At 42.6% G+C, this 72,089-nt stretch overlaps 2 protein-coding genes across 3 annotated transcripts; one reads left to right on the top strand and one right to left on the bottom strand.

Annotated features, from left to right (window-relative positions):
• Window positions 1–17,827: 17,827 nt before the first annotated feature.
• Window positions 17,828–34,227, bottom strand: RGR (retinal G protein coupled receptor). 2 transcript variants are annotated; one of them, XM_088670154.1, is made up of 7 exons: window positions 33,997–34,227; window positions 25,976–26,132; window positions 22,822–22,943; window positions 20,716–20,869; window positions 19,839–19,956; window positions 19,427–19,540; window positions 17,828–18,649 (listed from the first exon to the last, which is right to left on the bottom strand). In XM_088670154.1, the coding sequence occupies exons 1-7, from the start codon at window positions 34,076–34,078 to the stop codon at window positions 18,506–18,508; spliced, it is 891 nt and encodes a 296-aa protein (XP_088526280.1). In that variant the 5' UTR covers window positions 34,079–34,227; the 3' UTR covers window positions 17,828–18,505. The 2 variants fall into 2 exon arrangements, with proteins under 2 accessions (XP_088526280.1, XP_034994057.1); XM_035138166.3 differs by lacking the exon at window positions 33,997–34,227 and adding an exon at window positions 30,186–30,514.
• Window positions 34,228–48,912: 14,685 nt separating this feature from the next.
• LRIT1 (leucine rich repeat, Ig-like and transmembrane domains 1) lies at window positions 48,913–66,851 on the top strand. Its single transcript, XM_035137311.3, has 4 exons — window positions 48,913–49,034; window positions 55,109–55,575; window positions 64,174–64,479; window positions 65,851–66,851. The coding sequence occupies exons 1-4, from the start codon at window positions 48,913–48,915 to the stop codon at window positions 66,849–66,851; spliced, it is 1,896 nt and encodes a 631-aa protein (XP_034993202.3).
• The last annotated feature ends 5,238 nt before the right edge of the window (window positions 66,852–72,089 follow it).

Here is a 72,089-nt window from a genome sequence, read left to right as displayed (position 1 = left end):
GCTGACATGGGTAGGCAGAGGACAGATGCCCAGATATGTGCCTGACACATTTCAGTCACGTTCATCACTGCATTTTCCAGTATCATGGCAAGTTAAAAAAAGAGATCAACACTGCGGCCAGAGATTTTGAATGTTGCAATAACTTCCCATATGTTAGCTCAGTCGTCCGTACAACAATCCAGTGAGGTAGGTGCGGTTGTGTAAGTTTAAACAACAACGGCGATACTTTTTACATACTGTACATGCAGTCTTTTCCTCCCTTTTTTTTCCCTAGAGGAAAGGGTCTCACGGATTGGGAAGCTGCCTTTTAATGAGTCAGACCCTTGGTTCATCTTGTCCAGTATACACAAAGTGGCAATGGCTGTCCAGGGTTTTGGACAGAGAGTATTATTAGCCCTACCTGGAGAGGCCAGGAATTGAAAGTGGGATCATCTTCATTCAAAGCAGGTGCTCTGCTACTTGGGCCATGACAATTCATGTGAAAATGGGGGGAGTGGGTTGGGAATAGATTTCTAGTTTCAGTTAGGTAACCTTCTCTGCAATGTGAAAAGGCTTGTCAGCCTCTCTCTCTCTCTCTCTCTCTCTCTCTCTCTCTCTCTCTCTCTCTCTCTCTCTCTCTTTCTTCTTTTTCTTCTTCTTCTTCTTCTTCTTCTTCTTCTTCTTCTTCTTCTTCTTCTTCTTCTTCTTCTTCTTCTTCTTCTTCTTCTTCTTCTTCTGTCTCGGGAGACAATGGAAGAGTGTCCCTTTGGGGGTGAAGTCAAACTGTTGGAAGGTTCTATCCATTATTATAGTCATCATCTTCTTCATCATCATTTTATTTATTTATACTCCACCTTTCAGGACAACTCCTTATAAAGTACCTTACGGCTTTCAAAATATATAAAATTGTGTAAAACAAAATACAAAACAGCACCGATACAATCTCTTCTTAAAACTTCCTCTGTCTTAGATGACGACAAATGGGACTTCCTTCTTACCTCCAACACACAATGTTTTTCTAGTGGTTCAGCAGTTCAGTGGTTCAGCTGTCAATCACTGAATATTGAGACTGGCAAGAATCGAGTGGCAAGCAACCAAAAATAAAAATAAAAATGTGTACATGTGTGAACCTGGCAACCTGCCCTTTGAGGACCCTGGAACCATTAGATGACTTTTTTTAAAAAATAAAAAAAGACTGGTGCCAATGGCTTGAGGCACATAGCAGCCGTGGGAGAGGTTGGGACCATAGTAAGGGCAAATGATTAAAAAAAACAAAACCCTTCCAGCCTCCCTCCAGTTATGGTTCTGATCACATTCCCCCACTTACTTTAGATCAGCTTTCCCCAATTAAGGGTCTTTCAGATGTTGTGGAACGCCAGCTCTTATCAGCCCCTGTTAGCATGGCCAAAATGATCAGCGATTATGGGAGTCATGGGACAATAACATCTAGAAGGTAACAGGTATGGGAATGCTATTCTGAAATCATACAAATGCTAATAATCACAAATAGCACCATGTGTTGTGCAGCTCTGAATGTGAAAGGACTCTAATGTTTGAGGAGTCTATCTGGAGCGGAACAAAGGAGCTGCGAGGTAGTTCTTGTGACACCTTGTGGCTGAAAAAAATACAGCTTGAGCGTGGAAAATGGTTTTTCTTTTACACAACAGCCTCTCCTTTTAGTTGACTTAAAATAAATAAATAAAAGAATGACTTATTCCCTTTGATTGCCTGGGGACTATCACTTGAAGTGCATGTTCCATTTTAAAGGTAGATTAGTCGAGTCTGTCGGTTGTCCTGGCAGGTGTCAAAAGGTCAGGTGTCCACGCTGATTCCTTTAGAAGCATCAAAGTAATCTTTGATACCATGGGGACAGCCAAGTGCATGGTTCATAATTAATACATTTTCTCAAGGAACTGAGCTGTTCCTGCTTATGAGCTGATTTCTGCATGATCTGGGCTTGTATCACATTCATAATCTAAAAATCCACAGATGGCCGTGAGTTTACAAATCCCTTATGCTATATTGCACAGGATTAACCAGGTAAAGGTTGAACGTCTAATGCTGTGATCCTATGGAGGCTGTCTAGAAAGTCCCATTGCACAAAGTGAGACTCAGGGTCTCAGGTCATAGTCCAGCGCTTTAATCCTTGCAACATCTTCTTCTTCCACAAGAGGTCTGGAGAGTGGGAAACATGAGAGTGGATCTTTTCTGTGGCGACTCGCCATTTGTGAAATGCTCTCCCCAGGGAGGTTCGCCTAGCACCTTCATTACATAACTTTTGGCACCAGGCAGAAACATCCCTCTTCTCTCATGTCTGCTCAATGTCTGTCTGTCTCTCTCTCTCCGTGTGTATGCCACAAGCTTCCACCACAAAAAACCACTCTTTAAAGATGAATCGGAGCAAAGACAATTTCCCATGGATTGCTGTTCACTCCAATTGAGTTTTAAAGAGCAGCTTTTCATGGGGAAAGCTCCAGACTGCAGTGTTTCCCAAACTTGGGTCTCCAGCTGTTTTTGGACTACAACTCCCATCATCCAGCATGGGATGGGAATTGTAGTCTGAAAGCAGGTGGAGACTCCAGTTTGGGAAACACTGCTCCAGAGCGAAGCAGGATGCTCATACGCAGAGCTTTAATTTATGGGCCATGCCTAGAAAGAGTGGAGGAAAGGTAAATGTGGATATGCTATGTAATTTTGTGTTTTTATATCGTAACCCCCCCTATGTTCCTCAGATGAATTTTTTAAAATAACAACAACAACAACAACAACAATAACAACAACAGTACACCAGACTGGCAGTTTAGTAAAAACACTTTATGTACCAGTTGGTCTTCATCTGCTGTTTCCTTCCCAGAGCTATGAGCCCTTTCTGCTGTTCTCTCTTTTACATTTGGTACCAAAGCTGTGGGAAACCTGCACATGTGTGTCTGACCTCGCACTCTTATGGAGAGCTCATAAATGGATTCAGGTGCTGTGATTAACATCAGCAGGGCTTCCATAAATCAAACTGTATGAACTTAAGAAGGCTGGGTTAGTCTAATGGGAAACAATGTGCAGGAACGATGAAAAAAATTAACCTGGGGCAGTGCAGGTCAATGCAATCATATGATGCATCCTTTAATGGTCTGATCAGTGCCACTACGATAGGGATCGCAGGAAACTATCCAAATCTTTCTCTCTTAAAAAAACCAACCATGGTCCCAAAGATATCTGACAGTAGACTCTTGGGTTTTTAAAGGCTAATTGGCTGCAAAGATTGAATTGTTTTTGTCTGGTGAACATGCTCTCAGTTGGGTGGAATAAACTCTGCTCTTTATAGGATATTTTCATCTGAAATGGTTTGTTTTTGCTGCTGCTGCTCAGATATTTGCTGAAGGTTTGAATATTTGCTAAAGGGTCACTGAATTTGATTAATGACTACGTTTAATTTTAAGATTCATTTTTCATGTTTATTTTAAGTTCTTTTCATTCGTTTGCCAAATGAAATATAGGTATAGTTTCAAGCACATTCTCTGTCTATTCCACTGCGGTATGCTAAGTGCAATCATTGGGTTGTATCCAACCATGTCATCCCATTAGCACAATAACTACCGCTTGTGCAATGGAACATTCCTCCCTCTCCTCCCCCACATCTCCAGATCTATTCTTGGGGGTCCTCCAACCCTCAGGTCCTGTCCACCACTTGGCATTCTGCCCTCAGAAAGTCATTCAATAAGGAATGTGGCCCTTGAGCCGAAATCCCCCCCTTCTCCGATCAATACAATTTTTCCTCTATCACTATCTTCCAAGCTCATAGCAACAAGCTGACTTTAATATCTGCATGCTGCCTCAATTCTTGGCAACGCTGAATTAAACTGGTTACTAATTCTATATCTATATAATAGGTATCGCCCAACCCAGCCTCCTCATACTGTGAATAGTGGGACAACTTTGCACCCAGCAATGGATGAGACACAGGCAACAGACATGTGTACAAATTTTGTTCAGCCAGGTCAGTGTGGAGGCACAACTCTGGTAGTTAGAAAGCAGAGGCAGGGAAAATTGTCACCTTCCAAACAAAACAACTCCCACCATCCATAACTATTGGCCCTGCTGGGAGGGACTGATGGCATATGGAGTCCAACAACATCTGGAGGGCCACAGGTTCCCAGCTCCTCCTCTAGACCAAACCTTCAGGGCTACTAGGTCCAAGGGATAGAGTCTATTTTGAACTTGCCTGGCTCGCTCACCCAAAACTAATACAGTGGTACCTCGGTTTACAAACACAATTGGTTCCAGAAGTCTGTACTTAACCGGAGGCGTACTTAACCTGAAGCGTACTTAACCCATTGAAAGTAATGGAAAGTGGATTAATCCGTTCCAGACGGTCCGTGGAGTACTTAAACTGAAGCGTACTTAACCTGAAGTGAACTTTCCCATTGAAAGTAATGGAAAGTGGATTAATCTGTTCCAGACGGGTCCACGGAGTACTCAACCTGAAGCGTACTTAACCCGAGGTATGAGTAAAATAAAAAAATTCCTTCAGTAGCACCTTAAAGACTAACTAAGTTTTTATTTTCATATGAGCTTTCGTGTGCATGCACTGATCAGACCATTAAAGGATGCATCATATGATTGCATTGATCTGCACTGCCCCAGGTTAATTTTTTTCATCGTTCCTGCACATTGTTTCCCATTAGACTAACCCAGCCTTCTTAAGTTCATACAGTTGGTCTTTAAGGTGCTACTGAAGGAATTTTTAAATTTTGCTTCGACTCAGACCAACATGGCTACCTACCTGTAACTAGAACCGAGGTATGAGTGTAATTGGTTCCGGAAGTCTGTGCTTAACCTGAAGCGTACTTAACCTGAAGCGAACTTTCCCATTAAAGTAATGGAAAGTGGATTAATCCGTTCCAGACGGGTCCACGGAGAACTTAAACTGAAAATACTCAAACCAAGGCGTACTTAAACAGAGGTATGACTGTAGAAAGGGGAGGGTGGAGGGACCTGGAGAGAGGCCTCCCTCGAGGCATAACAGGGTGAGCAGCAGTGAGGAACCAGGATTTGCTGGGTCACCTTATCTTGATACTTAGATGCTGAGCACAATTCAAAGTGTTGGTGCTGGCCTTTAAAGCCCTAAACAGCCTCAGCCCAGTATACCTGAAGGAGCATCTCCACCCCCACACTGAGGTTCCAGCTCCAAGGCGGTTCCCTCACTGCGAGAAGTGAGGTTACAGGGAACGAGGCAGAGGGCCTTCTCGGCAGTGGCGCCCACCCTGTGGAATGTCCTCCCATCAGATGTCAAGGAAATAAACAACTATCTGACTTTTGGAAGACATCTGAAAGAAGCCCTGTTTAGCGAAGTTTTTAATGTTTGATGTTTTGTTGTGTTTTTAATGTTCTGTTGGGAGCTGCCCAGAGTGCCTGGGGAAACCCAGCCAGATGGGTGGGCTAGAAATAATAATAATACCGTAATAACAATAATAATAATAATAATAATAATAATAATAATAATAATAATAATAATTATAGATGTGGAGCAATGACACCTGCGGCCTCAGCTTAGGGAGCTACCTGCACTGGTGGAGGTTTAGTTCAAGTTAAGGCACTTGAATATTCTGTTGGACCTGTATACCCATTCACCTTGGAGTGAGGTCAATTGAAGACAGCAGGGTTTCCTTCTGAGTAGACATGTGCAGGACTGCACTGTTAACGTAGCTGTAATGTAGATGTGTGATGGCCCCTTGTCTAGATTTTTAAGTTTAGATCAATGCTTGGGAAATAGGTCTACAGGCAACTCAATGGACCTTCCCTGTTCAGAGGCAAACTACATGCAGAGGGGGACAGTTAACGTTGGAGGGTTGTGGTCTGCTGGGTCAGGGTAATGGCCCATCTAGTCTAGCATCCTGTTCTCACAATGGCCAACTAGATGCCTAATGGGAAGCAGGACCTGGGCACAACAGCCCTCTCCCCTCTTGTGACACCCAGCCATTGGCATACAAACCCACCCAGTTTATACACAAACACACGTCCCCCGTTTAGGAAGCTCACGTACTGAATCCACTGCACACAGCTGTTTCTTTCTCCCAAGGTACCTTTGGGAAAGTTCTGCTCAGCGACCTCTTCACCTGCACCATCCCCCTAAGTGCTAAGAGTTATGTTTAGCCTACTAATAGCGTGTCAAGAAACAAACAGCCCTGTCTCTCGTCCAGCATCTGCTAAGGCTTGCTTACCCCGCAGGGATCTCCTCGGTGTGGTTGTCAGAGGGACAGAGATCATTTTGTTCCCACCTGACGTGATCAGCCTTCAAGGTTACCAACAGATTATTTAAAGATGACTTGGCACGCGGCCCCTTTGGTTTATCACGTTGGTGACAGAATGTCATTCCCTTTACTGTAGGGCTAGAGCACACCTTTGTCTCGGCATGTCGCTATCTCTTCGGAAGCAGAGATGGGATCCTCAAGTTCTGAAATAGCTTCAGTCTGGAGATTGGCTAAAACCGGCTAATGAGAGTCTCTCTGCAGGTCTATTTTATTGTCAGAGGGCACCCTCTCTATTGATGAATGCATTTTATGGTTGGCAACCAACTCCCATTTACAGTGAAATATTTCTTGGTTCTCACCCCATTAATAAACACATATCTCTTTTTAATGTGTTTCCTTGTTCCCAATAAATTCAAATAATACTTGTTTTATAAGCGAACATAACACGGAAGACTAAAACCATGCTCCCCCACCCCTCTGCTTCATAAAAGGAAACTTTTTTTAAAAAAATATTGATATAAACACATACAAATTATATTGAAAGGGATGAGTGTAACCAATACAAATACATGCAGAAATTGGAAAAAAAACCCCACCCAAATAAAATGAAAACACAGTGCAGAGGAAAATCTGAAAACAACTGAGAATACAAAATGACACAATACAATAAAAAGAAACTTGAAACATTAAGGAATGGAACATGAAAGAGAGGGAAAAGGCTAGGAAGAGAGGCTGTGACGGAGCCTTTTCCTCTGAGGCACAAACAGTCTGATATGGAACACAAGGTTTTGAGGGAGCATTTTCTGTGTGAGATGGACAAAAAGATAAGATACTGGGTAATGATAAGGGCATAGGAAAGCAAACTCTTGATCAGGTAGAGGAGTCTGTACTCGCAAAACAAACTTGTAGATAAATGTGCTCCGAGAATTGTGTTCAGCTGGGAATTGCTGTAGACTGGGATCATGTCCCCTTCTGGTGCTCCTTGGCTGATTTTTCTTCAGGCTAAAAGTTTTAAGACCCTTAAATACACAATTAAATAACCTGAAGGGTATAGCCGGGGAAAGGGATGGGCACACAGCCGAATGGTGGGCAGTCCAAGGTTCAGTTCTTGACACCTCCACTTTAAAGGAACAGGGAGCAGGTGAGGAATTGCCTAGCGCCCTGAAGAGCCACTAGCAGTTGGACTAGACAACTGCCCCCTCCTTTCTTTAACATGTTTTAGAGCCTGCGAAGGACGGATGGTAGCTGGAGGGGTGTGTGAAGGGGCAGCTGCTGGAGTTCAGTTGCTGTGCCACCGAAGCTGTTGGCAAGACCAGAAAAAACAAGTAAGGTTCAAAGTTTAAAACTTTAAAAAGAAAGAGAAATGAGAAAGGGTGGTGGTGGACAGTGACGAGCAAATCCCCCTGCCAAGAATTGTAAGCTCCTCCCCATCAACCACATTGGATCCAATTCTGAACTGTTTTATCACACCCCTTTTATATCTCTGCTGGTTTCAGTTTAAATGCCGCACCCTTAAATCCCACCAAAGTGGAATGAAATGAGAAAAGACCACTGGTTAGACGAACAGATCTAGTCTGATCTGGTATAAAACAGCTTCCTAAAGGCAGGGTATACATTCTCTTTTACATAATTGCTCAAATAGCTTTATCAATAAGTTCACTGGGTCTCTCTCTCTCTCTCTTGCTGAATAAGCAAGCAGAGGATGCTGAGCAAGCTCCCCAGTTTTATTTCCCAGCCAATGTTGTTATTTGTGAATGGAGGAAATAAAGGCCATTTAGTTATCAGTTAAAACAGACTTGGCTGTCCCTTAACTTTGCATAGAAAAAGTAATGCCATTGACAATGTGGGACGATCCCATGTTCTGACTCCCAGGCAAGCACAAGAGCAGAGAGATATAGTGAAACATTAATAATCATTATTGTACTATTAAAACGTCATATAAGATTCCCCTTTGTGCGGTATAAACCATCTGGAAAGGTAGAATGCATCTGAATTCCCCCCACCCCAGCTGAAGCCATGTTTAGTATTACCTTTTGGAATAGGACCCTTTTAACATACAACAGGCATCCCCAAACTTCGGCCCTCCAGATGTTTTGGACTACAATTCCCATCTTCCCCGACCACTGGTGCTTTTAGCTAGGGATTATGGGAGTTGTAGGCCAAAACATCTGGAGGGCCGCAGTTTGGGGATGCCTGACCTATAATATGTCAGGGACGCAGGTGGCGCTGTTGATTAAACCACAAAGCCTAGGGCTTGCTGATTAGAAGGTTGGCGGTTTGAATCCCTGTGACAGGGTGAGCTCCCATTGCCCGGTCCCAGCTCCTGCCAACCTAGCAGTTTGAAAGCACATCAAAGTGCAAGTAGATAAATAGGTACGGCTCCAGCAGGAAGATAAACGGCGTTTCCGTGTGCTGCTCCGGTTCGCCAGAAGCAGTTTAGTCATGCTGGCCACATGACCCGGAAGCTGTACGCCGGCTCCCTCGGCCAGTAAAGTGAGATGAGCACCGCAACCCCAGAGTCGGTCACGACTGGACCTAATGGTCATGGGTCCCTTTACCTTTATAATATGTCAATGAGACAAATTTATTTAAGGGCGGCTTATCCTATTTGCATGCCCACCAGGGAGCCAGGAATGATTCCCGGTTACTGTCGGGCCAAAGCCAGATGTTTCTGCTATATAATCTGTGGAATAACCATTCGACACAGAATAGTTCATTTATCAGTTTTGCTCACACAAAAATGATCCTTATTTCAGCACTAGGGGAAGGCGGACAGCGGATTACAAAGAGTTCAACAACATCTTTGGTTATCTACTGTCACCTTGTGTTTAAAATATATAATTGCACTTCAGACCCCATTACTGTGAGCGGTAAACCCTGTAATGTAGAAAAACAGCTTGCAAAACACATATGTCTTTAAAATATGGGTTTTGTAAAAATCATTGAATTAGCTAATGTGTATTAATTACTACAGCATGTGTCTGTTTCCCCCCCTGAAATATATAAAACATGCCTTTTGGGCTTACATATGATTTTTCCCCATATCAAATTAATCAAACAAAAATAAAGTTTGATTATGATGACCTTTTGGGCTCTTGCTAAAAGAAAGGCATTTAGACTTCCCCATATTTTGTTAATTTCACATATTGTTGCGCATATGGTTATGAAATAAGGCTAAGGAATGTAAAATGCAATTCCTGTCAGGGAAGAAACCTTCAGTCATGTAGCTCTTTGACTATTTTCCAGACATTGTTGATGCATTGCACTATTTTTTGCTGTAACATTCTGTCTCCCTGGAGTAGCTTTCAATATTTTTACCATGCATGGAGATGTTTACCAGACATAAAAACGATGACTTAGTTTGCAAGACTTCTTGATTGATGACCCCATGACCTGGCTAGATTTGGAGGGTAGTCATTTCCGACTAAAAATGAATTTTTCCTGTATCTGTATACACAAGAATCCCGTGGAGACAACGCACAACGTTCCAGCTGAATTGCAGCTCCCAGAGAACAGAGAATGTTTCTGTAGTAAATGAGATTGATGCCATTCCAGTCAATATTGTTTTCCCCAGTAGGGGGTGCACATGTATTTTTATTTTTTATTTTGTGCTGGCGGTGGGGAACATTTCATCAATTTACTTGTTTCTGTTCCTAGTGAAAGATCATTTCTGAATAAAAAGGGGGTTTGAAAAGTATCTCTGCGGAATGCAGATGAGATAAAACCATACCCAAGTTGACTCAGATATTTCCTAATTCAAACGGGACTCTGCCAACTTCATGCAGTCTCATAAGCTTCCAGTTTATTGTTCTCCTGTCCCTAGGATGTGGTGGTATTCAGCCAGGTGAGGAGGGGAAGCCTACCCCTCCTTCTAGAGACATTGCTGGCAACACATCTGTGCTTGACCAACTCTTTAGACATGTAAATAAGTTGGTCAGACCCATTAACCCAACAAAGGACTGGTTTGACCACTTCACTAGTTCCCTGTGCTACGGGCTCCCATCCTACAGATACAAAATGAAAGACTTGGAGGTGACCCACAGCATTATCCACTCCCCCAACCCTGTAGCAATGAGCTTGGCTACAAAGCTCAGTTGCTACAGGTGCTTGACAAATGGGACCCACAAGTTAACAAAACGTTGCAGTGTTGAGTGCTCTGTTCTTGCCCCCTGCCTGCCACACAGACAGACAGCCATGCATGCCTGCCTTCTTTCAAGATACTCCACTCCACTTTCCCTCACGTTTCCCATATTTCTCGCTCCGAACTGACAATCAGCATGCAGTACCTGCTGAGCATGTTCAGTGCACTCAGAAATGTTTTTGTACTTCTAAACCTATTGATGATGGCGACGACGACGATTTATTACGTATACCCTGCCCATCTGGCTGGATCTCTCCAGCCACTCTGGGCGACTCCCAAGAGAACATGGAAAAGACGATAAAACATCAAACATTAAAAACTTCCCTAAACAGGGCTGTCTTCAGATGTCTTCTAAAAGTCAGAAAGTTGTTTATTTCCTTGACATCTGACGGGAGGGTGTTCCACAGAGTGGGTGCCACTACTGAGAAGGCCCTCTGCCTGGTACCCTGTAACCTCACTTCTTGCGGGGAGGGAACCACCAGAAGGTGCTCGGAGCTGGACCTCAGTGTCCAGGCTGAACGATGGGGGTGGAAACGCTCCTTTGGGTATACAGGACCAAGGCCATTTAGGGCTTTAAAGGTCAGTGCCGACACTTTGAATTGTGCTCAGAAATGTACTGGGAGCCAATGTAGGTCTTTCAGGACTGGTGTTTTATGGTCTCAGCGGCCACTCCCAGTCACCAGTCTAGCTGCCGTGACTGGGAGTTGATGCCTACCTCTTGCACCAATAGGGACATATGATCCATACCTGGAGAATAAAAATGTTATTAGTATATGTGTGACAATGATGGTCAGTTGATGGTCCTACACTCATGTTCTGAAATAGCATGTAGTCTAAAGCGTACCTCATTTTTCATTTTGCATCCCTAGTGAACCATTTTTTTGTCAGTCATGTCATGGTTTGTTGTTGTTTAGTCATTTAGTCGTGTCTGACTCTTCGTGACCCCATGGACCAGAGCACGCCAGGCACCCCTGTCTTCCACTGCCTCCCGCAGTTTGGTCAGACTCATGTTGGTAGCTTCGAGAACACTGTCCAACCATCTCATCCTCTGTTGTCCCCTTCTCCTTGCGCCCTCCATCTTTCCCAACATCAGGGTCTTTTGCAGGGAGTCTTCTCTTCTCATGAGGTGGCCAAAGTATTGGAGCCTCAGCTTCACGATCTGTCCTTCCAGTGAGCACTCCGGGCTGATTTCCTTCAGAATTGATAGGTTTGATCTTCTTGCAGTCCATGGGACTCTCAAGAGTCTCCTCCAGCACCACAATTCAAAAGCATCAATTCTTCGGTGATCAGCCTTCTTTATGGTCCAGCTCTCCCTTCCATACATCACTACTGGGAAAACCATAGCTTTAACTGTACGGACCTTTGTTGGCAAGGTGATGTCTCTGCTTTTTAAGATGCTGTCTAGATTTATGTGGGTACAGTTTTGTAGCAGAAAAATAAACATAGCATGCACAAACTCTGACTGATAAATCTATCCAGAATGAGAGGACCCAGTCACTGCAGGGTTGTTTGATCATACAGCTCAGGCAACAGGTTTACCCTGACATTACATGAGGACCATAGTAAATTTCCACTTGGTCACTTGCCTGTATTCACCCAAGGAAAGAAGAACCAGAGGCATGTGAGATTCTATTTTTGAGGCAGTGGATACAACAAAGATTTGCTTTATTTCTGGAAAGAGAACAGGAAGTGGGAAGCCCAGCCTGCAAGTGAGTCATGTTCATGGAAGGTGAGATTTGCCAGGTCCCAAAGGTGAGTAACTCCATAAGCCTTATTGGGAGTGCCCCTAAGTATTTAATAAAATTAACCTGTCTCCTTAAATTAGTCACTTGTCTCCTTCCCCCAGTGTGTGTGTTAACTAAAATGCCACTTTCCTCCCTCGGTGAATATGCAGGACAAAAGGAACCATAACCAGCCTTCTTTTCCTCTTTTAAGCTTTTTATTTCATTTTAGGGAGGACATATACTTTGAAACATCAGCCATAGTTGCTGGTTATGTGATAGAAGAGCGTAAGAAGATTATACTAGTTTGCGTTTCCTGTGGAAATCAAAGCACAGATAACCACTTAATGAGCTAATCTCATAAAAATAAATCAATTTAAAAGTTGCATCAAATGGTTCAGACACAAGTTATATATAAAATTCATTTGGCTTTCAAAGTTGTCATTCAGAAAAGAAAGTCTCTCCCCCTTGCCCCAAGCACAAGTGTTACACAGTGGGTGTGATTATTCCTCAGAGGAATTTCTTCCCTTAAGGGCCCCCCCCCAGCCTGTTTCTCCCACCATCCAGCTTGTAATATAAATTTTGCTCCCCAAGGTATTTTTTTTAAAAAAAGCCTTACATAAATTAAAACTTTTGAGGCCATGGCAAAGGTGTGGAGGTGATTGAGGTGCAATGTGTATCACAAAAAAACAATTCGTCAGATATGACAACCACATTGAATGAAGGAAAGAAATGAACAGCAGCAAAGCGCTGAATGAAATACAAATGTCATAAAGACGCTTGAATCAACATTTGACTGTACAAATGCCCAGAGTTCCCTGCAAGGAATCATTGATTGTTAAACCACACCAGGAATTGTGGCTGTGGGAAGGGAATCAGGGTCTCCTAACAACTCTGAGCACCCTTAAACAAACTACAGCTCCCATAATTCTTTGGGGGAAGCCATCACTGTTTTAAGCGGTACCCCTTTAAATGCATGGTGTGAATGTGGCCTTTGGGGAGGCTCTGGCTCCCAGACATTCTGACTCATGGCTTCTATTAATGCAATAATGTATGTCACACAGGCTGATTTAGGGAAGATCGGCTTCTTTTTTCTTCAGTTTTAATCTTCCATAGTGAAGGTCTTTGAAGATTTATCTGATTCTTGTCCATTCCTTTTGCTTCATGTTGAAACCTAAAAAAGGGCCTCAGTACTTGCTCTTAATCATTCTCACTTTCCCCAGCTTGGTTAATTTCTTCCCTCCTTCCCTCCCATTCTGCTCAACTAACTGGCAATGAACCACCTGAGAAACCTTGTTTGGAATTTCCCATTCCTGCTTTCAGAGAAATAGTTCCAGCTTAATCCTGTTTCGCCATAGTGCCTTTCCTTAAGCATATTAGCTGGCAAGGCTCTCTTGCGGCCTCCACAGTCTGGCTGGAGGTAGTGTGACGTCTATAATAAGGTCTGCTCAGTTTCTAAATCGGTCAAATCCTCTTGGCGCGTTACAAGTTACCAGTCACCTCAAGTAAACAGGTCACTGTTATTGAAGAGGACTTGGGATTTGTAACCCATGCAGGAATTGACGTTGATGGGACTTGGTGTCAACTTATTGGTCTGGGGCAGGCATCCCCAAACTGCGGCCCTCCAGATGTTTTGGCCTACAACTCCCATGATCCCTAGCTAACAGGACCAATGGGAATTGTAGTCCAAAACATCTGGAGGGCCGAAGTTTGGGGATGCCTGGTCTGGGGAGTTCTACCACATTTTCGTTCCTCTAGACCAATCTACCCCTACCTGGTACCCTCCAGAGAGTAATGGCCAGTGGGGCAACCAACACTGTGTATCACTGCTGTTGACAGGGAAGGTGGGAGGGGCATAGTAGTAGGAAGCTTGGATAAATGGTATCCTGCAGAATGGTGTGAGCAAGGGAGGTTGAAAGTATTGCAGAAGAGCAACCCACCAAGGCAATTGCTTCCCCCAACGTAAGTTGCTCCATAAAGCTTCTTATGGTTCAGCAGGGGACCTGGGTGGTGCTGTGGTCTAAACCATTGAGCCCCATTGAGCCCCTTGGCCTTGCTGATCAGAAGGTTGGCGGTTTCAATCCCCGCGACAGGATGAGCTCCCGTTGCTCTGTCCCAGCTCCTAACAACCTAGCAGTTTGAAAGCACACCAGTGCAAATAGATAAATAGGTACCACTGCGGCGGGAAGGTAAATGGCTTTTCCGTGTGCTCTGGTTTCCGTCATGGTGTTCCGATGCTCCAGAAGCAGTTTAATCATGCTGGCCACATGACCCAGAAAGCTGTCTGTGGACAAACGCCGGCTCCCTCGGCCTGAAAGTGAGATGAGCGCCACAACCCCATAGTCGCCTTTGACTGGACTTAACCATCCAGGGGTCCTCTACCTTTTACCTTTTATGGTTCAGGACCCCAATATCTTATGGAATACCTTTCCTAATATGAACTTACTCAGACTCTTGGAAGTTCATCTGAGGACATCCTCTGAAGAAGTCTTGGAAGATGATGATGGGGGAAAGAATCTTTACAAGGGTGGCTCCCCATTTGTGGAATGTTCCCCAAGCGAGGTCTGCCTTGTTCCTTGGCTGACATATTCTCAGCATGAGATAAAAATGTACCTGTTTACCTGGGTTTCCAATGGGCTATGAAAACATTATTTGCTGAAAATGTTGCTGCTGAAGCTTTTCGGCCGCTGTAATTGGGGGTTGTTTATGGGTGTGTGTTTTTTAAAAAAAGAATTGCACGCTTCTATTATAGTGTGTGTGTACATGAATGGATATATATATAACGCTTATGCTCTTAATATGTTGCATGTTGCTGGGAAACCTTTTTTTGTGTGTAACAAGCAACTAACAAATTCAATTGATAATAATTTTGGAAAAGATCTCTTGTAAATTCTCTGTGGACAAAAGTTATTTGTCATTGCTTACTGATGGACTTTCTGAAGCATCAGTCAACAGCAATGGTCGTAGAATGGAATAACTATTTTTGTGGTTTTTCTGGGTAAAAGTGCATACACTCCTTTTAATGTACTCCCTTCCTTGCTATTGGTTTTCTGGATACAATGACAAATCCAGATCCAGGATGGACATCTGGCCGGTCCCAGTTTATAATCTTATGTTTTATTCTGCCGTTGAATTGGCTGCAGCACCTTAACACTGTGCATTGTCCTCACAAGAGTACAGTCTTCTTAATCCTTTTCTGAATATATAAGAGGCTTAAAGTATGGAGAAATATAAAGCAAGCACTTGTTTTATACTAAGCTCTGGCTATGCTGCCTTAATCGTATTTGCACTTACACAAATTCCTCATTTGCCATGGAAATTGTTCACGCATTGGGATATAGCAATCAGGGCTGTTATTTCCCCCCTCCTTCCAATACTGCAAGGAAATAACAGATTATTCCCCCACCATTTTCTACTGTTCAACCCAAAGCCAAACCCACATATATCAGGCTTCCCACAACCTCAATCTGTATTTCCTTCACCTTACTTCTTAGTGAGGTAGTACGTAAGTCTCTGTGTGTATCATACAAAAAAGGTTGCTTCACATAGATAACTAGCATGTCAGGGAGGCCAGGCTAGAACCAGGGATGGTGCCCCACCATAAGGCAAGACAACCGCTTGCCTCAGATGGAAAGGTGCAGCAAACTGGTGTCCTCTTGGCCTGTTTGCCAGTTCCTACCATTTGCAGAGCCCCACACTGCCTGTTCCTGTTTTGTTGACTGGCTAGCAGACTGCGGCTGGTGCCATGGCCAGCCGGCCACCACCTCCAGCCGAGTGACAGCTAGCCAGGACTTCAAGAGTTCTGCCACCACTTTACTGCCACAGGAAAGTGGTAGCAGGGGTCCCAAAGTGCTGCCCTTGGCTATTGCCTCTGCCTTTGAGGCCCCTTCCTCAGAACAAGGCATAGAAGGCAAAGCGAGCCTGAGGAGAAGGCCTTTTTCAAGTGATGCCGTTTATTACCACAACACGTTAAATGATACTTTGGGGTGGCAGAGCAGGCCACTTTACCCACAATGCCTCACTCTGAGGAAGGATACTATGCTCTGCAGAGTGGCCCCAAGGTAGCTGGTGGCAGCAGGATGAGGGAGCAGGGGAAGAATAAAGAGGTGGTGCCAGGAGTGGGGTCCAGGGCACAGGGAAGAGGCAACTGGTTTGCTGTCTATCATAGAATCATAGCATCATGGAATTGTAGAGTTGGAAGGGACAACAAGGATGAGCCAGTCCAACCCATTTCAATGCAGGGATCTTTGTGCCCAATGTGGGCCTTGAACCCATGACTCTGAGATTAAGCGTCTCAAGCTCTACTGACTGAGCTATCCCAACACTAGTTGGACCTGGTTAGACCTAGCTTTTCATCTGGAGAGCATTAATTTTTGAATGGAAGGGTGTTCAGTCACATTAGGCCCTACCTGAAGTCTGCAGTGGTACAACCTGAGCCCTCAACAAAAACTAGGCTGATATGAGAAAGGGGCAATGTATATGCTTGTGCCAGGAGGTGGAATGCCTTTTATATCATAATAACCTGCCTAAATAGTTTTGATTAGCTGCTCCATCTTTTATTATGCTTGGGCCTTAAAAAAAACTCATTAAGGAAAATTCAGTGTGAAGCTCTTCTTAACAGTGACCCATTGGCACAAGGCAGTTTAAAAACAAGATGGTGTGTGTTCCTTCCTGCCTTGGCTAAAATGAAAGGACTTTAGCATGCATGTCTCTCTCATGCAAGGCATTCAATCCAAAGTTGCTTTGGAACTCTGCTGAGCATGGGAGATTCTGTACAAGGGAAAGACAATTTTTGTTGTATATTGGAGCCCCAAGAGGAAAAAAAACCCCTTTCCTTGCTTGCTTCTATCTCATCATCATCAGATGATTATATTTCCACTAGTAAAGGTAAAGGGACCCCTGACCATTAGGTCCAGTCGTGACCGACTCTGGGGTTGCACGCTCATCTCGCATTATTGGCCGAGGGAGCCGGCGTACAGCTTCCAGGTCATGTGGCCAGCATGACAAAGCCGCTTCTGGCGAACCAGAGCAGCACATGGAAACACCGTTTACCTTCCCGCTGTAGCGGTTCCTATTTATCTACTTGCATTTTGATGTGCTTTCGAACTGCTAGGTTGGCAGGAGCTGGGACCAAGCAACGGGAGCTTACCCCGTCACAGGGATTCGAACCGCCGACCTTCTGATCAGCAAGCTCTAGGCTCAGTGGTTTAACCACAACGCCACCTGGGTCCCTATATTTCCACTAACTGGGGTTAAAGAATGTTCAACTCCAGCAATGCTGGAATCTGTGGCCTAGGACCTCAGACATAGCAGAAAGCCACAATTACTGCAAACCAGCTTCCAACCATAGTTTGGAATCTATTTTGGCAGCACCTCACAAACTACGGCTTGTAAGCTGTTGCAGTTTCAGACATAACACCAAACCATAGTTTGGCATAACACAGAGTCATTTTGTGTTATTAAACATTCCGGGGTTGTGGGTGGGAACAGTATCAGCCTCAGTGTCGGGGGGCTGCCTTTTGACTGAAATCACATACATCTCACAACATCAATATAGCAATACAGAACTCGCCAGGCAGATTGCTAAGATAAGAGGCATTAAACCTGCACAACACATTACATAATGAAGACTGATTTGGCAGGCTTGACTGATGAGAGATCCAGTCATGTATCCCTCCATCAGTTGCCAGATTTAAATAAATGGTATTCATGAAACAGTAAGAATTTGAGAAAGAATTCCCTCCTTTTGCAAACACCTATTTTATGCAAATAGGAAAACAGAGGCATAAACATATGGCCTAAATACTGGATACTGCCTTAATCTCTCAACAACCCAGAAATACCCTATGTACAAACAAGCAGGAAGCCTTAACAGATCCCCACAATTTTTCCCCTGCTTGGTTTCCTGCAGTTCCATCTTGCAACAACAACAACAAAACAATGTGCTTCACAGCTTGCAGTCCATTTGAGTGACATGTAAAATAAGAGTGACCTGCAGAGGTTAGAGGCAGCTTGCTTGGCAAATGGCACGGGGCAGATGGAGAGGCAAGTTCGGCAGCGACATCTGCACGACGTCCTTTCAGTAATGCAAGAATTGCTGGTAGACAATGCAAAGCCTTTCTAGTGTGGGACCGCAGTCGATTGGAGTCATAGTAAGTGGTTCTGCTACTGGATGCCTGCAGTTGTGCCTGCCTCAATTTGGGACCGTTTCACACATTACACAGTAACAAGCCTGACACAGAGTGGGATACTCAACAGGAGTACGCAGCTAAACATGGCAAGCATGCCTGTATGATGTACGAGGTTTCAAACATCAATTTGTCACAATATTTTCGAGTGCGCACTTCAAAACCCAACCTAGGTGAACATTTAAGGGATGTAGTGTGTGTGAAGAGGCCCTTGCTTAACGCCACAGTGTGTTACTTAGTTTTGTTATCAACTTCAGCTTTCTCAATCTTCTGTCCTGTGAGGAACTGCCATATCCCCCCTCTGTAGTTCTCGTTCCCCAGAGCATAGACCAAAGCATTCACGGCTGGCGAGGTTTTGGCAATAACAGCAGGGATCTGTTAGGAAGCAGAGCATTTAAGGAGGTTAGATAAGGATGGGTTCGCGTTTACACAGAATTCCATAATGAAATGTATGAGGTGGTACCCTGATCAGCAACTATTTTTTAACAGCGGCCATGTTTTTCACTGAGCTGGGGCTGATGGGACAACCTCCCCCATTCTTCCACTCTCTCTCTCTATTCCTACGTTCTGCCACTTCCATTTGGGCTCCTTAAATCTTGGGCCCACACAGCCGTCCTTGGCTCTACCAGCGGAGCAAGGGACTGCACATTTCCCCCAGGATCTCAGGTGTGCTCCTCTTTGCCTGGACTCAGTGGCCAGGCAGGGGGCAATGATGTTTATTTCCCCACTGCCATCCATTTATACAGTGCTTTGCAGAGTTAGGCAAAAGGGTTAGTGGCCTGTTCCCAAGGATTTTACAGTCTAAAATGGAATGTGTTTGGGGAAGACAGCCGAGGGGGTGGGTGGAGAAGAAAGGGATGGATGGGAACCTGCCTTATACCATGGCAGACCATTGATCCATCTAGCTTAGTACTGCCAGCAGTTCTACAGGATTTCAGACAGGACATTTCTAGCCATATCTGGGGACACAAGGGAATTGAACCTGGGGCACTCTGCATGCAAGGAATAAGCTCTGTCATTGAGATGCATGCTCCCATCTCCCTGCCTCAGGCTTCTGGGTGTTCTTTCTTGTACTCTCCCATTGATACCAAGTGCTTAGAATAGTCTGGATTGCATGAAATATCTTTGTGCTCTCGGGCTATTTTTACATACCATTCGAATTTTGGGGGAGATGAAAGTCACGTTTTCAACTGCGGCATAGAAACATAAAAGCGAGTAGGGACCCCAGCAGATGACCAAAGATTTCACTGGCAAACCAGTATTAAACTGGAAAAAAACAAGAACAGAGAACGTGGTATTGCGTAAATAAAACCCATATAAAAAGTTAAGATTGATACAACCAACAAAAATACCCTTTTGGTACAACAGGAGCACATGATTTTGAGACAAAATAAATGTTTCCAGCACTTTGCCACAAATAGATCCCCCCCTTTAAATGGCAACCATGAGGAAGTTGAAAGACTGCTTCTTTCGTGTATCGGACTTTATAACCAAGCTATAGGAGGTTCCTTGAGTGGGAAAGGAAGCTGTGTACAACCCTTTAAATGCTGGGGTATTTTCTTACCTTGAACTGTCCTGTTTTCTTGAATTTCTGATCTATCGATTGATAGGCTGTTAGCATGATGAAGACCGGAATCAAGAAATAGAAAAGGGCCAGAGGAATAAGATAGGAAATATAATTCCTGGAGCAGGGGAGGGGAGAGAGGAAAGGACACAGATCTGTCATTCTGTTTGCAGTGTTATATACTTGATATTAAAAACCACTTAGGAGAGAAATCATATATTCAACTAGGTTTAGCAAAACATCTTAAGGGGCAGCTCTCTGTGTTAAATATAATAATAGTTCTGTAGGATGACTCTTTCTGGTGGGCTACCTGATTTCTTAGGAAGCACAATAAGATTAGCAGGTGAGGCACAGGGATGGAAAAATCCATCAATTTCAGTTTCTCTCATTTTCTCATTTTTCTAGTCTTAAGTTCAGTTCTCCACATTATCTTGCAAAGTTGTTTTTTTTAAAAAAAAACAACCTCATGAAAATCCACCAGCGTTTCACTGCAAAATGCCTTGAATATGCATGATGTTTAATTCAGTTTCGCCTCATATATAATTTATTTTTTTTGCAAAGTAATTTCCCCTAATGCATTTTTGCAAGTGATTGTCACCAACGTGTGTGTTTAATGCACATTTTACCGCAGCATGTGCGTTTTTGTACATGATACATGGCTGGAGAACTGCACTACACCATTCAGAGAAGTGCAAATGTCCAAGGATGGCTGCGTTTTAGCAGCACAAGAGGGATATTATGCCAGGCAACCTTTTGCCACTGCCATGTATATGTTTGTCTTTAAAATTCATTTTTACTAGTTGAGCCTCTTAATATTTTTTTTTAAAAAAGCCACACGTATATGTTCACGCATCAGAAATGCCTAGACCAAACACACCTGTCTCCTTTGCTATAGTCCAATGTGCAACATGTTCTTAGAGGCTCGTAGTCATATTCACCCCATCCTAGAAGAGGCATCACAGCCCAAAAGGCAGCAAAAAGCCATATAAAGATCACCAAGGAAATCACGGAGCCCCACTGTAGCTTACTTCCTGTAAATGAGAAGAAATCAGATTCATAAACTTGGAATGGAAATAAAAACAGCAACTCTGAGTCAATTGACCAGGGATTTCTATTGAGAGAGTAGGCCGTGGTTAGAGAAAGGAGTGACTAATTTATGGTGAAACGGGAAGTTTATTCTTTAAGACAATGGATGGTGAAAGAAAAAGCCAACCTTCATGAAGTGCATCTTATTTTGGATATTTCTAAAAATTCCAATATCTGTTTTTCTACACTCCAATGAAGGCTGCTTTAGATTGACTCAAGATGGATACTTAGGACAAGATAATTTTTAAAATTCTGACTTTAAATTGTTCATGGGCAACTGAATCCAATTTAAGGTAGAGATAACACGGTCTTCCCTACTGGTGCACGAGACAATTACAATGTCTCATAACAATAGTCTTGCATCATAAGCCCTGTTCTACAGGCATTTTCCTGCCATGCCCAAGTATATACTGTCCCACTGTCATGCTTTGGACTTGTAATGTGGCAAAATGAAGAGGAAGCAGGTGTTCCTCATGTTTCCTGCTCTCCAGGCCAGAAAACCATCTCCTTTACCTTGGAAAATTGCAAGTCAAGGCCAAAGTATCTTTATTACGGTCAAAAAACCAGAAAGCAAGTTATAACAAATATGACATTGGAGATTGAATTATGTTACAAAATAAAATAAAATAAAGTAGAATTGCAATCCAATTCACAGAATTGATGCTTACATTTAAAACTGAGTTTTAGCCTTTTAAAGTTTTAAAATTTTTAATTTAATAGATCTCTGCTAATTATTATCATTCCTTCAGGGATTAAAGTTCGATCTCCATCGCTGGTCATTGCTAACACTACTGCTCGTCTTATTCTTGTCGTGATGAGACAAAACTTTGCAACGGGCCTGGTGGTCTCCAAATCTTTATCAGCTAGGAGGTGTCTGGTACAAGCCTCGTCTGAGCTACTGGGTAATTTCCTCAGTATTGGTTTGATCAGCTCTTTTCTTGAATCGCGATACAGTGGACAGTATAAAAGAACGTGCCCAATGGATTCAATCTCATTATTATCACAGGGGCATAATCTTTGTCCGATCGGTATCTTATTGTATCTGCCCTCTAAGAGAGCTGAGGGCAGGGCATTAAAGCGAGCCCTGGAAAATGAAAAATTGCAATATAGCTGGTGCATCTACCAGAATACAGACATGCAAACATTCCCCCCCCCCATCTCCCGCACCACCCCAAGGAAGCACCATCACATCCAGAGTTCTTGTTATTTTCCGAAATATTCCATGGAAGAGTATGCTCTCAGAATGCTAACATCCGTTTCAGAGCTACCGCAAACAATGTCTGATGCTTTTTAAAAGCACATATGATTTAAACTGATAGGCAAAGGTGAAGGTTTGTATCAAATAAAGTCTTCTGGTTAATGCAATTTCTGCCTGTGCAAAAGGACTTCCCCTCACTCTCCTCTCCTCATGTGCCCTTGGCCCTGCATGTCCCCAAACTGTTCTGGGTTCTCCCCATTCTCTGGAGGAGATTTCAGGAAGGGAACGAGGGGGGCACGCAAGGACAGAAGATGGGGAGAAAGTCCTGCTGCACAGGGGGGGGGGGAGGTCTTTGTGCTAAAGTGGCAAAACGTTATTCCGCTTCCCACCACGGACCAGCAAACCTCTTTTAAAATTCTTAAACATTTTATTTGTCATGTTTCCATACCAATTTGCAATACTTTTACAACAGCTCTCCTTCTTGTAAACCAGGGTGGTTCTAATTTACAGTGAACTAAAGATCTAGATCAGGCACCCCCAAACTCGGCCCGCCAGATGTTTTGGGACTACAATTCCCATCATCCCTGACCACTGGTCCTGTTCGCTAGGGATGATGGGAGTTGTAGTCCCAAAACATCTGGAGGGCCGAGTTTGGGGGTGCCTGATCTAGATCTATACAAATATCAGGCTAGTACTTACTACTGCAGTATTGATGATATCGGTCCCAGGCAATGGAAGCTGCAGAGTTAATGCTAGTCAGTGCTGTCAAAAAGCCTTGAAATCCATGAATCTGGCAACCATCAGAGCCATAGGGCCAGTATCTGAAAAAAGATAAGTGAAAACATTGGAACCTGCCATAGGTGGGGTGATCAGGACACTGATCTCACGCCTTTCCTGGATAGGAAGCAGGGCCTGACCAAGACATTTTGCCACCTGAGGTGAACCACAAAATGGCTCCACCCACCCACCAGGGAAGAAGGGCTGAGGGAAGACCTATATCAGGAACACGGGGGAAATAAAGATTTACTTTGGGAACAAGTAGGAGTGCAGCGTGGGCAATGCATTCTTGCCACCTGAGGCAGTTTCCTCATCTTGCCAGCCCTGATAGGAAGGCAAAGTGGGCATCACCAGAGTTATGTGGGTTCACTCATGCTGTATCTTTTATGCTCGTGTTGTTGGATGTACAACGGCAGGGAACATTCAGTGTGTGAATTAAGGGGTTAATTCTGTTTCTGTTCTGGCTCACAGCAGACTCTGAGTGGCTGGAGGTTCCAGTCGGTTGGGAAAGAACTGCAAGCGAGGAAGAAATTTGAAATTTGACAGTTAGTGGCGTTTGCCAGGGAAAAGCGGCTCTGAAGCAACTTCTCCTCTGTGCAGGTCTGGCTGAAGAAAAGACAAATCTCTGTATATTTCTCCTCAGGTTATACCCTGCTCTTGTTTACTTTAGCAGTTGGAGACCAGCCTTTATCAAAGGTGTCATGGGCTTTGAAGAAACTCGATCTCAGGATGCAATGGAGAAACGTGCTAAGAGGAAGGCACGCTTGGCAAATCCACACCGTGATCAACTTCTGCCTGGAAACCAATGTCCCCACTGTGGAACGACGTGTGGATTCAGAATTGGCCTCCACAGTCACTTAAGGACCCATTGTTAAAACCGTGTTTATGGAAGACAATCTTACTCAGCTACAAGTGATTGCCAAAGAAGAAGAAGATTTTACCCTCAATAAAGTATTATCCATTTCTTTTTCTCTTTATTCCAATCACTCTGCTAACTGGTTATGGGCTCAGAAACACTATTGCTGTCACAAGCAAGTGTGGCTCTTTTTAAAAAAAAGTTTTTATTTATACCTTTCAAGTTTATACATTTTATTAGTTTTACAATCAATTTAACACTTCAAAATGGTGATCGAACATTTATTAGGAAATGGGACATGTATAAAATATATATTAAGGATTACTGTAATAATATGACGTCAGTGGCAGGCTTTAAATGATTCCTGTGGTATGAAAATTATAAGAGAATATAACATCGATGAAAATTAATAAATGAAAATATATAATACGCTAGATAGCTTAAGTGGAAAGTACACGATGGGGTGATGGGAACTCATCAGAAATGTAAGAATATCATACTGTGATGTGATGTAACAAATATCATTACTTTATTTTCTTTATGTTGATTAAACTTTTGGTTTGTTATTTTTTTAAAAAAAACCAATAAAGCATTTAAAAAGCAAAATAAAATGAAATAAAATAAAACATTTCAGAATTGGACTTCCTTCCCCCTCTTTCTGCAGTTCCCGAAATTTATTTATTTTTAATATCTTCTGCATATCCAAATTAATTTCACTTGCTCTTTAATTATCTACTGTAAATATATACTCTTGTGAAACTGCGGGTTATTACAATAATTCTGCTAATGTTTTTATCTGTTTACAATTTATCTGGAAAAAAATCAAACTAAATAGCTTAGCAAGGTAGCCATGTTTGATTACAGATATATATACTCTCATTGTGGGATTTTTTGCCAAGCTATTCAGTTCTTTATGCTTAAGCCAAGAAATTGTTTCTATAACTACATGTAAGTATATAATTATGACCTTTTGTATTAATTTTTATTTAATTGTATTTAATTGAACATTTAGAAATGTATTATGATGGTTCTAATGAGATTTTGTTTGGATTATTATTACGTAGTTAGCACTAATAGATACATTAATGGCTCGAGACTACTGAGGAAGCCCAGAAAACTGTGTTCAGGGAGTGGGCTATCCACCAACCCCATTAAATTGGCCCTGTCGGGGGCGAAATAGCAGCTCTTCAACTTCAACTTCAACGGGGACAGAACGCTGGCACCCTGTCTTCAGTCTTTCCACTTTGGGGCAAGTAGCATTTTTGCTGCTGTAGTAGCATAAATAAATAAATTTCTATACGATCTAGGTAGTTCTGTCCCTATAATTCCCAAGCGAGCCTGGCTCCGAGAGAAAAGGAAAGTAAACCCGAAGCAGGGAAAACGGGAAGCAGTTCAGGTTGGAAATTGGGCACTGAAAAGCTGAGCGACGGGAACAACCCGCTATGGAAATCCAAACTACAAATCCTACTGGAAACCCACCTGTGGAAAGTGCTGAGCACAGACAAACCTACCGACAACCCTGAAAAGCTGGGCCAAAGAGAAGAGGCAAGCAAAGGCAGTGATCTGCCTGCTTGTGGAAGACGACCAACTTATTCACATCAGGAAAGATGATACAGCTGTGTGAGCTTGCAGATTTAAGCAAGAAGATGTACCTGCTGTGCAAACGGTATGGAATCTGGGTGCATCGCTCCATTCTCTCCTGACTCACTGCACATTGACACTTCTTACCTAGCGTTGCCAGACTCAATAGTGGACAGGACGTCTGTGCCTTTAATTGCCCTGCTCTCTTTTGAGTCTGGAAACCTTAAAGAGAAACCAGCAGCCCCTTTGCTTGGAAATTAAACAAAGGGTCTGCTGGTTTCTCTTTAAGGTTTACAGACCCAAAAGAGAGCAGGGCAATTAAAGGCACAGAAGTCCTGTCCACTATTGAGTCTGGCAACCCCATTCTTACCAGGAGCTAACCCCAAGTATAGGAATGGTCAATTTAACAAGACTGGGAGCTTCTATGATATAGAATTTTGAATTTTGTATGTTCAGACATTGTAGCACCCTAATTTATTTTGCGAAGCAGCATGCGGGAACATCACACCTCTGAAACACATTAGTCTATCAGGGGTTTAAAAGGACAGATAAAACACATCCATTGTCATTAGCACTTTTTTTTTTAAAAAAGTGGAAAGGCGCATTATATTCTTGAATAAATGAATAAATAAAATCTACCTTAAGAAACTAGAGAAAGCTGCAATGAATGCATTGGCGCAGATTCCACAGTCGGACAGTGCAAGGTTGAAAACCAGAAAGTTGCCAGGCGTTCGAAGTGATTTGATTTTCCAGAAAGAGATGATGGTCAGCAAATTCAGAGAAAATCCAAGCAGTGCTGAAAACAAGCACAGGTTTAAAAGCGTTGTTTTATAACTTTCTCTCACGCTTGGACTCAGATGGACTAGAACAAACTACACCAACCATACCACCAAGCATTCAACAATGCCCCAACTTTTCTTGCTCACATAATTACTTTTGTATCCCTGTATCTATTTATACAGGTAGGTAGCTGTGTTGGTGTGGCGTAGTTGAAACAAAATAAAAAAAATCCTTCCAGTAGCACCTTAGAGACCAACTAAGTTTGTCACTGGTATGAGCTTTCATGTGCATGCACACTTCTTCAGATACACTGAAACAGAAGTCACCAGACCCTTATATATAGTGAGGGGGGGTATTACTCAGAAGGGTGGTGGGAATGGGTGATTGGCTGATAGGTGTGAAAACCCGTTGATGACTGTTAACGACTGCAATTGGTCTTACAGGAAAAAACAAGGGGTGAGATAGCTAAAGAAAGCTTTATCATGTATAATGAGATAAGAATCCAATGTCTTTATTCAGACCAGGTCTCTCCATGGTTTTAAGTTTGGTGATAAGTTGCAGTTTAGCAACTTCTCTTTCCAGTCTATTTCTGAATTTTTTTTGTAATAAGACAGCTACTTTGAGATGTAGCTGGGAGATTGAAGTGGTCTCCTACTGGTTTCTCTGTCTTGTGATTCCTGATGTCAGATTTATGTCCATTTATCCTTTGGCGTAGGGTTTGGCCTGTTTGCCTATATAGAGAGCTGAAGGGCACTGTTGGCCAGGGCCGTCTTAAGCATATCTGGCGCCCTGGCGCCGTGGTGCGAAGATCGCTCCAGCGCCCCCCCCGCCCCATTTCCCACCGCGCCCTGCGCCACCCGGGCTTGCCTTACATCCAGCCCTGTCTGGTTTACAGTATAAGGTGGTGTCTATATGCCCATCCTGTATTTTTATTGCACAGTAGCGTCCAAAAAAATGTATTTCTTGCATAGATTGGTTCATCATTAGGTTGATAGTGGAGTGAAAGTCATTGAATGTCTGGTGGAAGGTGTCCAGGGTCTGTTGACCATGTGTCCAGATAATAAAAATATCATCAATGTATCGCAGGTACAAGAGAGGTTTGAGTGGGTAGGAGTTTAGGAAACGTTGTTCTAAATCTGCCATGAAGATGTTGGGCCATATATATACAATCAGAGTTGGCTTACACTAGTTATGACAATTAACTACAGCCAGAGAGAAGAATTAGGAATCAAATTGAAACATGGGGCAATTTGATTTGCATAAAAATAAGGGGTTGTGTCCAATGCTATTCTTCTAGTTAGTGCAGGAGAGTTTTGCATGCACACACCCAACTAAGATAACTGCTCAAAAGAAAGAACAAAATATGGGACAAATATCAGAAGGAGGAAAGGGTTAACCTCACTCCCTCATCATGGCTCCAATGCAAAACGGGCTTTACCACCCAGCGCTGCTTTTAAATTTAAACACAATAACTTTGGCAAAACACATCTGCAGTTTTCCTGCATCATGCGTCATTCAGTTCTTTGCTTTTACTTGCATTTTTTAATTATAAAAATAGCATAGTGTTTTCCTTATTTGCATCTGTTCCTTGCCAAACAACAGCCAACTGTTAGTAACTTGAATGGAAGTTTTAGACTAAAATTCACACTAGCCCCAGACAGCATCTGTCTGTGTATCTCTAGCACACCTCTGTTTTTCTCAATTTATTAAAAAGGGGAACAAATTAAATTCATTTTCCAAGACACCAGTTTGGGTTACAATAGATTCCAGTCTATTATTTTCATACTTTAATTAATTAAAATACTTTAATATTTTAAATTTTTTTAAAAAAAATCTAAACATGTTCAGCAAACAATCATGACAAATAAATGAAGAATTATATTATGCAGATTAAAAAGATAAATAATTATATATAATAGATTATATAGATCAGGGGTGGCCAACTCCCAAGAGAATGCAATCTACTCACAGAATTAAAAACTGCCAGTGATCTACCCCCTTTTTGGGGGTTCAGGTCAAAGTTGCTGAGCTTTTTCGGGGGGAGCCAAAGCTTGTTTGGGGGGAAGGGGGGAGAGTTACTGTGATGTACCACAGATGTCCAGTGATCTACCTGTTGGACGTGCCTGATCAGTGGTGGAGCTTCATGCTCTGGCACCGGGGAGTGGAGAGTAGGCGGGGCTGGGGCTGGCGCATGTCCTGGGGGTGTGGCATGTCACCTGTGGGGGCATGGTGCCCAGCACAGGCGGGGGGCAGCTGTGATGCCACCCCACCAGGATTGCGCTGCCGGGGGCGGTGCGCTCCCCCCACGCTCCCCCCCACTCCATTCCTGCTACTTTATGTGACATCCATTATACTGCTGGATGGTTATAATCAAGGGGCCAGATTCAACTAAATAGAGCTAGCGGGAGCCAGTGCCATGGGTCCTGTTAGCACAACAGGGCTTCCCCGTTCACTTACCATGCTTCCCCAAATCTGCCCCCCCCCATCAGCTCTGAGGAGTCCGCAGAACACCCAGAACAGCATGTTGGGGTGGGGAGAGGGGAAATTGTTCCACCTGGCCAACAGAAATGATTGCATTTAGAGCAACACTGAATTCCACCTTAAGACATGATGTAGCCAGAGTTAAGTAATTTTAATTCCCATTGATTTAAACAAGAGAGTTAAATGCATGTGCTTGGTTTTATGCCATGGATATCAATGAAACTGACTGGATCGTGCCCTACATTTATTACAAAACTTCAGCGATGGACATCCAATCTACATTGCTCTTTTTCCTACGGAGATAATCCCTTGAAAACCCACCACCAACATATTTTTACTAAGACTGGCTGCAACCTTAAATACACCTACCTGGCAATAAGTCCCTTCAAACTCAAAGGGGCTTACTTCCGGCTGCAAATTTACAGATTTGTGATGTAAATGTATCAGTCATCCACACAACTCATTCCTGGATTGGAGGTCAAATATTTTCCCCAGTCAAAGAGTTGAACAGTTCTTACTGACCATTAGAATAGGACCAAAATACATCAGCAGGAATGAAAGCATATTTTTTTGCTTGACAATGATATATGCTACCATCAAATTTCATATGCATAGAATCATCACACATGGAGTATACTTCAGCTACAAAGTGACAGATTTCAGTAAAACAGATGCATTTTTTTAATTCTTTGAATTTTTCATTCCTTGGGAACTAAGTGTTTAATTTTTTTTACCAGATTGCCTTATTTTATATTATTTTAAAAGTCAGCAGGCAATTATGTTTTTAGTAACAACATTAAAAGGCACAGTAAAAAAAATGGTACAAAACTTAACAGGTTCCAGCCGAAGTATAAAAATGAAACTATAAATAACAAAAAGGATCAGAATTCTCAACTAGGGTGCTTGCTAATTTATCACTAGCACAACTGTCTGTGAAGCTGAGACCCCCAGCTATTTTATTACTAATTCAAATGCATTTGCACAGTCTGTTGAAATTCCTACAACAAGTTATGTGAAGAAGAAGTAGAGGCAAAGTCCATTTAGCTGGACTTTTGAGGCAGGTTTTTCTTTTGTGAGCAAGACATGCTTAAAATCTAGTACTGTTGAATGATGTGTCCCTCAGCCTATTTTGGGCATTTCCATTCAAGTATACAAGATTCTGTTACATAACCTTGTCAGGGAAAAAAAAGATGAGCACAAATGGAAAGCGATGAGTTTCAGAATAAACACTAAGATATGAACCATTCGTATGAATCCTCAGTCCTAAATACAAAACCACCTTTTAAGTCCATAAGGAACAGAAACATTAATGGAATCCTTCAAAACAACAAACTTAACTTTTGCTCCTCAATAGTCTTGTTGCATAACATGCTTCGCAAGCAACCTCTGCCCTGTTTCATAAAGGCATAATGAACAATGGCGTAGCCATAGAAACAAGATTTACCCTGAAGCCTATACTGCTCTATTGAAAGTGTTGTGTGGTTATATATAATCAAATCACAGTTTTTTTGCTTGAGCAATGAAACAGCAAGAAGGTCTGATCTGATCTAAGAATTCTCTGACCCCACCACCCTTCATCCCAGCTTACCTTCTGCCATCATCAGGGTGCCCAAACCAAACACTTCAACTTCAGTGAAACCTTCAGGGAGAGAGTGTGGTGTTGCCATCTTTAAAGCAGCAGACTAGCCTAGGCTCTGCCTCCCCTACTAGCAAACTCCAAGTGACAATCTCTCTCCTTTTCTTTCTTTTTTTGGCTAGATGTTCTGACTCTTCCGAAAGCCTAAAGCAGCTTCCTTCTTAAAGGGCCAGTTGGTGCATGGACAGGGACTGAGTACAGTATTATGAGAAATGAGCTCTCTGTGCAACCTTTTCCAAAATCCCCACAATACAAGCAAGTGACAGCAGTCACCTGCCATTACCGGTAAGTTCTGAAAATTATAGTTCACAGAGGGGGGGAAAACAAAACAGGGATGTGCTGTTGGTCTTTACAACAGTTACTGTTGCAATATGGATAAGAAATAAATCCGTTCCTGGTTTGATGCTTATGTAGATTCAGAGTGACTATTATTTCACCAGAGTATTCCTCTCATTTGTGTACAGCCTAGGCTTCATATGACCACGCAGATGCAAGCATTTAGTTCCAACATAAATCTCAAGTAACAATGGAGTTTAGCCTAACTCTGCCTCACAGAAGAGCCCTAGCTTTGTCTACACAGAATAATGTCCTACTGAATTCAGTGGGGCTTATTCCCAGGTAAGTGGGGTTGGCATGGCAGTCCTAGACCAGGCATCGCCAAACTTCGGCCCTCCAGATGTTTTGGACTACAATTCCCATCATCCCTGACCACTGGTCCTGTTAGCTAGGGATCATGGGAGTTATAGGCCAAAACATCTGGAGGGCCGCAGTTTGGGGATGCCTGCCCTAGACTGAAAACCAGATAAAGTACAGTACTGTGGTCAACAGCTATTTGAAGAAAGGTCATTGTCTTAGATAATTTGATATGTAGCCATAGCTTGCTATCTCTCTCTCTCTTAATAAACAGCCTTTCTTGGGCCTCTGTACAAAGACATTTATCATGGGTAAATAACCACTAATTACAAATAAATAAATAAATAAACACGTAAGGTTAAGCCGCCTTTATCATTTAATTCACTTGCATGTTAAATGAGCGACTCAGAAAATGAAATGAGACTTTAAGAGAGCGAACTAAACTCTATCAAAAACTAGGAACATGGGAAGCTGTCTTATGCCGAGTCCAACCATTAGTCCATCCATCTCAGGGCTGCCTACACTGACTGACAGCCGCTCTTCAAGGTTTTAGAGGCTGACACTCACAGCCCTACACAGAGATGCTAGGGATTGATCCTGTGACCTTCTGCATGCAAAGCAGACACACTGTTGCTGACCTATGGCCTTTCCCCATGAAATTACCTCAGGGTGAAATTACCTTCTTCACCATGAAATATAAGATCAAGTAAACAGCAGAGCTGTTAGCTCTGATGAGCAGATTCAATAGTTTCATAGGAAAACATAAATAAAGTACCAAACAACTCTATAAAATAAATTCACCTGACTACAATTGCTCATTTCTCCATGCCCATAATGATTTTAGGTTGTCACCTGAGAGCCTGCAAACAATGGATTAAGCAGTAGTTCCGAAGGCTATTCTGGAAAATCATTTTAGTTCCCGAGTTTCTTTTATTTCAGGATTGCTTCTTGCATCCATAGCTGGTCTTCACGAACTATGCAAAGCATTTGAGAAATGGCAAGACTCTTTAATCTGAGCTACGATGTCTTAAGCAAGGCACCACCTCTCAGTTTCAGCCTCTCAACTGCAATGGAAAGAATAGCGCTGACTACAGGGTATATTATTAAGTATAATGCAATATTTTAAGGATTATGTTATAATATAAAGTGCTTTGAGCTTTTAAAGTAAAAAATAAATGCTGAATGTTATTATGTTTACAGTTCCCACCAGCTTTTGAAGGTGTTCTAGGTGATTTGAAGGTGTTTTGAAGGTGTTCTCCCATTGTTCTAGGCATGTTTTGCGACAGGGAATTGCATTAATGCGAGCAGTTTCTGAGCTCTGGGTACAGTACTGAGCCTAAGATTTCAGATTAAAACCGCCACTGCTGGAAGAAAAGGAGGACCTTTTTCCTGCCTCCCCACTTCCAGCCACTCTCTGAAGACCAGAGAAGACATCCTCATAAGAATATTGGGGGGGGGTAGGCAGGGAAAGGACTAGACCATGTGAAAAATGAATGTAAGATATTAGCTGAAGTTCATTCATTTTCAGCTTTGTATTCTTGTTATAAAAAGCACACCTGGACATTCTGTTGTTGTGCCCATAACCTAGGTTGAAGGTGCAATTTAGCTAGCTTTCATATCTCAGTTTCTAACACTGGTTCCCGCTATATGGTTCATCTCTGTCTTAGGCAGAATTTCCACGAGTGGTGCACATTCCTGGTATGGAGATTCTGTAATCACTGGGTGAACCAAGTGGTGAGTGGATGTCAGGTGTCTGGCCTCCTGCATTGTGGGATTCTCTTTTGATGGCATCCACATTAGGATTTGGACCTCATATTTGATGTGACTCATATATTTCAATAAAATCAGTGGGTCTTATTTCCAAGGAAAGTATGGAAGAAACCATGAAATATGGTGGTACAAACAAAATTGATGTTCACCCATACCAGTCTGATATAGTACTTACTCTTGTAATCCTATTTCCTGATCTATTATCTGTGGTTCTGAAATTGAGAGCCTTCAATTCTGAGTGGAAGCACCATATTATGAATGTGGTTGTTATTATTAGTTCTATTTAACACAGGCTTTCTTTCTTTTCCCCCTTCCTTCCTTCCTTCCTTCCTTCCTTCCTTCCTTCCTTCCTTCCTTCCTTCCTTCCTTCCTTCTGAGGTCATATCTGCATTTCATCCAGTCTCCATCCCACCTCCAGTTTATGTGAATTGTAGAAGATGTAGCCATAGTAACGACAATGACCCAACAGTATTCCATCACATGCATTTTTCATTGCTTCAAACCCTCCAACATTTTTCCCAGGTGAAAAATTGAGAGACTTTTGTAACATTCGTATTCTCACTAAGAATCACCACCTGAGCACCAGTGCCCATTACATTCCTCATATACTGTATCAAGATACATATAATGTATCATGTGACTCTGAAATGGTCTATCTTGCAAGGGTATCTGTAAACTGGCCATAACCTTTTCCTAAAAGTGTTTAACAATGAACCTGGATTTACTTATCAGGGAACAGGTCTTGGGGATAGATTCCCAGGACCCCACTCAGCAGAACAAGGGGTGTGTGTGGGAAAATGTAACAAACCTGGTTATCATATTTGGAAGGAGATGAAATAATACATGTTACTATTTACAGATGCCAGCGCCCCTTCAACAAGACAGTTAAGAAGTCTAGAATCAGCATTTGCAAGGGCATGATGAGAACAAGCAACCTTTTCCCTCTCCTCCAGTGTATAGCAGGAATTATTGACTTGCGCCACTGGTATTACTATGGAACAGCTGCAACTCAAATAAATTCAGCAATGCTTACAATCAGTGATGGGAGGAAGGGAAGAAAATGCACTGAAAGATTGTGCCCTTGTGCGTGCATGTCCTAGAGTAAGTTGCAGCCCACCTCCCATTGCACTATCTTCTAGAGACCCAGGGGAGGGGCTTTAAACTTGAAGGATACTGTTGTGCAACGTGTTAACGATTTTAAAAAGCCATTTGTAGCATGTTCCACAAAGCTGTTTTATCAAGATCAAATGCAAAGCATAAAGGAAAATAAAGGCCCATCCATGATAAATAGGGGTGGTTAAAGTATATGTGTTGGCTTCTATTTCTGACTCCATTTTTATTTGGAGCTACCCCAGCTTACCTTCTACAAGCAGGGCGGTGCCAATACTAAACACTTCTAATTCAGTGAAGCCTTCAGGAACAGGATATGCCGAAGTAACCATGTCTGCAAGAAAAATGCACCCTATTTTGGGCTCTTCACCCCAGCCACAGAAGTGACCCGATCACTTCTTTTCACTGAATTTCCCAGTAGTCTAAGGCATCCTTCCTTCTTAAAGGGCCAATCCGCGTGCTGACACATGAAAGTTCTTATAGAAAAGCTTTGGGGCTTTAATGCCAGCATGGCAATCCTTACAAAAATGCCCCTAATGAGTCTGGCAGAACCTTCATCTCCCCACACCCCCTGCAACTGCTGCAAATCGCATTTGTGTATTGTGGCAAAAGGAGAAGCATTCACCAAAATCACAACAGGCTCTTTGTAGGGATGAAATTTAAGAACGCCCTCCAGTTAATTCTGCAACACTGGGAAAGAATTAAAGGATGCTGGAATGGCCAGTGGGGGAGTGAGATGTAATTGGGGAGTGACCTGAATAAAAGCAACAAATGTTATTCAATGTCTAATTAGGGGAAAGGGGACAAAGGGAATTTCTGGAGCACGTATTTCGTTGTTCTTATGAAAGAAATCCAAAGGCCAGCAATTTTTGTGAAACTGTTTTCCTCCTTTCTGGTCCTGTTTTGTAATGGGCTGTATAACTTTGCAGATGAGCAAACCACAGTTACATATCTGAGCTGCTCACAAAGACAAACCCTGCTCAAAAGGCCATGGCCCCTTGCAAGTTGGTGCCTGCTGCTGCAAGTCCCACTAAAAGCTGATATATAGAATACATTTCGAACTTGGGACCAGTTCGAGGTGCTGGACAATGCTCAGCTGAGCTGCTACAGAATGTCATGCCATGTGTCAAGTTCATTGTCTATTTGAACTTAAGTTATGACTAGGGATGGACGGATCTGCCAGTTTTGGTTTTCTCCATTTCTCAGTTTTCCAGCCTTAAATTCAGTTTTCCACATTTCTGAACAAGTTGACACTTGTTTCAATAATAATAATAATAATAATAATAATAATAATAAATCCCCATGAAAATTCATCCGCATGTTAGTGCAAATTTCTCTGAATAGACACATTTTTGCAATGTGACTTTCTCTTACAATGCATTCTTGTGTGCTGTTCTCACTGCTATGTAGCCATTTATGCACACTAAACCTTATCATATGCATTTTCCTACACATTACTTGACTTGAGTACAGCATTGCAAAATTCAGAGAAGTGCAATTTTTTGAAGGATGGCTGCCTTTCAGTTCACATATTGTTTCAGAAAGTGGTGAATTTGGCAGGTTCATCATCAGATGTGAGAGACTGAGCAGAAGAAGCAATATTGCATCCCCCTTTTTCTTCTCCCAATAGAGGCCATCCATCAAGGTGACCAAGGACAATGTCATCCCCAAACAAGGCCTGAACTTGGACTGAGATGGGTCCAGATAATCAGTTTCATCCAAGAATACCTGCAGCTGCTTCACCACAACTCTCTCAATCACCTACCCAAAAAACAACGTATTAGCACCTGGCCAAAAACTATTGCCAGACTAAAGGGCACCACTCCATCACATTCACCATATCCTGGACCTACCCAGACATGCTCTGCTAGCTAGATTTTATTAACCTCAAGGGACAGGGGATCAAGGGTGCACATGGCTGGATGCATAGATACAAGAACCTTGTCAGGGTTCTCATTCCACATCAGCTGAAATTGATCTCATAAAACCTGGCCAGATCTGTCACTGGAGAGCTCACTTGCTTCTGCACAAACTATGTCATCAATCACTATGAAGCTGAACACAGTGTATATGAAGCCCAACACTTTGTTTCCAAGTAGTGTTGTCATCCTGGGTTGGATAGGCACATGCCATGTTACTCTTGTCTGAAATGTGTTCAAATGGCCAGGCAACTCATGCTCAGGCAGAAAAGAACTCAACTTATGGAGTTCTTACTTCCACCAGAAGTCCATAAATCAATCTCCAGAGACCAGAGGAAGAGAAGCTGTGATCGTCCAGATGTGCTGGAGTCCATTTCATATCAGCCCCAACTGACATGGTCAAGGATGATGGGAGTTGGAGCTCAGAAACATCTGGATGGTCACAGGGATCTGCAACAGAAGCAAAGTATTTTTATTGACTTTGTTAAAGTGGGGAAAGCACTAAAAAAAAGTCAACAGGTTACTAAATTGAGGGCATAGTGTATTAAACTATGAGATAGAGCAGTCTTAAGGATGCTAACCTGGCCCATCTGGGTTAGTCAAAGTGTATTAATAGGTCTCAGTGAGGCTGAAAATGTCTTAAACTTTATTGGAATGCCAGACAAAGCAGGATAATCAATAAGACTTTTCCATTATTTTTTGCATTATTATCTGTTTGGCTACAGACTGTATGACCTCCATCTCAAAACATCCTGTACACATAGCCTTTGTCCATTCTGTGCATTCACAAAAGAGCTGCAGGCTTGATTTCTTTCTCTGACACATCCAAGCAGAAGTCGAGATCCAGGCACGGCAGCCTATTCAGTGCCATCCACTTACAAACCGTTAAAATGGAATTACGAGCCTGTCCTGCTATAAAACCCTTTTTTTCTGTGTCTCTGCTGTCGATTGTTAAAAGGCCTCTCCATTATGATGTTCATGAAAAAGGAGAGCAGAGTGTTCTAGGGAGAGGACACGGCTGTTGTATAAACTCTCCTTCCCAATTGTCCCCCGTGTGCTCTTTTGGTGAGGTCCCAAAGCCTCTTGTTTTGATTTCTCCTGAGATTACACGCTACAAACAGTATGGGCGCAATCAATAAAGAACATCTCTTGTTCTGGCCTTGTGCCCGTGCCCTTCTGGCCTCACATTTATTTCATTCTCTGCAGCACAAAGTAGTTTCTTTGTTTTGTTTTTGCTATTAAGCACTTATTGATAAGCCAATAAAGTCGGAGCAAATTAAAAAAAAAAAGACTTTCCAGTGTCAGAATTCCAGAATGAAAATGCTCTATTCAGCAACTGGTGAGTGAGAGGGGATAGAAAATATGCTGAACTGGGGAAGCCTGAACTTGAGTTCTCATTCAAACTTTAACTCTGTCTCGCATTCATTGGAATACAGTAGGTTGCCATATGCCAAAGAGTGAAAATCCGGTTTTATGAGATCAATTTTGGGGGATCAAAGTTGTTGAGCTTTTGGGGGGTACATCTCCCCCCCAAAACGTTCATATATTAGATTTTTAAAAGATTAAAAAATAAATAAAAATAGCCCGACTTCAGCAAAAATCTGCCCAGGCACCATTTTTCTTAGCGATTCCCGGACGTGTCCAGGAAAACCAGGACGTATGGCAGCCCTGGAATGCAACAAATCTTCAAGGGCAAACAAAGAAAAGAATATGAAGTAGATCTTTAATTTTTTTTATTAAGCTTTTGAAATAGCTAGTTTGTATTTCCTTGCCAAGTCACCACTGGCAGAGGAAGGTGGGTGTGGTAGGTGCAGTCTGCCCTGGGTGTCATCCCTGAGGGGGTGACATCGCCCCCCTGCCCTAGGATGCTCGCCGTTGGTGCCGCCCCCAGGTGCTCCCTGCCCTGCCTCTGTGGGATGCAAGCCCCACCCCTACAGGTGGCTAGCTCCACCCCCACGGGTGGCTAGCCCCGCCCTGGGTGCATAGCATGTGTGCCGCTCTGGGTGCTGGAGCAGCTAGCTCCGCCTCTGCAAGTCACATGGCTGAAGTCAATAGCCAGTTTCACCATGCCTATTAATTATACATTGCTCAGGCTTTGAGAAACTCTCAGCAAACTCCATGGGAACTTTTTGTTATTTTATCAACTTCTTGGAACTTTGGATCCACTAAAATTCGCTTCTACCATTGTGCCTGTACTAGTCTATTCCCAGTGTAAGTAACTTAGGAATGCCTCATTTCAGCAGACTTTTCTGTTTGTCTTAGTGTCCATGGCAAGGATATTTTAGAGAATGTTTGTCTCCATGTTTTTAAGATCTGCAGTGATTCTGTTGTGACCATGATAGGGCTGAGCCAAAACTCCTCACTTCGTCTGAGATTCATTTCCATAAGTGTCAAAATTGTGTCATTTCCAGCAATTCTTTGTGTCCATTGCGAGCACACTTGTATTGATTTTATTGGGGGTTTGGGGTGTGTGTTTATTGTTATTTTTTTGTCTGTCTATTATGCTTATTTCCTCACATTTATGTTTCTGCAAAAATGCAAAATGTGTATGCTTCCTTTCAGTAGCTAATTGGCATTCCCAGAGCAGTTTATAGAGGAATAAAAATCCCAACATTGTAAAATAAACGAACAATCAAACTACACAGTTTAGGATAAAAACCATTTAAGTCATATTGGCCTTGGAAAGCTACATGATTTTGTTAAAGTTATTGCAGCATTAAACCTGAGATGATGATGTGATGGATGCTTGTAAACAAAACTATGTGGCTTACCATAGCCAATACGTGTAAAGGCGTGCAAAGGGGGAAAACTAATTCATTTTTTATTTGTTTTCTTTTTAAGTATTCATTTGTTTCGCTTTCAGATTGCTGAAAATTGCATTTGTTCCTCTGTTTTCTGCAGAAGACCTGGATTATGACTTCTGCTTGTTAGATCCAAATGGCATGGCATTTCCAGCCCCTCATGGTATCCATCACCCCAAATTACAGATAGATAGGACAATGGAAAAGGGTTGGAATCTGAATACATACTGAGATTTATTGATTTATTTAGTGTTGGTATTTAATTTTTATTGTTGTTGGATAGAACCATCCATGTTATTGAAAGACTGCATTTGTTTTGAACATTTTGTAATGTCAATCTATCATCACAATTTTTCTTTTTAAAACCAATAAAAATATTTTTTCTTAAAAAAAGAAGACAAGAGAAATCCTATATGATTCACATTGCTTTCAATGGAAAACCCGGCTGAATTTCTCCTGCTTCTAGCTTCAGTGGGGTTTTTTTTTTATTCTACGGTAATGAAATTTTATGAATTCTATGTGCAAATTTGGGCAAATGGTTGGCAGGGCTGGAAATGATTTTTCTTTCTCAACTTCATTGGCATTTGGTTGGTTCCCTGCCCCACCTTTCTCTTTTTGAAATTATGGCCTTCCTTTGTTAGGCAGAATAAAGTTGTTTGCATGACAAGGCCCCATGCCCCATGGTTCCCTTATATAATAAACACACATGGACAAGGATAATTTAGGTTAATGGGCAAAAATTAGCCATAACTTTACTGGTTACAGATGTGAGCGGTTTGGCTTAGGCATTGGGTGAAACCAGACTATATCCTGACTCCTGCCAATCTGCAGGGAGTCTCCTAAGAGTAAACCACTGGTAGACAGAGCCCTATGATATACATAAAATTGGGGCACCTCCAGGGCCCCCGATAGAGGCGTGGCATGGCCCTAGCCCACGCCCAGGTTATGGACAGAATCTACACCTCCAGATTCCTTAAACGGGATACTCTTATTCAGGAGGGGCAGGCAGAGGCTACAACCTCCCTTCCTATCACAAAGGCTTACCCAATGCCTAACCTCACAAAGTTGTGGCCTACAAGTTAGGCAAAAACCAAATGGCTGGTGCCAATTTGCCAAGTGGGAAAAAATCCTACCCGGCCCCATCAGTATGGCGACCAACATATGTCCATAGCAAGCTCATGTCATAAAGGTAAAGGTAAAGGGACGCCTGACCATTAGGTCCAGTCATGACTGACTCTGGGGTTGCGGCGCTCATCTCGCATTATTGGCCGAGGGAGCCGGCGTACAGCTTGCAGGTCATGTGGCCAGCATGACTAAGCCACTTCAGGTGAACCAGAACAGCACATGGAAATGCCATTTACCTTACCTACCTATTTATCTACTTGCACTTTGACATGCTTTCAAACTGCTAGGTTGGCAGGAGCTGGGACCGAGCCACAGTTTAAACATCCTGAGGTCATGTCCCCCGGCCGCCTAGATTGGTCAGCAGGGGACGTGACACGGCTGGGAGTCTCGGTGACATGGGCGGCATCCCTCCGCCCCCAACCTGCGTTGCTGGGGGTCCCGGATGCCAGTCTGCAACACACACCCCCCCCAGGGAAAGGGAGCGGATTTGTTGAGGGTGGAAATAGCATTGGGCAGGATCAACATACCGTAGTACAGGCCTGAGGGAAGGATTGACCACAGCACCTGCAACTGCAGGGTGGAGCATCTCCCTGGTTGGAATCTGCACCCTAGTTGCCCAATGAGACCTTGCTTGCACCACGGCAAGGTTCAACCCTGGCTGACTCACATGGAACAGGTTTTGGGCGGTCCAAATCTGGTGGATCCATTCCATCAACATGGGGGTTGGGGAATAATGAGCTGATCCTGGCCCCAATGTCATGCCAACCCTTAGCCTACCTGCTGCTGCCAGTAAAGATTTGGCCTGATTTTATCCCATCACTGTTGTACAATTTGGTTTTATGCTGCTCTCATGAGTCACATAATGCGCCTACCTGGGGAAGCATGATTTGATACAGGTGTTAAAAAGTCTTTAAGATCTCTCGTCTCCCTCTTCACAGGGTTTTCTGAGGAAATGGAATCATCAGTAAATTACTTCCATGTTTAGTGAAGATGTGACCTCAGTCTCAAAATAAGGGGGGCAGTGGGCATTAGGGCCAGATGTTTAGTGCTGGAGAAGTTCCAGTTGGCCATGTTCCTAATGGAAGAGTTGGGGGCTAGCACAAGTGGCATATTGTTTGAATTTCCCTAAATGAATTTGGCTAGCTTAGTTGGGCTGAATTCTTCCTCACCAACTAGGAATCTGCCCCAACCTTTGTGCAAACATATGATTGGTACAGTGCAATGATATGGAACACAGCGCATGGTGTTTTCAGGCTAATGATGTCTCTTAACACACATTGGCATCATGTTAATAATTATTCCAGTCAAAGCAACAAGGACTTTCATCGGTGTGACTAATCTCATTTTCTTCCTCGATGCTCTAAAAATTGGATTATTATTTTTTTGAAAAACCCATTGTTGTAAGTTTAAATGTTTATTTTCCCCAAGACAGCCTAGTCTGAATTTTACTTGGATAAATTTCATAAGCTAGTTTTCTGCTTCGTCTAGTTTTAAACTTTTAACTATATTACCTGTCACAGTGGCCGGAGTGGGCTACTTCGGAGTAACGACTCTACACAGCTCTGCATTTTATCTTTTTATTGGTGCTGCGTATTTACAGTGCTAAAGGCAGTGCTATTTACAGAGACACATCTTATCCGCTTGAATCAGAACCTCCGAATGGCGTTTGGCGCGTTTTTCTCCAACATAACAACTTGGGGAGACCCATCCTCTTCCCCCTACGTTTTCTGTGCAATTCCGGAGTTGGGGGGACAGGTCTGCCCCCCTTGCTTCCCCCTTCCTGTCCCACCTGGGATGCTGGCTCCGCTACCCTGTCTGAGCCTCGGACCCCACTTCCTGCTTCCCCACTTGAGACGGAACTCTCCCTGCTTTCCCCTGCGCTCGGGGATGGGCTGGAACTCAGGAGGGGAGGGACTTCACGATATCACCTGTCCCTCACATTACCGATGATAAGGAACGCTGAAAAAAATTAATTGAGTGCAGCAAAGAGTGTTGCACTGTCACCAATCCATGACTGCAGGCTGGTGCAACATTATTTGTTGCTGATTGGGGTGGTTGCCTCACTCCGACAAGGGCTAACCCATCTTGCCCTGAAGAACTTCCAGTCATCCTAGTGAGCCAACCAAGTTCTCCACAAGACTGGGAAGGGCCCCAAAAGCAAACGGTATTATATGTGATAACCAGGCAATGGAAAGTCCCTTTATGGAAGTTAATGCGTACCAATTCATTACTTTGTTTGGTGGAGAGGACAGCTAAATGTCTCTAGTAAACCCAAGGCATTTTTTTTTATTCTTTTCTGTTGCAAATCATGTAACTTTTCCCTGCATGGCATTTCTACTGAAGCTAGGGAGACATTGCCTTAAAAGTATTTATAATTTTAATTTATATACATTACAACAATAGTTCAACAATAATCCTAACATTTTGAACCTCGACTTCCATCCCCCTCTTTCTGCGGTTCCTTATATTTATTTTCACATTCTTCGCATACTCCAAATTATCTTAACTTATTCTTTTAATCATTCATTCTCATATATATTTTTGAATCCTGCCAATGTCTTAATCTGTTTACAGCTTATTTGTAAATATTCAATAAACCATTTCAACTCCTTTATAAAAAGTTTAGTGTCTTGATTTCTTATTCTTCTGTCAAGCTTCACCATTTCTTCATAGTCGGTTAGTTTCAGTATTCATGCTTCTTTCGTTGGGACATCTTCTTTCCATTTTTGGGCAAATAATGTTCTTGCAGCTGTAGTTGCATACATAAATAAATTTCTTAGGCAAACATTGCTAGAGCATACTGGAATATGAAAGGCCGGTAAAGTGATTCACAATATTAATTCTGCTTGTGTGCTCTGATGAATCAATGACAGAGCTGATTCAGAAGCAAGCAAGCACTGTCTCCTAATCTGAGGTGACCCGACAGAGCTTAGTGTAATACTATTATGCTTCAAATCAGAATAGATTGTTTCTGCCTAAAGTGACATGTAGGAATAGTGCAGTGTGCCCTCTAAAAATATAAAAAAGTATGTTTTGAACAAAAGGTGCCTCATGTTCTATTCTATTTGCCGGGGAATGTTTTGAAGAAAGCATCATCACGTGCCTTAGAATTCTGATTTGCAAGGCGCACATTTTAGAAGTATTTAAGGTGCCATCCTTTCAAATTCTTCTGATCGCCACCACATTTCGTTGTTCCTCCACTGTGTGTTCTTCTGAAAATGCACCCATGCCTTGTAAAAATAATGGAGGTGGGGACATAGGAAGCTGTAGAATAGTGGGTAAGAAGGATGAAGACACAGCTCTCAAAACAACCAGCTCTTTATTCTAGACTGAACAGTAGCTTAGCCAACTGGCTTATATAGTACTCAGTAACTTCCAACAGTAACAAACTTCCCCTAGCTACCCAATCCGTGAACAGCACTCTCAATCCTTCATTTGCATGTTGTGGACCTGAGTGAGAACTGCAGCCACAGTTTTTAATGAGAAAAACTGTATTTGATAATTATCAAAGGGGAGTGAAATTTTGGAGGAATTCTCATTGATACTCAGCTTTTGTGTGTGTGTTCTTTTACCTTATTATCAAGATGGCCATGGGATGCTTGTGAGTGCCCTTTCATTTTATAAATCATCTTTGCTCTGCAGCCTTCCTGGGTGTCTCACTGATGGAAATCCTCATTTGGTCTGTGCTGTAAGTGTAGAAGGCAAGTATAATGTGTCTGACCTATAATGTGTCTGACCACAGTCCATTGCTGTTGCTCTTTTAAATGTGAAGTCTTTGCATTTTTAAGAAAATCAGTGCAGAAATAGGTTTTTAAAAACGTAAATAGGAGTTCCCTAAAAAAGAAAAAAAAACCACCATGCATCTCAGGTGCTCAGTAGCCCAATCTCCTGTCTTCTAACATTTCAGTTAAAACCCAGTGGAAGAATACATTGTGGCTTTCTTTAACTCCTCTCTTGGGGATTTCTGAGATCAGGAATCACAGGCAGCTGGGGAGGCTGCAAAGTCCTGAAGGAATATTTATTGCGAAGAAACTATCCATGGACGCTTTGCAATTAAGCTCAGTCCTGCAACCACTGGAAGCAATCCCGAAGCACCTTGAAAAGTAGTCGGAAAAGCGGACGCCTTCTTCACAGGTGAGCAAAATGTTTGAGAAACTGGAGGACAAGTTTTCACATGGTACAGCCTCCCATCAGGACACAGAGCGGATCCAGTCCTGCTTCCACAAGATTGGTGCATCATGTGCTTTCAGACCACACCAGGGATTCTGCGCTGGCTGTTGATAACGCATGTGCTGAGCGCTAGCTATTTCATACTGTTGTCATCCTCCTCCTCCTATCCCCCCCCCTTTGCTTTGTGTCTTTGATTTTCCTGATGGACAAAGAGGAAGGAAGAAAAAACCTTAACCAAGGAAAGGAAAGGAAATGGTGGCAGGTGGTTCAACCTGCTTTTAACCAGGTAATGTTCCAGTTGCACAGCCCTCAAAGAAACCGCTCTGATAGGCTTTAATATTCCATGCCAAAATGCATCAGGGTTTCTTTTATTTCATTTGCACACCTAGAAGTTCTACTTAATGACTTAAGTCCTATAGGTCTGGAGGAGCTTTCTTCATCAGCCTTAAGTGCAAAATCCAATTGCAAATGACATGATGCATTAATGTGCTCTCAGGCTTGCACCAGTGGGAAGGATCTGCCACTTTCCAAGATGCGCCGTTTCAGAAGCTTTGGCATGATACATTGGACTAATGAAATTGCTTGAGCAGCTGGCTGCAAAGTGCCTGCTTTCAAATCGTCTAAGGAAATGTAAAAAGATATCGTTGCTGCTTGTAGTTTATTTATACAGATTTGCTGTTTAAACAAGTTGTGTCTATTGCTTTTGTAAGCATGTAAAATAGCAATCAGGGCTGAACAAGTGTCACAAATTCAGAGTGTATTTAGTGTCCAGAGTATATTTATTCTGTGTGGTTTTTCCCCCTTTGGGGTCCTGCTGTGTTGCTGCATAGCTGTAAAATTGCATTATGCAGAGATGATGGCCTCCTAAAATTATTCTCCTTGTTTGCAGGTGGCAAAATAGAGCTAGCCATTTTAGCAAATGTTCTTGGGGTAGGAGCAGAATTCTTCAGCTGTGTAGAGAAGGGTGTTGAAAAAGAAAATTATCAGAAAATTCAATATACTTTTTTTAAAGACACCTTGGCTGAATGGGACTATATCGTTACTTCCTTCATTCACCAGTATGAACTAATAGGCAAAGAAAGGAGGACAAGAAGAAGAAGAAGAAGAAGAAGAAGAAGAAGAAGAAGAAGAGGAGGAGGGAAAGTCCATTGCTTCCTTCCATTGTTTTATAATATATTGGGCTAGATGCACAGTTGTGCTCAAAACTTCCCCATCCTACTAATGGGTGGAGAAGCTGAGGGACATTTTGTCAAATATTCTCCAAGGGTGAGTGAACATTTCCAACCATTTATGGACAGAACCTGAAAAAGAAAAATCTGAGATAATATCTCAGGCCATCTCTGCACTGTACTTTTGAGGCAGCATCATACCACTTTAAGCAGTAATGGCTTTGCCCAAAGAATCCTGGGAGCTGTGGTTTGTTAATGATGTTAGGTGAGTTGCTAGGTGACCCCTATTCCTCACACAGAACTTCAGTTCCCAGAGTTCTCTGGGGAGAGGGATTGTCAAACCTCTCTAGGAATTTTAACTCTGAAGGAGAACAAGGGGTATCCCAACAACCTTAAAAAGTTAAAGTTTTCCGGATTCTTTGGGAGAAATGCTGTTGGTATAATAATGGTTTAGGTGTAGAGTATGGATGTGGATGGATATATATATAATTGATTATATTGATTAGGAGCAGGGGTGTACCCAGGATCAAAACTAGGGGGTGGGGGCAAGCCATGGCTGTTCAGGTTGTGACATTTCAGCACGGAAAAGGCGAATGAAACCAAATTTTTAAGAAAATTATATATAATTATAGCAGTGCTTTATTACGGTAGTTATTACAATTATTTGCTTGAATTTTTTTAAAAAAATTATTCTAGTTACATGTCTTATACTAATATCATTTTTCTTGGTTTTGAAGAAAACTTGTTCAAAACTTTCGTTTCAATCCAGTCCTGATTTTCCTTGAAGAATTTCCGATGGATGCTCATCAAACGCAACCCATTGTACTTCTGAGCCAGGTCTTTACCCTTTAAAATTTAATTTTCTACAGAAATTACTTAACTTACCTTTTTGGAACCAGTTTCTTATATCCATTTAGGCAGCCTCGATGTCATCTAAATGTAATTGGGAAGGTAAACTAATAGCGGGCGACTCAGTTTAGCAGCGGGCGGCTCAGTTTAGTGACGCAGAACTTACTAGACCCCTCTAGAAGATCCCCTCTTCTCTATGCTAGAGCCCGCTAGAGACCTCTCCCTCCCTTGAATCCCAATGGCTGGCTGACATAGATTCCTCTACCAGTCGCTAGGTGGCTCTAGATACTTCTCGGTTTTTAAACCATTTCACCATTATTTGCAATCGCCCTACCTAATTTTGTTTCGTTTCATCACTTTATAACCATTTATTTATTTTTTGCTTCGGGGGGGGCAGCTGACCCCCCCTGCCCCTCGCTGGGTGCACCCATGATTAGGAGTCTGGCAAACTCAATAACCATGGGCAAAATCATTTCTTTCAGGCTCAGATACCTCTCCCCCAACAATCTGAGGATAAAAATATCGACCTTTACAAAGCTTCTCTCTCTCTCTCTCTCTCTCTCTCTCTCTCTCTCTCTCTCTCTCTCACACACACACACACCCACACACACACCCACACCCACCCACACACCCACACCCACACACCACACCTACACCTGCACCTTCTTCCAGTGCAGGGACTTTATCACATTGGCACTTTGTCCCCTATTTCACATGTATGTTCCTGGGTAGAAAATGGTGCTGCTAGGGCTGACAATGGGATGGAGGTCCAGATCTCCCTCGGAGAGAAGCCAAGCAGCAGTGTCACGGACTGCAGCTGACTTCAGAGGCACTCTGGGAAATGTAGATTGCAGGAATGAGTGTTTGGTGCCCACTCTGCAAAACATTTCAAGAAAAATGAGGAAAAGATACAAGAGCGGTTGCTGCTGCTGCCAGCACCACCTGGTAAGGGGAGGGAGGGAGGGAGATCAACCAGGTGGGTAGCACCTGAGATTTGACAGTGGGTTTTTTTGGTTTTGTTTGTTTTATACAATCAAGTGAGGTATAAATTTATGAAATAAAACAAAGCAAAAAATAATAAATAAATGTTTACTCAGGGGTGTCTTTGACAAGAATGGTGGCATATACAAAATTGACGAAACACTTTTGTGCTGTCAGCTCCTTTTAGAAGCAGGTGTGGATGCTGTAATATTTGAAACTGGGCTGGTGGTGCCAGGCTTGCACTACCAAACATGTACAGTAATCCACCAGGCTGAACAAACCTTCTGTTTCTGCTTTTTGCCTTTGTGAAAACAAGTCTTTCTAGCACCAGCTAGGCCACAATATACAGCTGAGTGTGTTTGTCTGCAGTAAACCCAGTGGCTGCTCGATCCATGGATCTACTGTGTAATCTGCTCAACATTAAAGTGATATTTGGCATTTGTAGCACTTGTAAGATATTTGCACCTATTCGGGTTGCCACATGACTTCTTTTTCCAGGACACATCTTCTTTTCCAGGATTAGAATTTCTGTCTGGGAGGATTTTTAAAATTTGGAAAAATGTCCAGGGGGTTAGTTAGTTTTGTTTATAGTAACCGATTTTTTTTTTAGTGCATTAGATCTAAGGCATCTGGCTAAGCTAGTCTGCAGCAGAGAATCACAACAGAACAGCATCTTAAACTAGCTACATACTGTATAAATCCCTTGTGTTTGAACTAAAAGGATGCTGGCTCAGCTACAAGATCTTGGAGAAGGAGTCTAGGAGGGCAAGAGGTAACATCCCCCTGCCATTAAGGAGAGTCCATATGTACATGTTAAACAGTTTAATAAACTGTTTTGTGCACATTTATGTTCACAAAGATGTGAACATGATCCTAAATACTTCCATGTGACAAGTGAGGGAGCAATATGTATTATTATTTTGTTGCTGAAAGTTAAGAACATTGCTACTAGCAATATATCAGAGCTTCATATACTGCGTTTCTCCGAAAATAAGACACCGTCTTATATGTATTTTTCATCGAAAAAACACACTATGGCTTATTTTTTAAATTAAGTATGGTACAGTTTAACCTACAAGGTTATACTGCCTATCACTATGGCTTATTTTCAGGGTATGGCTTATATTCCTTGAATGCTTAAAAATCCTGCTATGGCTTATCTTATGGCTACGTCTTATTTTCGGAGAAACAGGGTAGTAGTATTCAAAATGAGAGTTGTCATAGTGATCCATAATTAAAAGTAGAATTTGTCCTCTTTTTTGCTCTTCAAAATATGGCAACCCTGCCTTACAACCCTCGAAGATAGGCCCATATTATTATCTCCTTATTGTTGGTTCTAGGGGAGGTACTTAAGCTGAGAACAGTGGGCTGGGTAAGGCGAGCTACTGAGCTCGTGGCCTAGAGGAGGTCCGAGCCAGAGATTTTCTGCCTCACAGGTCACGACTCATACCTGAACTACTCAATCGTGTGAAAAGTCTGTCAATCTTCCTCCGTTCGGCTGAGATTCAGACCAGGCTGTTGCTGTACCACTGAATCTCTCTCTCTTCAGTTCAAGGAAGACAAGTGTGTGTGTGTGTGTGTGTGTGTGTGTGTGTGTGTGTGTGTAAGAACAATATTATTAAAACCATCATATTATGCCTTTTTAAAAGCTATTTCCCCCACCCACAAAAAGTTTCCACATTTTCTACCCACAGCATGACTCCAATCCATTCATCCCTGTGAAACATTTAACACTGAGAGAAGTCGCTCCAGAAGACCCAATCCCCCAGATTCTTAAAATATTGCTGTCTGGATAGCGAAAAGGATAATTTTTGTTCCATAAGAAAAAAGCTGCTCATCTTTAGGAACATTGCTTTGAAACTGTTTACTGAGGGAAGAAAGAAACCTCTCCCTCCCTCCCTCTCTCTTTCTCTCTGTGTGTGTGTGTGTGTGATTCCAGGAAGCAATAAGCACCTACATGAAAATAACTCCATCCTTAATCCCCTGCCTATCCGTTTTTATCTGATGGCTTCAGCACGGGCAGGAAGATCACTGCGCGGCAGAAAACGAAGGCGAGTTAACACGATGCGGCCAGTCCCATGGATAAAACAATAGAGAAAACCCTCTCCCACTTTGTCTAGCACCCTGGTGCCGTTCTCATGCCCAGGTCACAATGTGGCTCATGGTGGGCTTAGTGTGTTGCCTTGTGTTTGGGGGGCTGCCGTCGGCTCTCGCCTCGTGCCCTTCCCAATGTAGCTGCGCTTTCCACAGTATCAACGAAGGGACGAAAGCAAGGTATGTTGGCAACTGTCTCTTTATTTATTTCATTCCTCGGTGGGCTTTGAAGCGTTGTTTCGTGAGTAGAGGTTAGCGCATTGCCTGAGCAGAAACAACCCCCCCTCCAAGTAGACGAGGGTCACTCCATGGCTCTTTGTTGCAAATGTTATTTTCCCAATCACTTTGTACTACAGCTTTATGCACAGTCGGATTAGCTCCAGAGCAGACTGTAATCTGATTTCAGAGATGTCATTTGTTGATCTTCTGTATACCAAAGGCAGAAGCAATATAATTAACATTGGTACAATGTTAGGCAAAAGGGGCACTAAAATTGAGCTTTTTTGGAAAATATATGTGCAGGGAAATGGTTTTTATCACCATGTTGGACCAACAAATAAAACATTATCATGGACTTTTCATTAAAACAAAAACAAAATAACAGACAGCAACATTACCTATATATTTTATTTTGTTTCCAGTCTTCCACCTGAATGCTTGTTTCTGAAACTAGCTAAGATATGAAACTCACTCTGTTTAAGGATTTTTTTTTACAATTTGGTGTTGTTGTTTTTTATTAAGGGTTTTCTTGGTTTACAAAGATATGTGCAATGTCTCCCTTAGCATTTTTACAAATCAGTTTCATTTGTTGAGACATTGGTGAGGAGAGGGGAAGGAAACAGATGTTTCCATTTTTTTCAAGGGCATACATGTTGATCATGGTGACAGAGATGCTTGTTCAAAGTATTATGTAAAATGCTTGAAAGCGTGGGACAATATGTGCCTACAGTGAGCCTGCCTAAACAAGCAGCCAGTGAGATTTGCAGGGAAGTGAGCTTGTTTTTTATTTATTTAACTTTGTAAGCACTCAAAAAACACACACCACATCTCTAGTACCATATGCAGGAATTAATAACATGTAAAATAAAATGTAATACTCAGGACTCATATAGTGCCTTTTGATCTCCGCCGAAAATACTTTGCATACATTACCTTGATTGTTCTTATAACAACCCAGTAACACTGGTCGGAATTATCTCCACGTTACAGACTAAGTTTCTTAGGCTGAGAAATAATGCTTTGCCTAAGGTTGCCTTCTCAGGCAGCTCACATTTGTAGCCTCCACATCTATACATGCCCATGTGCAATTGCGTATGGATATACAGTGCGCACAACAGGTTTCCTTTTGAAAAATTAGGCTGAAAGAAATGAACGATTGATTATTCTAGAACATAATATGAATATTTGGATGCTCAATTAGAAATAAAGTCATTTTAATGACTATGAGAGTAATATCATCCAGTAATATCATCCATTCTTACATATAAGCCAATGGGTCTAGTAAATCTTCTTTGGTTACCATTTTAGGAACAAAAGGACCCATCTAGATCCTATGACTCCTTATAGAATGATCAATGTTCTGGGGTATTAGAATATAATCTAGACTAAGCTAGTTAGAAATATTCAAAGCAATCAGGCAATGGAGCAAGCTGCCCTAGTAGTTTAAAGAGGTAGGTGGACATGAATTCTATCAGGGCGATTTTACTTCTAGTAGCATGTCTCAGCGCAAGACATTAGAACAGGTCCTTCCAACCCTAGCAATTTGTATATGAACTTTGAAGTGATTTCTGTTCCATACTGAAAAGCACACATTTAGGGCAGCAGCGCTGTCAAGTAAAGCACTTTATTTTTCTCTCTGTAGGAATGAATGGTGATGTTTCACTTATATGGGCGAAAGAAGCAGGAGCAACTGAGGCCTGCTCTCTTCCTCTAGTTAGGAGGGATGGGCAAATTTCAGTTTCTCTCAGTTTCTCATTTCTCCATTCTTAAGTTCATTTCTCCACATTTCCAAATCAGTTTGCAATCATTTTTCCCAAGCTATCATGAAAATTGCATCAGCGTTCCAGAGCAAATTTCTTTCAATATATACGTTTCTTTATGCAATTTTGCCAAATATAAACAATTTTGCAAAGCAATTCCATCCAATACAATGCATTTTTGTACGTCATCATTACAATTGCATGTATTTGTATGCATGATTGACCCCAGTATATGAATTTTTATATGCATTACTTGACTGGAGAACTACATTGCAAAGTTTGGAGAGGTGCAAATTCCGAAAGATGGCTTTGTTTCAGATTTCATATTGTTTTGGAAAGTGATTATCAGGTAGGTTCACCTTGAATGTGAACTGAATCCCATTTACATCTCCCTTCTCAACTAGTGAGTGGACCTGGCCACTGAAATTCAATTCATCATCTACTTGCACAAAAAGCCATTCTGGATTCTGCTTCTTGGAACGTCATTCTTGGAACACTGGAGACTGGCTTTCACGACTTGAGTACTTTGGAAAGACAGGATAAAAATATTTTGAGTACATTATTGGAATAATACTTATATAGAGGTGTTATAAGCTTTTTACCTGCTATAATAAACAGCTATGAATCTTATCGGATTCTTCAGATGTTGTTGGACTCCAACTCATAGGTGCCAACTCCCAGATTAAAAAATCCAGGATCGGCAGCGGCGCGCCACCGGAAGTCACGCTGCGGCCATTTTGGAACTGGGCAGAGCGACACCGGAATTTGCTTCTACGCATGCCCTGCCCATTTCCAAAATGGCCGCAGCACCAGAAATCGCTTCTGCGCATGTCAGAGACTCCAGACATGCGCAGAAAGAGCCTCCCCGGGCCGGTAAGAATCCGGGGGATTTACGGGTTTTTTAAAAATCCGGGCTGCAAGCGGGAAACGGCTGGAAAAACGGGTTTCCTGGGGAATACGGGAGACTTGGCAGCTATGCTCCAACTCCTATAATCCCAGGCTACTAACCATATGGACAGGGCTGGCCCACCCAAGAGGCAAGGTGAGGTGACCTCCTCAGGTGGCAGGATCCACAGGGGCAGTAGATCCTGATGTAACTCTTCATCAACTCCTTCTTCCCTGGCAGGGAGAGGCGCACTATTTTGTGGTTCACCTCAGGTGCCAAAATGTGTTGGGCTGGCCCTGCATGTGGGATAGGGTTGATGGGAGTTGTAGTCCGAAACATTTTGAGGGCCACAGGCTGCTCATCCCTGCAATGGCCAGCTGCAGAGGACGGTTAAATTTATTACAGAGTGGGCCGTCACTCTGCATAATACAAGATGTGGCCAATGTCCTGCATGAGCTCAGTATGTATCCTAGAATGCATCCCAGAATCCTCTGTGGTGTACAGGAGTTCTTTGGCAGACATGAAATGGGTGTGGAAGGGGGTTCCATGAATTTAGACATGTTCAAGGATTTTTATTTTATTTTATTAATTGCATTTCTGGCTCACCCTTCCTCCCAAAGTAGCTCCAGGCAGCAAACAATAACACACTGCAATTTTAAAAATCTGAAACCAATATCAAGTCACCGATTCGTACAACGAAAAATGTCCATGTTGCCAGGAACAGTATCTTTCCACCATTAAATGCCTGGGAGAACAGGAGTCTTTAGAAATTCTACTAGTGGAACTAGCCATTTTAAGCTATTTTATGCTTCTGTTGATTTTGGTGAGTTAAAGATCTGCATTAGGCTGTGATCCTAAGCAAAGTCACTTGGATTTCAACAGGAGTGACTTCCAAGTAGTTCCATTATTTTTGGATCATTTATAGCCCATCTCCCTTTCATCAAAGTGGTGGCCTATGTGGTTCCCAAGCATTCACCTCTGCAGGCACTGAACAGACCCAGAGCTGCTTAGCTCCAGCAAGGTGGTGCCCACACATGCCTTCAGATCACACCCCGGTTTCAACACAATTAGCCTTAGGTTTCAAACATCTCTCTTTGAAAGGCATGGGGTTGAAAGGTGCTTACCATTGAGTTATGCCAGGACTGGCATGATGGGTCAGCACCATTGGGTATCTGCTGAGACCCCCAGTTTGTGGAAGGGCACTGGTGGCCACCAGAGCCAGGTGGTGCTGTTGCCATCCTCTCTGGCCAAGGGTGAAAACATCAGCAAACAATGGAAATGTGTAGAAGCAGCAGCAGTTGCCACTGCCTGCCCACTCATGTGCCACTTTTGGGGGGCAGAAACGGAGGGGAAGCAATTAGTAGAAGAAGAAGAGCTTGGATTTGATAGCCCGCTTTATCACTACCCTAAGGAGTCTCAAAGCGGCTCACAATCTCCTTTCCCTTCCTTCCCCACAACAAACACTCTCTGACGTGAGTGAGGCTGAGAGACTTCAGAGAAGTGTGACTAGCCCAAGGTCACCCAGCAGCTGCATGTGGAGGAGCGGGGAAGCAAACCCGATTCACCAGATTATGAGTCTACCGCTCTTACACTACACCACACTGGCTCTGTAGGTAATTACAGGATATAGGAGCAGGCCCCACTGAAAGTGTCTTTGCCAAGGTCCTTCAGAAACATGCATCTCACACCGGGTGTGAGCCCTGAAAATTACCCTTATGATTTCCCAAAGATTTAGCCATGTTAAAAAGGTAAAGGTAAAGGGACCCCTAAACTCCAACCAAGGCATGATGGAGAACAGCAACAACAGGGAAAAGATAGACATAATGTTTTACAAGGACAGGAAGAAACATTACGGACATTACAACCTTCTTGGTAGTGGCGCCCACCCTGTGGAACGCCCTCCCATCAGATGTCAAAGAGAAAAACAGCTACCAGATTTTTAGAAGACACCTGAAGGCAGCCCTGTTTAGGGAGGCTTTTAATGTTTAATCGATTATTTTATTCTATTTTTCTGTTGGAAGCTGCCCAGACTGGCTGGGGAAACCCAGCCAGATGGGAGGGGTATAAATAATAAGTTGTTGTTGTTGTTGTTGTTGTTGCCACACACAGGAAGAATAAGGATATAGTTTGAGTGCTTCACCTGTAGATTTATAAATCATTTAATGTGTCAATACGAATGGAAGTCATTAATACTGCAGTAGTTGTATAAGGGATTGTTATTTTGACTGGAGTGTAATTGAAATTAATAAGATTTTGGAACACAGAAATAAAGTAAATAATCAAATCAAACCACGAATTCTAGCATGCAGGGGGCTACCTAAATTTTATAATTTGGCATCTGAATGATTCATATTAGTAATTATAAAATAGTTTGGCATTGTTATAATGAACCTATTATTGGATTATTGTAATTGAAAACATATATATATATATATATATATATATATATATATATATATATATATATAGTTTGTCACAAAACAACCGAGTCCTGTGGTCAGTCAAAGGCTAACAAAAGGATGTCAGGCCAGAACTGACCAGCTCGTTTGACCATCAACCTCTCTTGTCCATCCTCTCCGGCTTTTAGGAGTATACAAAAGAATGAGCCATTAAACCCCTTGCTGAGAACCTTTTCCTGCAATGAAGTTCTCTCCCTCTCCCCAAGGTCCAAAGTGGTATTCTTCACGTTGAAGGTCCCAGGTTCAACTCATGTCACCTCTCATCAAATGATCTTAGATAGAAAGACCAGGAAAGTCTCACAGAAGACTCTATCACTGTAGATGGACTGATGGTATAGCCTTTACACACTTTTCTTTGTACGATTCATATAATGCAACAGGTACTGACTCCACAAAACGTTGCAATATTGTGGCCTTTACAAGATAAGCAGAAATAACTGTGGGGGGGTAGGGGGGGAGGCTGTCAAAAGCATGGCAGACAGACACAAGCAGGGATTCGCAGAAGTAATTTATAGCTTGCAAATTTGTACAGTCAAATCTCGCTTGTCTATCGTAATCCGTTCCGAAACGTTCAACAACCAAGGCGTTGATTCCGATTGGTTGCAAGAGCTTCTTGCACTCAAGCAGAAGCCACGTCGGACATTCGAGTTCTGAGGAACGTTTGAAAATCGGAGCATTTACTTCCAGGTTTTCGGTTATTGGGAGCCGAAACATTCAATAACAGAGCCGTTCTAGAACCGAGGTTTGACTGCACCCACTTATTTATTCTTATAAAATGGAACAAAGTTCTAGAGTAAGAATGTGTGTGTGTGTGTGTGTGTGTGTGTGTGTGTGTGTGTGTGTGTGTGTTAAAAATGCGTATAAATGAACTGATGATTAAAGGGTTTCAATTTTAGAAATGTTCATTCAGCGATCCGTTTGTTCCAACAGAGCAGTTCTGTGCAATGACCCAGAGATGACTCTCACACCCGTGAACTTCCCTGTGGATACATTTAAACTCCGGATAGAAAAGACAGCCATCCGTAGAGTCCCGGGGGAGTCGTTCCATTCCCTCCGCATCCTGGAATTCCTCTGGATGCCCTATAACTCTTTGGCAAGTCTCACTGTGACTAACTTCAGGGGTCTCCGCCGGTTGCAAGAGCTGAGGCTGGATGGGAACGCTTTGACCACCTTTCCATGGGAAGCCCTTCTGAGCATGTCCCAGCTGAGGCTACTGGATCTGCACAACAATGAACTTGCCTCTCTCCCAGCTGAAGCTGCTAAGTACATCCGGAACATCACTTACCTAGATATCTCAAGCAATAAACTGGTGACGCTTCCTCAAGAACTCATCGCTGTCTGGTCGAACCTCCAAGCAGTTCCATACTTCCCCAATGACAATTCTAAGATCATCTTAGGTAAGAGGTTTATCTATGAAACTGACCGAAGGAAAGCTCTACTATTCACATTATTTATGGCCATACCTCAGTGGGCTGCATCAATTTCTCTCACTTTCTCATTTTTCCAGTCTTAACCGCAGTTCTCCTCATTTCCATATCAGTTGGTGATGTAAAACAAATATCAGCGTGAAAATTCACAAGCATTTTCATGCAGATTTCTCCTGCTAACCAATTCTTCTGAGAGCCAGTGTGGTGCAGTGGTTAAGAGTGGTAGACTCGTAATCTGGGGAACCCGGTTTGTGTCTCCGCTCCTCCACATGCAGTTGCTGGGTGACCTTGGGCTAGTCACACTTCTTTGAAGTCTCTCAGCCTCACTCACCTCAGAGAGTTCTTGTTGTGGGGGAGGAAGGGAAAGGAGAATGTTAGCCGCTTTGAGACTCCTTCGGGTAGTGATAAAGCGGGATATCAAATCCAAACTCCTTTTCCTCCTCCTCCTCCTCCTCCTCCTCCTCCTCCTCCTCCTCCTCCTCCTCCTCCTCTTCTACATAATTGTCAATAATATTTTCATTTTAATGTCTGCTTTATCCCACCATATTCATTTCCATACACATTACTTGCTTGGAGAGCTGATTTGCAAAATTTTGAGAAGTGCTAATTTTGAAGGTTGGCTGTGTTTCTGTTCACGTATGGTTTCAGGGTGTGCAAAACAAGGTGAGTTTGCCTTTAAATATGAACAGAATCGAATACTGCCCCCATCCCTAATCCAGACTAAGTTATTAGGATTTTAGTTTCCATTGAAATCGATGGGACGGAAGTCATGACTAATGTGTCCTCTTCAAAGATTTCCGTGGAAATTAAGCTCAACTAACTTTGACTGGATCTAGCCTACACCCCTCTGATGCTTGGGGAAATTTTTTTTTACCTGAACAAATAACTCTTTCTATACCAGTGGTTCCCAAACTCTCACCCCTCACTGCCCTGGACCACTTAAAAATGGTTGAGGGTCTTGGTGGACCACTTAATGATTTTTCTGACTACTGTTTAGCAATTGTCATGCTAAAGTATTATTTAAAAAAATCTATATGGATTTCAAACATTAGTACAGTAATATACAATAAGAATTAAAATAAGCAATAAAAATACAATTAAAAATCAATACAAATATTTTAATGTAACGGATATGCCTGCTGTGTTAACAAAATCCTTCAATATTTGGCCTGATCTTTGTTACCATGGTTGGGTACCAAGACCACTTCCAGAGTTGCTTCCAAACCTACCTCTGAAAGATCTCAAAAGAGGAGATTTTACAACCGTCCCAGATAGCTGATTACATTATGTCTCGAATGAACGAGGTCTTACCAGAGCTGAACAGCAGTATCACTTCCTTTACACGATGCTCCTGTGAACACAAGCATAAACGACAGAAACTTTTTGTGAGACAACATTACATGGCTGACTCATTTTCAACACAACATTCATTGCAACCTCCAAACCTTTCTGAGAGATGCATCTGACTAGCAAGTTACGCTTCAGCTTGTACGTTTGCTGCCTCTTAAGTATGTGCAAAACCTTACACTTTGAATTTCATTATGTGGTTCCTTGTCTGGTGCTGCTCACTGTAATTGTTGCATTGAATGCCTAGGCTGTCCTTGAAAGTGTTTGCAATTTGTTGAGGTTTTCTGTCATCTGAAGGCTGCTGCTAGCACAAGAAACCCAAACTGTGGCTTTAGACAACAATGTATTTACAGACCCTGGAGAAGCAGCCTGAGATCTGGGAGATCCCTTTTCATCTGTCAGAAGAGGTGGGAACAGAACTTTTCATCACCAGAAGAGCCAGATGGGACTAATGGGGTAGAAAGCAGAGATACCAGTATATGGAGACAGAGCCGAAAATAGGTGGAGCCAGCTAATTCTAGTTTTTTCCTCCTCCAGGGGGAGGAGAGGTGGAGAAACCCCTGTTGTGGTGGCAGGACTCATTGTGCTGGCTCCAACATTACAAAATGTCAAAAGAAAACATTGCAAATGAAAATCAAATGCAAGATACAGTAAAGACCTGCATGATTAACAGGGAGACAGGATATTCCCTAAACATAAAAATCAAGTAAAATCAAATATAGAAAATGAAATGAAAACTCCACTTAGAAACATTATTAGCCACTAAACAAAATAATGGAGATAAAAGCTGCTCTGCCCTCATCCAGTAACATCTCCCAAACATATCCTTAGCACTCTTGCACATATAAATTTCAATGTCCCTCAAGCATTCCTGCCATCCGCACTCATAGCACAGACTACCCCCTGGGGCAACTATTTGTCACAAATTAGTTACAGGTAGGTAGCCGTGTTGGTCTATTGTAGTCAAAACAAAAAAAATAAAAAAAATTCCTTCCAGTAGCACCTTAGAGACCAACTTAGTTTGTCATTGGTATGAGCTTTCGAGGTATTTGAAGAAGTGTGCATGCACACGAAAGCTCATACCTATGACAAACTTAGTTGGTCTCTAAGGTGCTACTGGAAGGAATCTTTTTATTTTTTTATTTGTCACAAAGTGATTGTCTAGTTTATGAAAGAACTCTGGCAGCATTCAGCACAATTCACAACCAGCCCATTCACCGACCTCCATCTAGACTTAACATTTATATAGAACTTTCAAATTTTCAGAGCTTCATCATATGAATTATCAACTTGTAAGGTAACAACGTCCTGTCATGTAAGCCAATATGATTACTCCTCATCTTGCAAACAGGGGAGACCGAGGCTGAAAGTGAGCGATTTGCCTAAGGCCACTTGGCAAATTTATGGCAGAGGTGAGATTCAAACTGGGGCCTTCCTGATTTGTAGCTCCATCTCTTAGGCATTATAAATCAACTTTTTTTTTTCTCAGACAAAGCTAGCAACACAGCAAAATGTTGCTGCCAAACACCTCCCTTTGTATTGCAATTTGCCAGGTTGGCATTTTCAGGAGGCTGCAGTAAAATCCACAGGCCTTGCCGATGTGAATTTTATTCATATTGTCACACTGGCAAATTGACACATTCCTTTGTTTTCCTGATCAGAGCTCATTCTTGCCATTGATTTATTCGGCATTTCCACATATCTCAGCATAACGTACCCTACCTCCTTTTGTGTGTGTGTGTGTGTGTGTGTGTGTGTGTGTGTGTGTGTGTGTGTAAGTCTGAAGCATGGTAGACACTGAATAATTCAGCATTCTTTATATCCTCTGTCACTGCCTTTCCTTCACCACTGAGCAGCAACTTCTCATATACCTCTCAAAAAAGCATTTATCTTTTACTGGTCTTTGCTTGTTTCGTTTCTTGCTCTTTGCTTTCCTTGAAGACACCGTAAGGTGCAGATCATCTTAGGGAATGCAGGAAGATAAGGGTTCTCTGCATAGAACATGCTTGCATCCTTTGATACTTTGTACAGTAACTCTTCATGACTTTACCACTGGTTACTCTCAAAGGCATAATGGTATGGGGCTATTTCGATGCCGAAGTGCTTCTGCACAGCCTGCCAGTCAGCATTTTATGGAATGATCTGTAGACTAGGGGGTGATTCTTTTACAAAGACACAGGAATCTGCCCTTCCTAGTTTGCACATCATGGTAAGCCAAACTATAGCTTTCTGGGACAATGCAAGAAGGCTCGCTTCCATCAGCCCCTCCCTGGCCCTTTCAGCACTGAGCAGTAGCTAATCCAAGGTTTGGCAGAGTGTTTCCTCTGAACCTGGGGTCATAGTTAAGGTCTTCCCTTCTGAATCACAATCTGTAATCAAAGAATAACTAGTGGTTTTCAACCAGTGTGCCATGGCACCCTGGGGTGCCTTGAACGATGGTCAGGCGTGCCGCAGGCAACATTGGCCTATGTTCCTCTGTCTTTCCCTTCCTCTTCTGATGTGCTTTCACATCTCTGTCTCCCAAAGGCTTGCACGGCTGTTTGTTGCAACACCACTGGCTACAAGCTCAGCAGGTTAATGGAGCCTCTGGGTTTAATGTATTTTTAATCTTTTGTTGGAAGCCGCCCAGAGTGGCCCAGAGCCAGATGTGCGGGGTATAAATAATAAATTATTATTATTATCATTATTATTATTATTATTATTATTATTATTATTATGGCTAGGGGGTGCTTTCCGGGCCCCTGGAGGGCAGTGGGAGGAGGCACCTCTATTTGGGGCAGGGGGGTAACTCAGAGACCAGGGGCGGCAGCTGCGGCTGCCCAAAGGACTCCCAAGAACAAGGGAGAAGAGAGGAGGCTGAGGGAACACTCCAAAAGGGAGAGGGATCGAAAAGGAGTGAGAGGCTGCCAGCTCTGCAGGCGCCAAAGGGTGACATAACTGGGCTCCAGAGCTCCAGAGGGGTGCCACAGAATGAGGTTGGTCAAGGGAGCCATGGATCCAAAAAGGCTGAAAACCATGGTCTAAACCATGGTCCTGATGGCACCCTAATCCAGATCTTCACTTAGCTGCTGCATCATGCTGTGCTGAAAGGTTGAGAGATGAGCAAAGTGGGTGTGATCAGTCCCAGTATGCCATTGTTTGGCTTACAGTGACATATGAATGAGGCCGCTGAATCAAGCCATTGATCAATCTAGCTCAGTAATCCAGCTCAGTACACAACTGGCAATAGCTCACCAAGCTCACCAAGGGTTCAGACTCGAATATCTCTCAGCCTTATGTGGAGATACTGGGGATTGAACTAGCTTTCTGAGTGCAAAGCATGTGCTTTAGCATTGACCCTTCCCCCAGGTTTTGTGTTGACCTTTCCGTTGCTGTGACTTTGCCATGCTGAGCCTCTACCCACAAATATCAGAGTCGTTCATGATCTTGGGTGAGGAATCAGGGCAGGTTAGAACCAGAAACAAGGAGTGAAGCAGAGAAGAAGGAATGGCCAGAATCAAGCTCTGTTTGACCTGGAGAAATTCCAGGAGTCAACATCTGTGGAGAGAGACTCGCATCAAGTGTGCATTGGCCATTAAAGGGGCATCAAATGAATGCAGAAGCAAATTCAAAGCACTCTTTTCAGGATGGTTAGAGGCTATGTATAGGGGACTGTCGGTGCTGTAAACACATCACTTTCGCCCTGAGGCTACAGAGAACGCGACAGGAGAAGGAAACCAGACCACATGGGTACACAGTGATACATCATACGGCAAGCTGAAGCTATAATATCGGTGATCTTTTTTCTGGGCTATATCTGCCTTTTGGATCACAGAAGCTGTGATCTGGAACTATTCTTTCTCCGGGTGATGAAGATAATCAGGAGAAATTTGGCTAGCCTAAAGAGATTTAGAATCCGGCACTGGATATTTTATCCTAAAAAATTAAGGCAGAAACATATTAGGGTAATTTCAACAAATACTGTAGGCAAGCTTGCCACATCCCCCCCTGCAATCTTTTTGGCAATGTTTGCTTCCTCTCCCGTGACATTTATAGACTGCTTTTCCAATAAACTTGCTCAGGAGCAGACAAAGATGTTAAAAGAAGCACTAAAATTGTGCCAATAAAAAACAAAAACAAAACCCAGACAGTTTAAAACAGCAGCAGCAAATAAAAGCCACATGAGAAATCATTGAAAATGATTTACAGATGGTATTTAACTCTGAGTAGACTTGCCAAGATGAATAAGACTGAATCAGATAAGTGCTGGAGACTCAGTGAGGTCGAGGGTATGTTCTTTCATATGTGGTAGACCTGTAAAAGGATAAAAGAGTCTTGGGAAATAATTGATAATGAATTGAAAAAAAGTTTCAAAGCACCTTTCAAAAAATAGCAACCAGAGTCCTTTTCCTTGGGGATAATTCAGATGGAAATTCCCAGGTCTCAAAAAAGGTTATTTATGTATGCCACTACAGCGGCCTGTGTTTTGTTAGCCCAAAAATGAAAAATGGGACAAAGAAGAATGGCAACTTAAACTGATGGAATATGCACAGCTTGTGGACCTAACGTATAGAATAAGATAACAAGAAGAACATACATTCAAAGGAGACTGGAAAACATTTATTGAATATATGGGGGGAAATTGTGTACATTTTAAAATGCTGGCAGTGTTAAGCTAAATTCAACAGTGCGAACAAGTTTTGATAGAAGTAATAATGGAATACTGAAAGGTTTAGTTTACCTAAAATATGCAGGGATTTATGCTATGCAAAATGAACCATGGAAAGAGAAGGGAAGTCATAGATATTTTAAGGTTGTCTAAATGAATATTCTAAATGGTAAAACAGAAAATTTAATAAAAATTATATATATAAAAGCCACATGAGGAGATGATGATGATATGAAGGAGGAAGAGAGTGTGTGTGCATATGCACATGTGGAAAGTGGAGAGAAAGTTTTGGCCCTTCTCTCATAATACTAGAACTCAGGAAGTTGAGTGCCGGAAGATCCAGGAGAGGCAAAGTGCATAAGCATATAAATTTCCTTACACAAGGGGCAATGATGGCCACCATCTTGGATGGCTTTAGAAGATGATTAGAAAAATTTGTGGAGGATACGGCCATTACTTGCCACAGCGACTATTTTCTGTCCATGCCAGGGGTAGGCAACCTAAGGCCCGGGGAACGGATGTGGCCCAATCGCCTTCTCAATCCAGCCCGTGGACAGTCCGGGAATCAGCGTGCATCTCTGGGTTATTTGTGGGGCCTGCCTGGTGTTTTTACATGAGTAGAATGTGTTATTTAAAATGCATCTCTGGGTTATTTGTGGGGCATAGGAATTCGTTATTATTATTTTTTTAATATAGTCCGGCCCACCACATGGTCTGAGGGATGGTGGACTGGCCCACGGCTGAAAAAGGTTGCTGACCCCTGGTCTATGCTGTCGGAAGCAATATGCCTCTGAATATCATTTGCTAGAATCCCAGGTGGGGAGAGTGCTTTTGCACTCAGCTCCTGCTTGTGGGTACCCAGAGTGGCCGAGGAAACCCAGCCAGATGGGTGGGGTATAAATATTACAACAGCAGCAGCAACAACAATTAGAAAAGGATGCTAGACAGGCCATTGCCCTGATTTGGTAGGCTCTTCTTGTGATGTGTCACATTTTTCCACTCAAGTGCCTCAAAATTGGGATGAATTTTATTTCCCGGTTATGCAGATAAATAACAGTCCAGCCAGCAAATGGTAAGGTAGAGAAGGGGCCTAAGAGTCTGAATAACAACAGTCCTGATGCCTTGTATGAATTCTTACGTTACTCCAGGTTAGGATTGCTGTACATCCCAATTTTGAGGCACTTGAGTGGAAAAATGTGACTAAATAATAACAACAATATACAATCCAGAAGATCCTCTTACTGAGATTCACCTCCCTCATCTTCCAGAGTTGGACATTTTTGAAGCACATTTTTTGCACCCCAAGGCATTTGTATCAAGGACTGAAAATGTTTGTGTGTTGAAAACTCCAGAATCTAAATATATCAAATATCGAACTTATTTGCAAGATCAAGACCAGCTTTGGATTACCTTTTTAGGGCATATAATTTACTATGCTTAAGAGTGGAGGAGAAATTCACTTTCTGAAACAATACTCAAACTCAAACACAGTCATCCTTTGAAACTGGCACTTTTCTGAATTTTTGCAGTGCAGTTCTCCAGCTATGTAATGCGTGCAAAAATGCATATATTAGCGTAAGCTCTCTCTCTCTCTCTCTCTCTCTCTCTCTCTCTCTCTCTCTCTCATGCAGATTTTGGTGAAAATAGCATTCACTATATTGGGGAACATTGGTTTGCAAAAATGTGCATATTAGGCAGGATTGCATTCAACAGTGTCTGGATCTAGATTCATCAAAAAAGCAATGCAGTTAAACGCATTGTAAACTTCATAAAGTGAAATCCTGTTGACAAAAGACAGGTCTTCACAGTGCCATCTGGTGCAACAGTGTTATAACTCATATAAAGTGCTTTTTCTTTACTAATGTAGCTGAGTCCAGTGTGTTTCTCAGGAGAAATTTGCACAAAAATGTGATTTGGATGAGGATTTTTTTTAAAAAAATGCAGATTGCTGTGGAAATGTGGAAAACTCAATTTAAGATTGGAAAAATGATAAATTAAGAGAAGTAAGACTTAAGTAAGTTTAGGGAGAGTGCTGTTGCACTTGGTCCTGTTTGTGGGCATCTGATTTTGGACTAGATAGGCCCCAGACCTGATCCAGCAGGCTCTTCTTCTTTTATATAATTTTAATTATTTGCATTTCTGGTATAATTCCATGTCAGCAAAATATGGACAAAAAGAACACAACAAGAAAAGAATCTCTGAAATAAAAAAAAAGGTTGCAATTAAGAATTTCTAAAAATAGACCAAAAAAATGCCTTAGCCAACTTCCTATCCTCTCCTTCCGTGGTTCCTTTTATCTCCTCTTTGTTGGTTCACCCCATCTATTTTAACTACTTTTATAAACTTTATTTCTTTCTTACACTGCTGAAAATCTTCCCACCCTGCTAGGTAGATTGTTTGCTTATATTTTTTTTCACATATTCAATAAACAACATCCAGCCCTCCTTATTTCTTTCATCATTTTCATTTCTTATTCTAGTGGTCATTCAGTTTAATATGCCATTCTTCTTTTGTTGGTACATTACCTGTTTTCCATTTTTGGGCTAGTAAAACATGCTTGCTTCTCTTCCCAGGTTTGCAGGACAATCCTTGGACGTGCGACTGCAGCCTCTACGAAATGGTCCACTTCCTCAACTTCCAGTCCCCCAATGTAGCGTTCATTGAATCCAGACTGAAATGCTTCACTCCCCGGAGCTTGGCCGGAGTTTTCTTCAGCCAGGTTGAACTGCGGAAGTGTCAGAGTCCCGTCGTACACACATCCGTCGCCAAAGTGAGGACCATACTGGGAAGCACTGTGCTTCTGCGCTGCGGCACCACGGGGGTGCCCATTCCTGAGCTAAGCTGGAGGAGGGCTGATGGAAACCCTCTCAATGGCACAGGTAGGTTCTCCTTTTTCGGTTGCAGGCCCTGCGACTGTGGTTTGTAAAGAAGAGTGTAATCGTATGGTGTCCCTAAAGCGGGCATCCCCAAACTGCGGCCCTCCAGATGTTTTGGCCTACAACAGGACCAGTGGTCGGGGGAGATGGGAATTGTAGTTCAAAACATCTGGAGGGCCGAAGTTTGGGGATGGCTGCCCTAAAGGATTCTGCTAAGTAGGTAAATGATATGTGGGTGGCACTGTGGTCTAAACCAGTGAGCCTCTTGGGCTTGCCATCATCATCATAAACTTTATTGCACTAGCCAAAGGCCATGGCATCATTCACAATGGGAACAAAAAGAAAAGCAACAATAACCATAAAAACCATAATATAATAGCAAGGGGTTCTCAGGTAGAATGTGCCAGCTTAAATGTCTGAATCATTTTTGCAATTGACCACTATTTTATCTAGTTCTTTTCTCCTGATCTTCTTAGCTGCCTACACATATAGTTCTGCTTTATAAGTTACGAAGTCATCAGTATCCCTCATTAGCCATTTCACCCTTTCCACCCTGTTCAAGTGTGTTCCATTCCTGGCAGCGGTTTTATAAATCGGTCTCTTGGTTCTATATATAGCGGGCATTGCAATAAATAGTGATACAGGTCCTCTACACAAGATACAGACAGGGTCTCTCCTTGTACTGTACTTTGCCGTACCAACCATCCTCTTGGGCTTGCCAATCAGAAGGTTGGTGGTTCGAATCCCCGCGATGGAGTGAGCTCCCGTTGCTTTGTCCCAGCTCCTGCCAACCTAGCAGTTTGAAAGCACGCCAGTGCAAGTAGATGAATAGGTACCGCTGCAGTGGGAAGGTAAACAGTGTTTCCATGCACTCTGGTTTCCGTCACCGTGTTCTGTTGCACCAGAAGTGGTTGAGTCATGCTGGCCACATGACCTGAAAAGCTGCCTGTGGATAAATGCCAGCTCCCTTGTCCTGAGAGAGGGATGAGCGCCACAACCCCATAGTTGCCTTTGACTGGAGTTAACCGTCCAGGGGTTCTTTACCTTTACCTCTGCTAAATAATTTGTTAGAAAATTCAACGAAGTCCTTTGGGCAGTTTGCATCAAGTTCAAACCATCTTCAATTAAGCCATTAGAACATTAATTGAGACATTAAAAATCTATTGATGTGGTTCACTGCCTAAAAACCAACATAAGCAACACAACAGCATTTAAAGCCAGCAGAAATCATCTGTTCCAAGGGCAGATGATTTCTCGAGCTATGCAGCTACAATCCTATACATGCCTACTCAGAAATAAGACCTTGTTTATTTAATGGCGGAATGGAATCTAAGCTGTCATTTTGCTGAATTTCATCCTGTTTCTTCCTTCCAGTGCACCAAGAAATTTCCAGCGATGGAATGAGCTGGTCTATTCTAGGCTTGCCTGTCGTTTCTTACCTTGATTCTGGAGAATATATATGCAAAGCAAAAAACTTCCTCGGAGCAACAGAAGCTTTCATCTCTCTTATCATCACTGACTCAGAAAGCACAGATGACCCCACCACAAACTCAAAAGGGACATGGAATGGAAAAGTGAGTGGGATGGAAGCAGCGGCTTACAACGACAATTTGGTAGCCAGGTACGTGATCACCACGTCAACATCCCCTACCATGGGTGCTCGGTCCATTCGTGCCAATACAGAAGGGAACCTGGCACTTCGAGACCAGGCACCAAATATGATCAACAACCCAAGAAATCTCTTAGCAAGTCCGCCTACTGCCCAACAGGAGCCAGAGCGCATTGTGAGGTCAGTCCGAGTCATAGGAGATACCGACCACAGTGTCTCCTTGGCGTGGAAAGCTCCTCAAGCCAAGAACACAACCGTCTTCAGCATCCTTTATGCAATCTTTGGAGAAAGGGACATGCGTAGAATCAACGTGGAGCCAGGTAAGACCAAGATCACTATCAATGGCTTGATGCCGAAGACCAAATATATAGTGTGTGTCTGTGTGAAAGGGCTGATTCCCAGGAAAGAGCAGTGCATCATCTTTTCCACGGATGAAGTAGCCAGTGCAGGTGGAACCCAGAAACTTATCAACGTTGTGGTCATCAGTGTGGCCTGCGTCATTGCCGTCCCTCTGACGTTAGTGGTGTGTTGCGGGGCGCTGAAAAGGCGCTGCAAAAAATGTTTCACGCGGAAACCCAAGGAAATCCAGGACTCTTACGTCACCTTTGAAAGCCTCTCTCCAGGCGCCAAAGCCAAAGGAATGGAAGGGGAATACTTGACTAGACACACACCTGACGAATCCAACAGGTTGCTCTCTGCCAGGTCGAGTGTGGACTTGGAAGCGATACCAAAGGCAGAGGGACAGCCAAATGAGTACTTTTGTTGACATTGATCTGTTAGTGTGCACAGCGATTCCGCTTACACCTCTGTTGGACAGTGCAGAAATGGCATGACTTTGAAGACTCACATGTCACAAGTGTTGTCTTGATATATTTGTCAAAAGAACAATGGACAGCTCTACCTGGACTGTGTTCCCCTCACACTTCAACAGTGAAAAAACTATGTGTACATTTGCTGGGACCTCCCCCCTGCCAACCCAGTCCAGAATTGAGTGGAGTACTTATTGAATCTACACTGAAAATATTTCGTTTTTAATTTCTGTCTGTTGGGGCATGCAGGAAGGAGGATAGAAGTGGAAATTGTAGGTTATTAGGACCCAGCAGGTGATGGCTGGATTCTAGTTTCCTGGGACTCCAGAAAGGGAGTGGGTGTGAAAATATTTAGTCTGGGGGGTGGGGGTGGAAGATGAGTGGGTATATTTATATGCAAATAAGCAGAATGATATGGGAATGACGAGTCTTTGTCAGGTAGATGATGCAAAAAGGAAGAACACACCTCCATCACAGAAAAATAGAAAGAAAATGTGGAAAATCACTCAGGTGCAGAATAAATGTTATAATATTATCAAGTACAAAAGTTCTGATCAAGGACAAAATGAAACGTGAAAACATTTAGAATAATACTCACCTTCAGGGAATCAGTTACAACTATTCTCCTGTTAAAAGACAAAGTAAAGGAGGAGACAACTTATCAAGGACTCACAAGAGATGATGACCAAAGGCTTTATCTAGGTCAATACTTTAAAGCAAAGGTAGACAATGTGATGCTCTCTAGATGTTCTTGGGCTCTAACTTCCATCAACTTCCATCATGACCAACGGTCAGGGATCAAAGCAGTTGCAGTCCAACAACATCGGGAGGGAACCACAATGACTACCCCTGCCTTAAAGTATCTGTTCAGTCCCAAATTCTCACCTCACCCTTTCTCCTAATTACTGCATGGTTTCCTGGAAGGGATTTGTGATCAAAGATTAGGGAAGGAAGAAGGATGGATAGTGGGAATGCCCCCCAAACAGTCTAGGCCTATGGTTCCCTTCTGCAAAATAAACCCCATTCCATGAATACATGTACATATATGTCATGATGTTAAATGTATGTTATGGTGTGTTGTCTATTCTCAGTTTTGAAGTACATTAAATAATTTAAAACACGGCTTCCTAAATTTCTTTTGGGATGCTACGCAGAGAAATGGCTTTTTGATAATGATAAGGTAAAATTAAATTACTGTCCGGATTCACAGTCATCCTTCTGACCTAAAAGGGGAGCGACTTCAAGGACTGAGTGTCCAATCATTCTCTATTCTCTTAGAGTGGGAGGAAGACAAATAGCTGCATCTGTTGTTGCCCCACATCAACAAAATACTATTTAGCAGTTATATCTACTACTGAATAAAGTTTTCTATCAGCCACTGCCTTTGTTTAGATAAGCGAAATTAGTTGCTGCTACAGCAGACTATTCAACGGCTTTTTCTTTTTTTAAAAAAAGGTAGCTGGAACTGCTGAATAGGAAGGGTTAAAAAGGAACGGCAATTGCTCCTCATTATCATCTGCCCCCTGCAGAAAGGACAATATGATGAGCTGTGCATCGGTCCTCGAAATCTCTCTTCCCCTGGTGACAAATCACAGTGCTGATCAATGGGACACCCTTCCACTCCTCATAATTCCAAACTGGACTCTCCCCCATGTGGTGGAGAGAATGTTGTAACAACCTAAGGCCTTTTAGAAAATACTTTGGTTGCCAGATCACAAAGTCAAAATCCACCAACAATGGCACAAAGTTAAACTTTGTATTGATCTAATCAGGTACAAAAAAGCTATACAAACAAGTGGCACTTATTCAGAGTAGGAATGGGGGTCAATGATGTTGTTTTGTTCTGCTTTCTTTTTTTAGAGTTGGGTCCTCAAGGAGATCGGCCAGATGATGAGTTGACCTAAAATCTCTTCCTTGGCTACGGCAAATGTTTAAGAAAGTATTTCCAAAACATATCACACGTCTTGCCCCGACATGCACCAGCTGTTAAGTTTGTTGAAAGATAGCCAAGATGTTGGGTGGCTGCCATGTCGTGCTGCGTCTTCTAAAAGTTGTTGAGCTATCTGGGTGAATATATCTTGGAGATGCTTCTTGCATCTAAACTCTGCTCAGGATTTTATATAGTCAGGACAATATATGGCTTTTTGGGGGTAAATGGAGCAAAGCCTGAGTTATGCATTATTCTGGAACAAGTCCCATGAAGAGAAATGGTGTGGAGTAGATTGAGTTACAACTGCTTCAATTTCAGCAAGACTAGGATGTGTAAAATGCACTCTCTACAGTAGTAAATGCTCAGTCTACAGCAGCTTCATCTCTCTCTCTCTCTCTCTCTCTCTCTCTCTCACACACACACACACACACTCCCCACTGACTCCTGTGGTCTCCCGGAGACAGACTGTATATACTGAGAATCCTGTCATTGTTTAGTCAATATTTTGATGGTCTGCCAAATTTTGTGGAAGAGAAAAGGCAAATGAAGGAGCCTCATTAGTTTAGTGCTGAAAGAAAACTGGTGATTTGTTCAAAGCCCAGTTATTCAAGAAGAGATACTGCATTGCAGAGTATCACCTGTAATTCCAGACTCTGATTGGAGTTTGCAGCAAATCACATACAAATAATCAGCGTTATTCTACTACTAGACTGACCAGTTCAAACTGTTACAGTTGCTTCCTACTTCTTACTCTAATGGGTTACAAATTACAGAAACCATCAAGTCTACCTCTAATGTTGTAAGACCATGGTATAAAATAACAGGGAACGGGCAGCATCAAGTGTACACCTCAAATGTTAAGAGTGCTGAACTGAGATCTAGAAGACCAGCTTGTGGGTTACCTGCAATATTAACTATCAATAGGCTGCAGAGTTTATGGCATGTAGTGTTTAAATCAGCATCAGTACCTTGGACAGCTCACAGAGAAGGCGAGAGCTAAGAAGCAGGGCTGTCCCATTTCACCTTCAAGCTGAACAAAATAACAACACAATGGCCAATTGGATCAGGCCAATAGCCCATTTAGTTTAACATCCTATTACGTGTACTCCTAGAATTATAGAATCATAGAGTAGGAAGAGACCACAAGGGCCATCTAGTCCAACCCCCTGCCAAGCAGGAAACACCATCAAAGCATTCCTGACATATGGCTGTCAAACCTCTGCTTAAAGACCTCCAAAGAAGGAGACTCCACCACACTCCTTGGCAGCAAATTCCACTGCCGAACAGCTCTTACTGTCAGGAAGTTCTTTCTAATGTTTAGGTGGAATCTTCTTTCTTGTAGTTTGAATCCATTGCTCCGTGTCCGCTTCTCTCGAGCAGCAGAAAACAACCTTTCTCCCTCCTCTATATGACAACCTTTTATATATTTGAACATGGTTATCATATCACCCCTTAACCTTCTCCTCTCCAGGCTAAACATACCCGGCTCCCTAAGCCATTCCTCATAAGGCATACTCACAGTGGGACTAGATGCCTGTGTGAAACCTTCAAGCAGGACCCAAACACAAGAGCCCCATCCCATTTCTGGCTCCTAGCAACTCCCCTATCTGGACAGGGATAGCCTAACTACTGTTGTCTATGCTCTGGTAACCTCAAGGTTAGATTACTGCAATGCATTATACGTAGGGCTGCCTCTGAAGACGGTTCAGAAACATCAGCTGGTGCAGAATCCAGTGGCCAGGTTGCTCACAGGAGCAAGACGGTTTGAGCATATTACACCGATCCTGGTCCTACTGCACTGGCTACCGATTAGTTTCTGGGCCCACTTCAAAGCTCTGGTTTTGACCTATAAGGCCTTAAAAGGCTCATGAGTGCAATACCTCTTTCCATATGAACCTACCTTGACCCTGAGATCGTCCTTACCTTCCAAGTCCCGGACTGCAGAATCTGGGACCGGCAGCCGTGTGACACCGGAAGTTGCGTCGACGTAACTTCCGGTGTCGTTTTGCCCTTCTATGGGCACCAAAAATGGCCACTGCCGGCTTCGAAAGTCGCTTCTACGCATGTCAGGAAGTGCGTTGACGCAACTTCCGGTGTCGCTCTGCCCATCTATGGGCACCAAAAATGGCCGACACCGGAAGTCGCGTCTATGCACTTCCGGACATGCGTAGATGTGACTTTTGAAGCCGCCGGCGGCCATTTTTTGTGCCCATAGAAGGGAAAATCAGAAAAAAAATGGTCACCGACAGGAGAAAATAACGGAGAAAAACGGGAGACGAAGTGATACGGGGGACCACTGGGAAAAGGTAAGTAAAAACGGGGGTTTCCCGGGGGAAACGGGGTACTTGGCAGCTATGGATCGTATTCTGAGGCCCTCCTTCATGTGCCTCCTCCTCGAGAGGTCCGGAGGGTGGCAACATGAGAATGGGCCTTCTCTGCAGTGGCTCCCCGTCTGTGGAATGCTCTCCCTAGGGAAGTTCACCTGGCACCTTCATTATACACTTCTAGGCACCAGGCAAAAACGTTCCTTTTTAACCAGGCCTTTGGTTGATCTGATTTACATCCTATGCCCTTTTAAATGTGTGGATTTTTTTTTGGGGGGGGGGCTATTGGGTTGTTATTTTTATTATGTATTTTGTGGTTTTATATCTTTATTTTATTCTGTGAACCACCCTGAGACCCCCAGGTATAGGGCAGTATAGAAATTCAATAAATAATAATAATAATAATAATAATAATAATAATAATAATAATAATAGCCTCCAACTGTGGTGACAGGGAGCCATCACTGTTTCCTGTGGGAGCAAATTCCACAGTTTAACTATGTGCAGCGAACTGCTTCCTCCCAAGTCAGATCACAGTTGCACAATAAGAATTGTTAGCAAAAATCTGAGATTTTTGGAAAGCTAAAATAACAATCAACCAAAAATAGAGTTAACGCTCGCAACAACTTTCTAAATATCCGGCTACGCTTGTCTAAACAAAGATCTTTTCAGCATTTTGATAAGGTAAGCATCTGAGGGGGCAATCTGTTTCGCTGTGTTGAATGCTCGGCTCTGAAGCAAACATAAAAATGGCAGAATGTTTGAGATATAATTGTGGTGGGATTGAACGAATATGATTTCATTTTGAAATATAATTTTCATTTTGAAATGCTCCTCCAGAGCATTTTTTCTTTTGCTGCTCTAATTTAAATGCAATTGGACACATGGCCACCAGAGGGCAGACGCAAGCTTAATATCTTATGCTTGTTATAGCCTATTGT

This window comes from Zootoca vivipara, chromosome 5, assembly GCF_965207765.1.
Source record: "Zootoca vivipara chromosome 5, rZooViv2.hap1.1, whole genome shotgun sequence".
Lineage (NCBI taxonomy): Eukaryota > Metazoa > Chordata > Lepidosauria > Squamata > Lacertidae > Zootoca > Zootoca vivipara.
Note: the sequence above shows the minus strand (reverse complement) of the source record. Positions and strands in the feature narration are given on the sequence as shown.

What these genes read in the sequence shown, in the direction of transcription:
- RGR (XM_088670154.1), bottom strand. Translation starts at nt 34,078, where the DNA reads ATGGTTACTTCGGCATATCCTGTTCCTGAAGGCTTCACTGAATTAGAA. An exon ending in GCTTTCTCTAGTTTCTTAAG is followed by an intron (nt 22,944 to 25,975) that starts GTAGATTTTATT and finishes ATCTTTTTTCAG; the next exon opens with ATACTGGCCCTATGGCTCTG. An exon ending in AGAAAACAGGACAGTTCAAG is followed by an intron (nt 19,541 to 19,838) that starts GTAAGAAAATAC and finishes GTTTTTTTCCAG; the next exon opens with TTTAATACTGGTTTGCCAGT.
- LRIT1 (XM_035137311.3), top strand. Translation starts at nt 48,913, where the DNA reads ATGTGGCTCATGGTGGGCTTAGTGTGTTGCCTTGTGTTTGGGGGGCTG. An exon ending in AACGAAGGGACGAAAGCAAG is followed by an intron (nt 49,035 to 55,108) that starts GTATGTTGGCAA and finishes TTGTTCCAACAG; the next exon opens with AGCAGTTCTGTGCAATGACC. An exon ending in CAATTCTAAGATCATCTTAG is followed by an intron (nt 55,576 to 64,173) that starts GTAAGAGGTTTA and finishes TTCTCTTCCCAG; the next exon opens with GTTTGCAGGACAATCCTTGG.